General features: G+C 34.3%; 3 protein-coding genes across 8 annotated transcripts; 2 read left to right on the top strand and 1 right to left on the bottom strand.

The window, feature by feature from the left end:
• Positions 1-32,686: 32,686 nt before the first annotated feature.
• On the top strand, positions 32,687-38,917 carry LOC120086265 (peptidyl-prolyl cis-trans isomerase CYP57). 4 transcript variants are annotated; one of them, XR_005484172.1, is made up of 11 exons: positions 32,687-32,992; positions 33,742-33,920; positions 33,997-34,095; positions 34,255-34,361; positions 34,454-34,595; positions 34,926-35,145; positions 35,805-35,844; positions 36,468-36,666; positions 37,362-37,499; positions 37,897-38,232; positions 38,582-38,917. XR_005484172.1 is itself a non-coding variant. In XM_039042815.1 (10 exons), the coding sequence occupies exons 1-10, from the start codon at positions 32,773-32,775 to the stop codon at positions 38,035-38,037; spliced, it is 1,482 nt and encodes a 493-aa protein (XP_038898743.1). In that variant the 5' UTR covers positions 32,687-32,772; the 3' UTR covers positions 38,038-38,917. The 4 variants fall into 4 exon arrangements, 2 of the variants coding, with proteins under 2 accessions (XP_038898743.1, XP_038898742.1); XR_005484171.1 differs by having other exon boundaries at positions 38,425-38,917; XM_039042815.1 differs by having other exon boundaries at positions 36,471-36,666; positions 37,897-38,917.
• Positions 38,918-48,547: 9,630 nt separating this feature from the next.
• On the top strand, positions 48,548-50,584 carry LOC120087340 (protein ANTAGONIST OF LIKE HETEROCHROMATIN PROTEIN 1). Its single transcript, XM_039044328.1, has one exon. It carries the CDS (start codon positions 48,825-48,827, stop codon positions 50,319-50,321), a length of 1,497 nt encoding a protein of 498 aa, XP_038900256.1. The 5' UTR covers positions 48,548-48,824; the 3' UTR covers positions 50,322-50,584.
• A 1,223-nt stretch (positions 50,585-51,807) lies between these two features.
• LOC120085049 (RNA-binding protein 2-like) lies at positions 51,808-54,691 on the bottom strand. 3 transcript variants are annotated; one of them, XM_039040886.1, is made up of 6 exons: positions 54,484-54,691; positions 53,633-53,748; positions 53,225-53,546; positions 52,896-52,957; positions 52,590-52,671; positions 51,808-52,316 (listed from the first exon to the last, which is right to left on the bottom strand). In XM_039040886.1, exons 1-6 carry the CDS (start codon positions 54,527-54,529, stop codon positions 52,213-52,215), a joined length of 732 nt encoding a protein of 243 aa, XP_038896814.1. In that variant the 5' UTR covers positions 54,530-54,691; the 3' UTR covers positions 51,808-52,212. The 3 variants fall into 3 exon arrangements, with proteins under 3 accessions (XP_038896814.1, XP_038896812.1, XP_038896813.1); XM_039040884.1 differs by having other exon boundaries at positions 53,633-53,751; positions 54,484-54,687; XM_039040885.1 differs by having other exon boundaries at positions 51,808-52,313; positions 53,633-53,751; positions 54,484-54,686.
• Between the last annotated feature and the right edge of the window lie 17,398 nt (positions 54,692-72,089).

Below are 72,089 nucleotides of genomic sequence, written 5' to 3'. Positions count from 1 at the left end.
ATATTGGGCTAATGAAGATCCTTTGAAATTATCTCATGTTAGGAATGCTTGTTTATCAAGTGACGATTTTTGGAGTCGATGCCCTAAATCTCATAGGGTTCTATAGTTTGTAATTGTAATGTACAAATATTTTATTTATGTAATAAAATATTTGATGTTTTATTTCAAAATTAGTTGCATTAACCACAAACCAATAAAATGACATCCAAGGTTATCTTGTAGCTTAAATATGTATGTAGAGACATACGGGTGGATCGTGATTTAAGTGATAACCTAAATGGTCTATAGTAGATGGATAAGGTTGAGTACCTTATCCTGGTGACACTACGAGTACGACCCACTTTGTAGGTGTTACAATTGTTGTAAAATGCTACAAATGATTTGATCTTGATCATTCATGTGGGGACCAAACCACGAAATGTTTAGTCTCATTATATAACATCATTCATAATAGACTTACATTTTACCAGGATGACCATAGGTAACATGACCTGAATCCTAAGTGAGTTGTGAACTCCTACTTATGAGGGCAGTCCTTTGATTTGTATGGGTGAAAGTGGTCAGATCGTTAACTCAATGTTGGGGCAAATAGATAAATTACTCTCTTAAAAGCTTATTCTGGGGCTTGAACAATACGGTGTCACATCCTCTCCTGGCCCAAGAAGGATTTGATCATAGTTGGACTATGATTTATTGTTCATTAGAGAGATAAGTGGTACTTAAGGAGTTAGATGTAACTATAAGGGCAAAACGATAAATTCGGTCCAGTTGTACTTACGAGCAATTTGTGAATGGTCATCGTACTACTGATTGGTTATATCTAATGGACACATAAATATATTTGTAGTATGAAGAGTGCAGCTGTCGGTCTTCAGTGGAGTTTCCGACAGTTAACGGATGGTGAATAATTTGATTAAAGAGTTTAATTAATTATTCACGTACCATTGGAGCTTCAAGCTACAAGTCCATGAGGTCCTATCGATAGCTCAACAAGATTTAATGATATTCAGTTTTTGGATTAATTTGAATTGTTCAAATTAATTGAGGAAATTAATTATATATGATATAATTAAGTTAAATTAATTATATATGATATAATAGTTATAATGTATTTGATACATTATAATATAAAGTTTATTTGAGAGGAAATAAATATTTGAATATGATTCAAATATTAATTATGTGAATTGGATTCATATTATTAAATTTAATATAAATGTGATTTATATTAAATGTCATTAGTGAGAAAAAGAAACTATAGGTTATATTGTATATGATATAATATTAAAACTATAGATTATATGATATATTTGATATAATATATAGTTTAATATAGATTATATGATAAGGTAGTTATCATATGAATATATATTAAATTATTTATTTGATTAAATATATTTATTAATATTTAATTATTTTAAATTAATTAAGGGAGGGAATTGTAACTCTCTCCCATTTTTTCTCATAATCGTGGAAGTGGAAAAACTGGTTGGTAACTTCTTCTTCTTCCTATAAAAACACAAAGGGTTAAGTTTTTTTTGTAAGTGATCTTAGGGAAAAGTTACAGGCTCATCTTCATCTCTTCCTCTCTATCCCCTTTTCCCTAAAAAATCCAAAATAGCTAGAGCCCACTCCTCCTAGGTTCTCATCCTAGAGAATACCAAGGTCTCCTTACGGTGGTGCCCAATTGACCAATTTTATTTTGGTTTGTAAATTTCACGGAGGAGGAACTCGTGAAGATTGTCTTCAAAGGTGAGGTTTATTGTAGCTCTGATTTATTTTTAGCATGCTATATGGTTGTTTAAATTTAAATGCATAATATTTTCTTCTTCTCTGTAAAATTTCTCAATTCTGAAAAATTGGGATTCAGGAGATCCGCTTATGATCAAAGGTCCTTTCAATGTGGATCCTTCAACGATTGTTTATTGAGACTTGATAATATGTTATGTGTGCCTTCATTGCCAAAAATTTAGTCAGTATATCTAAACTTATCAAAGAAAATAATGTTTTCATTGAGTTTCATGATAATTGTTGCCTTGTTAAGGACAAGGGTACAAGTCAAGTCATATTGAAGGGAACGCGTAGAGATGGCCTACATCAACTGAAAGATGCAAAGATTCATTTGACTAAAAAGAGTATAGGAAATGGAGATCTGTTGCAATCCATGCATAAAAACAAAAATTTGACTACCTTTACTTTATCTAATATGTCTATTAGTAGATGAATATCCAAGACAATTTGACATAGATGTCTTGGTCACCCATCGTTAAGAACACTAGAGTTGGTTATCAAGAGTTGTAATCTTCCAATCAAGGTTAGTGAAGATATTCAGTTTTGTGATTCATGTGAATATCACAAGGCACATTCTCTAGCATTTTCCAATTCAAGCTCCTGAGCTACTGCGTTATTTGATCTCTTTCTCACCTTGCCTTCTGAACAATACCTCTTTCTTAAAACAATCAACAGAGGCATAATATCTATACAGGAAATCAAGGCTTAGAATAATATCAAACTCAAGTAACTCTAATGGAATCAAATCAACCTACAAACTTTGGTTTCCAATGACTATCTCACAATTCATGTAATACTCATGAACTACTAAAACATACTCCTGTCTGTAGCCACATTTTATGATTATGAGATATGGCAAATGGACGTCGAGATTGCCTTTCTAATGGTAATCTTGAGGAGACCATCTACATGGCTCAACTAGAGGGGTTCATAGTTCCAGATCAAGAGCAAAGAGTATGCAAGCTTAATAGGTCCATTTATGGGCTGAAACAACCGTCTAGATCATGGAACATTAGATTTGACAGTGCGATCAAATCGTTTGGCTTTGATCAGAACGTTGATGAGCCTTGTGTTTACAAGAAGATCATCAACAACTCGGTTCCAAGAACGTTGATGAATCCTACTTATTGGGAATGATGTAGGGTTTTTGACTGACATTAAAAAGTGGCTAGTCGCCTAGTTTCAAATGAAAGATTTGGGTGAGGCGCAGTATAATCTAGGGATCCAGATCATTCGGGATTACAAGAACAAGAGGTTAGCCTTGTCTCAGGCATCATACATTGATTAAATGTTGATCAGGTACAGGATGCAAGATTCCAAAAGGGGTTTGTTACCCTTCAGAAATGGAATCGTTTTGTCTAAGGATCAGTGTCCTAAGACACTTTAAGAGGTTGAGGAGATGAGACGGATTCCTTATGCTTCAGATGTTGGAAGCTTAATGTATGCAATATTGTGTATAAGACCTGACATTTGTTACATAGTAGGGATTTTCAGTCGTTATCAGTCTAATCCAGGACTAGATGACTAGACGGCGGTCAAGATGATCCTCAAGTATCTTCGGAGAACGAGGGATTACATGCTCGTGTATGGAGATAAGGATTTGATCCTTATAGGATACACGTACTCTGACTTTCAGATTGATAGATATTCTCATAAATTGATATCAGGGTCAGTGCTCACTCTGAATAGAGGGATTGTAGTGTGGCGAAGCATCAAGCAAGGATGCATCGCGGACTCCACTATGGAAGCTGAATACGTAGCCGCTTGTGAAGCAGCTAAGAAGTTTGTTTGGATGAGGAAATTCTTTACAGATTTGGAAGTTGTTCCAAATATGAATTTTTCAATCACTCTTTATTGTTGAAGCACAACATTGCCGATCCGTTTACAAAGGCTTTCACGGCTAAAGTATTTGAGGGTCATCTGGAGAGTCTGGTCTACGGGACATGCGGCATCTTGTCTAGGGCAAGTGGGAGATGGACTTAAACATGTATATGAGATATACAAGTGGATCATGCCTTAAGTGATAACCTAAATAGGTCTGTAGTATAAGGATTAAGGAGGGATACCTTATCTTGGTGACACTACGGATACGACCCGCTTTGTAGAGGTTTACAAGTGTTGTGAACTACTATAGATGGTAGATCCTGACCATTCATGTGGAGACATGTGAGCGGGGGTGTCCTATACAAAGAGTTTGTATAAGACCGGACCACGAGATGACTAGTCTCTTTATATAACGCCGTTGATACTTGAGACTTACATCTCACCTAAATAACCATAAGTGACATGACCTCAATCCTGAGTGTGTTTTGTGGATGGTCCTTTGATTAGTATGGGTGAAGGCTAGATTGCCAACTCAACATGCCTACCTTTTGGGGGATTTATCTGATTTGGGAGCTGGAAACTCAGTTACACAAGATGGAATTCACTCATTCCCTGAAGCAGGGGTAAGTAGATAAAATTCTCCCTTAAGGGCTATTTCGAGTCTTGAACATAGTGGCCACAGTTTCTCTTTGAAAGAAAGAACTCAATCATAGTAGAACTATGACTTATGTTCATTAGAGGGATCAGTGGTACTTAAGGAGTTAGATGTAACTACAGGGGCATAACAGTTATTGGCCCAGTTGTACTTATGAGTGATTTGTGAAGAGTTATCGCACTATTGATTGGTAAATATGGGCACAAAATATATCTGTAGTAAGGAGAGTGTAGCTGTTGGTCTTTAGTGGAGTGTCCGATAGTTAATAGATGGTGGATCCCATGATTAAAGAGTTTAGTCACTTATTCAAGTACCGTTGAAGCTTCAAGCTACAGGTTCATAAGGTTCCCTTGGTAGCTCAATGGATTCAAGTTGAGAATCAGTTATTAGTGTTGATTTGAAATGTTCAAATTGACAAGAGGAAATTCGATTATATATGCTATGATCGGTATGATGTATGAGATACATCAAGTAGAGGATTAATATAAAAGAGATTACATTAAGTACCATGAAATAGAAAAAGAACTATGGTTTATATGTTTCATGAGATAAAATATTAAAACTATAGGTTATAAATATAATATGGTAAGTTGGTTATCATATATATTTATAATATTATTAATTATTGGATAATTATCTCATTTTCTCAAATAACTAATTGAGTGGGAGGTTATTGGTGGTTTCATGGTAACCATGAGATAAAAGAAAAAATGTTTTCCTAAATTTAGTAGAATTAAGAGAGTTGCTATTCTTGGAAAGTACTCATGGTTTGCTGTCAAATGAATTGGATTCACTAAACGGTAGCTGAAAGAGAGACTAAATGATCGTAGAATGACACTATACGATAGTTCACTCAGCTGGTTGTAGCTAAACGATCGCAGGCCTTTTGCTATATGATAACTTTCCTTCTTCTAAACGATTGAGCATTCGTTTATATGATAGACTCTTGTCATCTCTCACTTGCTCAATTGTCTACACGATTGTTATTCCTCCAGTCTTTTCCTCTAACCAATTCCACACAGAACCCACACTTATGGATTCTCACACCAAGAATACCAAGGTAACCATTGTGGTGGTGTCCTCACTTAACTCGACCGAGTTCAAGGTTTTGGAGGTTGTTCCTTGGGTTCGTGATCTTGGAGATCGTTGAGTTCGATTTTATCGTTGATCGTGCTGTGTTATGGTCGTAGTGTTCGAGTATTCATGTGTTGTTGTCTTGGAGACTGAACGAGCGTTCGTGATCGAGGGAGTTTGAAGCATGAGTCTTCAAAGGTATGTATACTTTATCCCTTGATCTCATTGTAAAGCATGCTGTAATTTTGTATTGTGCATTACCTGTAAGTTTCTGTTTCGTGACTATAATTGTTAGTGTTCAATTTCGAATGGAATTTGGAACGATCATTCCGTTACTCATGGAAATCCTCATGTCTGATTTCCTTCAGATTCTATTGGAGCTCTCTATTGTTTTTATTTTATCTTCTATAACTTAAAATAACTCATTTTAAAGAGATTCTTGAGCGGAAGTGGATCGTCCAAATTCTATTTTGATTGAAAAACAAATTTACAGCAAACATACAAGATACACAATTTTAAATAAATTACAACATGCTTTTTATTAAGAAATAGAGTTCAAGAGATTATACCTTTGAAGAACGCTTCTTCTTGTATATCCCTCGATCTATCACGAAACTCGAACTCAGCAAACCTTGAAGACTTTCTTCAAGAACTTCACGAACCAAAACAGAAGATAAAACCACTAGAAGCCTTCGGTATACTCAGTGTGAGAGTATAGAAGTTATGGGCTCTGACTATTTTGGTAAGGAGAGAGTTTGAGTTTGGAGGAGGAAGAAGATTGAAAAAGATACAGAACAATTCTGTGATGCTCTCTATCGTTTAGCAAATGCCTCAATCGTGTAATGTTTCAATGTGAGTCTGTGAGGAAGAAAAGGAAAAAAAATTATTTTATTCCATTTGCCATAAAACTACTTAACCACCCACTAAGGTGGTTGGAGAGAAAAGAGGAATAATTATCCAAAATAATAAAATTAATATAAATAAATATGATAACCAACTTATCATATCTTATGTATATTAAACTATATATTATATCAAATATAACACATAATCTATAGTTTTAATGTTGTATTATATACAATATAAACTATAGTTCATTTTCTCTATTTTACGACATTAATATAAATCATATTTATATTAAATTTAACAACTATAAATCACATTCATAGAAAATATATTTGAATCTTATTCAAATATTATGTCCTCCAAATAAACTATAATGCATCAAATACATTATAACAATTATATCATATATAATCAAATCAATTTAATTATATCATAGATAATTAGATAATTAAATTCTCTCTTATTAATTTGAACAATTCAAATTAACCAAAAAACTTATTCTCAACTAAATCTTTTTGAGCTACCAAGGGGACTTTATGGACATGTAGCTTGAAGTTCCAACGGTACGTGAATAATTAATTAACTCTTTAATTAGATTATCCATCATCCATTAACTGTTGGGCACTCCACTAAAGACCGACGGTTGCACTCTTCGCACGAGAGAGATATTTCTGTGTCCATTCGATATAACCAATCAACAGTACGATGACCCTTCATAAATTGCTCGTAAATACAGCTGGATCAAATTACCATTTTGCCCCTATAGTTACGTCTAACTCCGTAAGTACAACGGATCCCTCTAATGAACTAGATCATAGTCCCAATATGACTAAACCTCTCTAGGCCAAAAGAGGGTGTGGCACCACATTGTTCAAGACCCAAAATCAGCCCTTAAGGGAGCAATTTATCTACTTACCCCTACTTCGGGGAAGAAGTGAATTTCATCTTGTGTAGCTGTGTTCCCAGCTCCTCAATCAGACAAATCCTCAAAATGGTAGGCTTGTTGAATCGGCGATCTGGCCACTTTCACCTACAAAAATAAAAAACCCATCCTCATAGACAGAAATTCACAACTCAGGATTAAGGTCATGTTACCTATGGTCATCCTAGTGAAATGAAAGTCTTTATTATGAACGGTATGATATAATCAGACTAAACATTTCGTGGTTCGTCTTATACAAACTCTTTTGTATAGAATATCCTCGCTCGCATGTCTAATACATAAATGATTAGGATTAGATCATTTATAGCACTTTACAATATTTATAACACCTACAAAGCGGACCATTCTCGTAGTGTCACCAGGATAAGGTACCCAGCCTTATCCATATACTACAGACCATTTAGGTTATCATTTAAACATGATCCACCTGTATGTCTTCACATACATGTTTAAACTACAACGACAACCTTGGATGTTAGTTTATTGGTTTGTGGTTAATGCAACTAAAATATCACATATTTTATAGACAAAGTGAATAAAAGTATCATATATTATTAATCACATAAGAGTTTGTTCATACAAAGTTTACATACTATAGGAACCTACGAGATTTAGGACATCAACCCTAGCATAACTGATCCTCATCAGCTAAGCTTCTCTCAACTCTGATGGTTGTCTCAACTAACTGAGTGAAATCCAACCAGTTAGCTGTAGAAGTGATTTAAGTATGAATTTCCTTTCTCAAATCATTATCAGATCTTCTGCATCTATCCTTCTCTTCCGCTATGATTGGATGGGCATACTGTGACAACTCTGTAAACTTCTACTCGTACTCAGCGACAGTCATTGATCCTTGACTAACATAAAAAACTCATCTCTCTTTGCTTCTCTGAATGAGCTGGGGTAATCCTCTTCTCAAAGGCTTTTTTGAACTCTGGCCATAACATGGCCTCTGAATTATTCCTTTTAGCCTCTACCACTTTCCACCACTTCTCAGCTTCTTTCTGTAATAAGAACACTGCTAACCTGTCCTTATGGCTGTATAGACATCTCATCACATTAAAACACTTCTCATTTAAGCCTAACCAGACCTTAGTATTTATTGGATTTGTGGCCCCCTCAAACGCCGTTGCATCTAAGGCTTTAAGCCTTTCAATGTTGTATTTCTTTTCTGGGTCTGCCTGTACGGACTCTACCTCGCCGCCAACTTCTGGGCAATCCTATCAAACACCCCATCCTCTAACTAAGGATCTACTCCCACCTACGGAATACTCAACTCACCCTCTAAAATCGTTTCCCGAGCTACTGGATCTTTACCTTTCCTTTTACTTGGAGTTAGATCCCTTTGAACCTCGGGATATCTAACGATAGGGTCAGGGTCTCCATCTACTGTCTTTTTGCTCTGCCTGCCCTTTCCTCTCGGCATCTTTACCTAATTATGAAGCACATATGTTAGGGACTCACAATATGGACATGGACTAATGCATGAATCTCCTTTCCTCCTAAAACCTTTTACTCTGATAGCAACTTGTTACACCCCCATCCCAGATTACCCTCTTAATCCATAAGAGAATGTGACGACAACTGTTACCAACCTTTTTGTGGTACTTACTGTCTAACATACACCCTTAACCTACTTAGAAATCCCTGAAATACATATAACATTAATAAAACTAATAAAACTTTAGAAAAACCTCAAAACATTGGGGATCAACAACCATATAACTACATCATATTGACAGGTATAGAGTTCATTGAGTCCCAACATACTTCACTCTCCCTAATATGAGCAACACATATGTACAGACATTTACACAATAAACCCCTTAAAACTTCTCTTTAGACTTTGAACTTGGAGTCCTTGAGTGGCAGAGTAGCTAACCTCTAGGGAGATAACCACTACCTGGGAAAAGAAAAACATTTGAAAGAATGAGCTACTTGCCTAGCCAGTGACTAATAAAACATATTCATCATGCTTAAAACTAAAACTGCTAAGCAAACTCATATTTAATATATTTTAAAACATAGTATCTCTGAAAAACATAACTAATATAATCATTTATTGAGAGATAACCCTTTTGCTCAATCTCTCAACGTCAATCTTTAGTTGGTGTGGAGTAATCTCTGGTAATAATTAAGTATCACCATACCTTAGGTACTACTGTCCAGATACCTTCTCAAGTCCTTCAGTGTCGGGTTCAACATAATCAACATAAATACTCATACAGTAAAACATGTATACTTGAAAGCACGAATAACATAAAACATATGCTTAACTTTTCTATCATGTGATCATGAATTTCTAACACATGCTTTTAAAACATAAAATGTATAAATACTGAGATTTATGCCTTCATAAACTTCTTTAAATTGAGTATGCATTAATAAGCTCTTTGAAAAACTAGTTTGCTTGGAAACTACTTAAGCATATCATCAAATGAGGCAAACATGATTCTGAACTTTTAAGTAGACATGCCCTTGCTAAAACATTTGAAAAATACTTAGTTTTATCACCACAATTTTTGACTTGATCCTTCGGATTTATAAGCCTTTCCTAATTGAACTTGGTCTGAAAATCACATTATTAACTTATGGTTATCCAGTCCAAATACTACATAAACAACTCATCATTTTACTATAATTTCCTTAACCCCTAAATAATCCCCAAAATGGCCAAATTTTAGGGTTTAAGCATCCTTAGCCTTTAAATTGTTCAAAAAAAAATTCAACCCCCCCCCCCCTTAAATCTTCCAAATTTATTATAAAATCTCTTTTCCGAGTTAAAGCATCCTTCAATTCAAAGATAGTCTTAAACAAATAGCTCCAAACTATTTAAACGACCATAAATCTTAAAAATAGGATTTTGATGATGGACAAAAGATGACAGACATCATCTTCTTCCTTCAGCCTACCAATTTTCTGCAAGTCGCTATGTTTTTTTACAGCTACTTTCAAGCTTTTAAGCTTCGATTTCACCCAATCCAGCCCAAAACCACTCAAATTTCTTCTACAAAACTCATCAACTACCTTTGAATTAAATTACCTAATAAGTTGGAGTTCATGAATTACCTTGGATAGCTTGAAATTTCAATTGAATCCCGACTATTGAATTACCTTGGATAGCTTGAAATTTCGATTGAATTCCGACTATCCTATTTCTGCGAAATTTTGTGCAACCCACTGTTTTCCTCAAAATCGATGGCCTTCCCAAATTCGTTCTCCTTAAGTTGCCCTCAAGGTTCTTCCTTATTTAATTCTCTTTAAGATTTGTGAAGTAAATATCCCTATTTATCAATTGGTTTGAAAGAAATTCTTCAAATTCTCTACGAGTGTACAATTGTACGTGACGACAACATTTACAACTTTCAACCCGCGATTCATCAATTTCTAAACCAAATTTGCTCAAATTTCTTAAATTAAACTCATAAACAACCTCTTAATTTACTAAGTGGAGGATTTTTAGCTTTAAAGTTCCTCGAATACTTCAAAATCAGCTCCCAAAACCACCCTACTATGCTTCAACTAAATTCCCGTATAGCCTCGGTTTACCTACAAATTCGTCAATTTCCATCCATAATTTACACAAAAATCTATCATGAAAACTGTTAATAAAACTCTTTTCGTGCTAACCCCAAAATTTCAGCTTCTAATTCCTTTTCTACAACTCAGAGTCGTCAAAAAACCACAACTTGCTCGAAACTGCCCAAATTTAGACCAACCTCAAGTCTTTTCCATTTTTCACCATCTTTCCAGTTGAGATTCACTCCGACAACCTAGGTCATATTCTTCACTCAATTTCCTATAGGTTTAAGAAAGAAAATCGAAAATTGCAGGATGAATTTTTGAACACTGTCCTTCACAATCTGCTACTTTATATGCACCTCCAACACCTTTTTCTTCTCCTTAAACATTTTGCTAGCAACTACTTTAAATTGATTACCTCACTCAATTAGGCCAAATTAGTCCCCTTTTGTTAATACTTAAACAACTAAGAGAAATTATTTCAAATGGTAAAACTGTTGAAAATATTTACCAGATATAGCAAAATTTTAGTGTCTATCATTGATAGTTCTAAAATTTTGCTACATTTTTTAAATATTTTAGTTCATTTTTCTTTATTTAAACAACCCAACAATTAATCCCCTTTAATTTATATGCAAACAAATGTTAAATACTTTTCTCCCAATTCCACATTTAATTCTTACTTAATCACTCCACTCTTCTAATTACTTAACCAAGTTTCATCTCCTTTCCTTTATCACCTAGAAAATTTCCATTTAATTGTATATTCACATACTCCTTTTTTTTTTAAAACACCTTAACAAATAAACCTACATTACTCAACGTGGTTTTAAAATAATAAGTAACATTGTAAATTGTCAAGCATAGACATTAAGGAAATCAAAATCTAAAGTTTACATGAATTTCTCCATTGCAATTAAAAAGTGATGCTCTAGCTGCATTTCAACACTTTCTTGTTATTATAAAAACTCAGTTTAATGGTGTAGTTAAATCACGTCAATATGATAATGGAGGAGAATATGTCAAGGTACATCAATTTTGTCATCAATAAGGCATTTCCTTAAGATATTAGTGTCGTTACACTTTTACTCAAAATAGGAGAGTTGAACAGAAACATGGGCATATAGTCACTGGTCTTACTTTGTCAGCACAAGCAACCTTTTTTTATACTGGGTGCATATTGTATGTCCTAGTTTCTTGTTTTCTATGTACTGTTGTACTAGTTTGTACTTTTATCATGTACACCCCACTAGTTTTAGGACAAGCGGGAGATTGTTGGGGTTGATGTCCAAAATCTCGTGGTTTGTAGTTTGAGATTGTATTTGTATAAACATTTTATTTATCTAATAAAATAAGAGGAATTTTATTCAACATTTAATTGCATTAGCCCAAAAGCCAATAAACTAAGATTCAAGATTATCTACTGTAACTTAAACGTGCATGTGGAGACTTGGGGTGACCATTCAAACTGCAAAAACTGAGTCGTTTCTAAAAATTGAATCGAACTGAACCAAAAACTCAGTGAAATCAAAAAATGTGGTTCAGTCCGATTTGAAGAAATTTTAAAATTGAATTAATTTGGTTCGGTTTGGTTTCAATTTCAAAAATCGGATTTGAAATCGAACCGAAGGTCTTAATTCTACAATGGAGCCCTTAATAAAATAAAATTTGTCGTTTTTAACTATATATATATATAAGAGTAAAACCAAATTTAAAATCGAACCATTTTTAATTTAAAGAACAAAATCGAACTGAACTGAACCATTTTTTAATTTAAAAAATATATATATAACATAGATTTTATTAAAATACCAAAACCAAAATTGAAACCGAATGGTTCGGTTTGGTTTGAACCAATAAATCAATTCGATTCAGTTTCACATATTAGAAAATTCGATTCAATTCGGTTTGACCACCGTACCGAACCATTTCCACCCCTAATGGAGACATACAAGTGGATCATATTTAAGTGATAACATAAACGATCTGTAGTAGATGGATAGTCTCTTTTTATAACACTGTTACTAGAAGAGACTTACATTTCACTAGGACGACCATAGGTGACTTGACCTATATCCTGAGTGAGTCGTGAACTCCTGCCTATGAAGGCGGTCATTTGATCTGTATGGGTGAGAGTGGCCAGATTCACCGACTCATAAGCCCACCATTTTGGGAATTCGTCTGATTGAGGAATTGGGAACGCAGCTACACAACAAGGAATTCACTCATTCCCTACTGTTAGGGTAAGTAGAGAAATTGCTTTTTTAAGGGCTGATTTTGAGGCTCAAACAATGTGGTATAACACCCTCTCCTAGTCCGAGAGGATCCGGTTATAGTTGGACTATAATTAATTGTTCATTAGAGAGATCAGTGGTACTTAAGAAGTTAGATGTAACTATAGGGATAAAACAATAATTTTGACCTAGTTGTACTTACGAGCAATTTATGAAGGGTCGATGCACCGTTGATTGGTTGTATCCAATAAACACATAAATATATCCAATGCGAAGAGTGCAGTTTCTGGTCTTTAGTGGGGTGATCGACAGTTAGTGAAGGTTGATTAATTTAATTAAAGAGTTTAATTAATTAATCAAGTATAATTGAGCTTCAATATATAGGTCCATAAGGTCCCCTTGTTAACTCAATTAGGATTAATGAGAAACAAATTAATTTTGGATTAATTTGAATTGTTCAAATTAATTAAAAGAAATTAATTATATAAGATATAATTAATATAATGTATATGATACATTATAATATAAGTATAAAGTTTCAATGAGAGAAATAAGTATTTGAATATATTTCAAATATTAATTATATGAATTTAATTCATATAAAAACTATGTCACATATAAGATATAACCTATAGTTTATATTATATCACATATAGTTTATTAATCTCTCATATAAACCTATAGTGTTAATATGAATCATATTCATATTAGTTATAACTTATAGCTTTTATATAAATCACATTCATAGTATTCATATAATTAATATTGGAATCATATTCAAATACTTATTTCTCTCATTAAAACTTTATATTATAGTGTATCATATACATTATATTAATTATATCTTATATGGTTAATTTTCTTTAATTAATTTGAACAATTCAAATCAATCCAAAATTAATTTGATTCTCATTAATCCTGATTAAGCTAACAATGGGGCCTTATGAACCTATAGATTGAAGATCCAATGATACTTTATCAATTAATTAAATCAATAAACCTTCATTAGATGTCGGTCACTCCACTAAAAATTGACAACTGCACTCTTTGCACTATAGAAATATTTTTGTTGTTGGGTTTTATATCCTAAAACTCGTGGTTTGTAAACAATAAACTTATTCTGATAAATTCAATAAAGTTGTTATTGAAGTTTAATTCAATAAATTATATTGAATATATGAATTGCTTATTTCGTTTTAGAAATAAATCCAATAAACTTAAAGATCTATGACTATTATATGAATACTTGAACTTTATATGGAGACATAAAGTGGATCAGGTTCAAGTAAATAGTCAAAATGATCTATAGTATACGAATAAGGTTGGGTGCCTTATTCTGGTAACACTATCGAATACGACCCACTCGATAGTTGTTACAATTTGTTGTAAGGTACTATAAATGAAGTGATCCTATTCATTTATGTATTGACATGAGGAATGGGGGAATCCTATGCAATGAGTTTGCGTAAGATCGGACTAGTTACTCTTATTTTATAATGTTGTTTACTGTTTAAGGCTGACTATTTCGCTTATATGACTTAGGTAACTCGATCTTAAACCTGAGCTAACTATGAACTCCTATTTATTCAAAATTATCCTTAGATTTGCATATGTGAGGGTTGGCTCAACAGTGTCGGCTCAATAAGCCTCCCATTTCAGGGGTAAGACTAGCTAGATAGCTGGGAACATAGGGTGCAGGATGGAATTCACGCCTACCCGATTTAGAGATAGAAGGAAGGTTGTTCTCTTAAGTTCTGAATCCAGGTTTTGAACAAGGGGTCCCACCCTCTCATTGGTCCGAGAGGGATCCGGTTTAGTGATTGGATCACAAACCAATTATTCATTAGAGAATCAGTGGAACTTAAAAAGCAAGATGTAATTTCAAGGGTAAAGCAGCATTTGACCTAGCCATTATTACGAACAACCTGTGAAGGGTCGACTTACTGATTATGGTTAAATCAAGTGGACATAAATATATCTACAGTGACGAGAGTGAAGAATCTCATATCGATGAGTTCCATGAGTGCGTTCGAATCGCTCCAATCCTACCGTGACCGAAATATAACATTATACATTCAACACAAACAGTTATGCAAACAAACATTAATTATCGGCATGCTAAGAACAAGATAAAATCATAAGGGACAGAGTTCCATACCAATTGAAGAAAATCTTCAAACTTCAAAATTTCAACGCAGCGGAAACACTCCAAGTGATCTACCAATGCCCGATGGGAATGTCGACTGCATCAGCACGATCAACGCGAACTCACGACCGCAACGGGGATGACACCACCACTAAAGAGCCTCGGGTATTCTCGAAGTGAAAACCCAAAGGGTGGGCTTTGGTGAATTTGGTAGAGGATGGAGAAAATACGAACCGTGTAGGCGATAAACAAGTGGGAGAGAAAACAATGCTATTGCATAGCAGAAGTAATTATCGTATAGGAGGAGCTACCGATCGTGTAGGATTTACTGAACGATCATTTAGGAAAAGGTGTACGATCATTTAGTTAAATCGGCACACTATACAATCGTTTAGAAAAGCTATTCGATCGTGTAGGCGAGAATGTGCGATTGTTTAGCGCGAGGTGGACGATCGTTTAGGAGGAGAAGCGACTATTGTATAGGCTCTCAAGCGATCGTTTTCTTTCACCAACGCGCGCTTTACGAAATCTTTTGGGCGATTGACGGACGATCGATTACACGATTCAAAAATGAAAACTATTTTCATTTTAACTCATCGGTTACCATAACCGACGTTGCCCACTAACCCATGTCCAAACGTGATATTAGGATTAATTATCATATAATTAATCAATTAATTAATAAATAAATATAATCATATTATATTTATATCTTATAGTTTGATTATCATATATCTACTATAGTATTTTCTCCTCTACTAGATATAAATCATATTTATATCTAATTTCCTCCAAAATAATGTATCTTGCAGACCCCCAAAATAATGAGAAGTTGCTACACATTTCGACAAAACTGGTAAGATGGGCATGCAGGTCTTCACCTTGCAGACCCCCAAATTGCCCTGAGTTCTAGATCATTTAGAGCATGATCAGTTTTATTTCGAACCTTGCATTCTCCTCTACTGTAGGCCTCGAAATCCCAGACGAAAAATCGTACAGGTTGGACACCGTGTAGTTCCTCATGGGAATGTTGTGGTCAGCAGCAAGGAACACTGGATCTTGTGCTGGCCGTACCGCCCCTTGATTTCCTGCGGGAGCCACGTTGTCCATATTATCTGCCATATCAGCTGCTCTCTTTCACCTTGCTCGACTCAGGCGTGCCCGTTCACGAAAGGTACGCTCGATCTCTGGGTCAGCTACGAATTCTGGTTCGGTACTAGTACTCATAAACTGTCAAACTGCTCTCCGCGTTGAATAGCCAGTACAAAGAGATCTGTCCTGCAAAATACCACAAACATACTCAAACAATAACCGTTAACTAATTCCCCAGCAATGGCGCCATAAACTTGTAATGCATATGACATAATTTTAATCTAATCTTGATGACATGAAATGCGATGATGCCATAAAATTGTTGACATGTATGAATATGAATGAATAAAATTAATCTTCTTATGTCATAAAACGCATGGATGATTGCGATGATATGCGATACTACTTCTAGATATGCGTTATTAATGAATGTTCTTGTAGTATACTGTGCGTTGTCACAAGTTTCCTTGCGTTGAAATCAAGTATAATTTCATCGCAAGTTTCTCGGTGTAATTCGAGGTCGAACACAGGGATTGTTTTAGGTTAATTGCATTATATTTGTGATATATGCGACCGGGGATTTTTCAAATTAATAAAAGTGTTGTTTATACATACGATAAAGTAAATTGTACAGTAAAGTAAAGATAAGCGATAAAATGCGATGATAAAGTAAATTGCGATGAAAGTAAAGTGCGATAAAATAAACCTAAGCTATGATACAAAATACAGGTTACATGATACAAGATACCGAGGTTGAGACTGACTGTGAAGATTATACAAAGATCGTGTTATGTGGTGGCAAGGCTTATGTGCGAAACAGAAAGAGAAAGGATAATTAATATAAACAGCGCAAGTTTCTTAATTGCGTTAAAGATATAAGTACGGTTCCGCTTTCCCTTGGCGTATACCTCTTGGTGATCGGCCACGTTTCCCACATCTCTATGGTGAAATAAGGGGACGAACGTAGTGAACACAAGGTTGCTTCCATCTCTGGAAGTACTTCCTGCTTTAGTTAATGCATTCTTCTAACCTTCTCTCGACAGAGCAGAATGGCATCTTCACTTCTGCTCTTACAGGTGAAGTTGTCATCTAGCATGCTTTAGATAAACATCTTTATTTCTTTAGCACAGATTAAGTTACTTATTTAATTCATATTAATCACCAAGGTATTAAGAAAACATCGTGGAGAAAGTGATTAGTGGAGGAACGGAAATAGACAGAAATGTGGAAATGAAAGTGAACATGACATTTAATTATAAAATCAAGCGTCTGATACATGGTTGTGAATGATTTAGACTAAGAAGATGAAGTACAATTGATGAATAGGAGTTAGAAACAGATATAGAAGAGTGCCAATGTCTTGACACCGTTCTGGATAGAGAGATTGCTTGCCGGCGTAGATGGAGTGAATGGAATGATGAGCTTCCCTCTCAGGCTTGCTCAACGATAGAGTTGATCTAGGTACAGAGCTTTACGGTGGGGATGTGGAACGATTCGCCTTGAGACTCACCCTCGGCCTTGTCTCTTTTCTTCCCGGATCTTCTCCGATCAGCACTCAGATCATTCTCTCTCTCAATAACCTCGTATCAAATATCCCTCGTTTCAAGTATATCCTCAGTGAATTCTTTGAGGGTATTTATAGATGAAAGCTTTGACCCTCTGACTTGTGGTCCCCACTTTATTGTTATGGAAATTCCGAGAATGGTGGAATAAATATTCCTTTTGTTATGGAATCAGTTCGTCGAAAATGCACAATGGTTAGTTGTACACGTGTCAGAATCCTCCGTGATTACGTTGCTCATTAGCATCTTTCGATCGTGTGCTCGCATGCAATGTTGTTTTTTATTACCGCATGCGGTTGAAGTTCAGTTATGGATCGATTGTGGCATGCGCCGTCATTGCGTTGATCGTCTATTCATTCCTGAATGATGGGCGCAATGAAACGTAAATGCGTTAATCTTTCTCTCTTGAGCCATGAGCGCATACGGTGACTGGATATCCTGCAAAACAAACTTGAAATATTCTTTTCTACCATCGCAATGGTGTTAGTGGGTGTATTGATGACAATTTATAATTATTGTATTTCTTAACCAATTTCCATACAATTGATGTAACTTTCCTCTTTTTTAACCGCAATATCTAAATAAAGCAGTATAAATAACTTTATTTCTACAAGTTATCACCCATACAAATCAAAGGACCGCTCTCAATGGCATGAGTTCCCAACTCATTCAGGATTGAGATCATGTTACCTATAGTCATTCTAGTGAAGTGAGGTCTCTGTCATGAACGGTGTTATATAACGAGACGTTAACACTTTGGGTCAGATCTTATACAAACTCTTTGTATAAGGCGCCCCCGCTCGCATGTCCCTAACACGAATGATCAAGATCAGACCATCTGTGATAAGTCACAACACTTGTGACCATTCCACAAAGTGGGTCGCGTCCATAGCGTTACCAGGATAAGGTTTCCCTCATTTATCCATATATTACAGACCATTTTGGTTATCACTCAAGACATGATTCACTTATATGTCACCACATATATACTCGAGTCACATATAGATAACCAGAGATTTTGTGTTTATTGGTTTATGGTAAAGTAAATAAAATAAGAAAATGAGCAAAATACAAGATGTGAAGTAAATATCATATATTAACAACACAAGCGTTCGTACATACTTTTTACAAACTATATGACGCAAGACTTTAGAACATATACCCCAATAGAGAGTGTAACTATCAAGCTATAGTGGTGTGACTCGATAGTTAACGAATATTTATTAATTCGGTCTAAAGAGTTTTAGCCAATTAATCTCAAATAGTTGGAGCTCATGATCTGTAGGTCCATAAGGTCCCTCTACTAGCTCGTAAAACATGAACACCTTGAATTAGTAAATTGAGTGAATTTGGAACGATATCAATTTGTAGTGTTCAAATTGATTTTCAATTTGAAATGTTCAAATTGAATTTAGGATTTGAATTTAGATAGTTCAAATTCAAATTAGGGTTTGTATAATTATATTCGATAGAATTAATTAACGTTTAATTTATCGAAATTAAACGAAATTGGAGAGTTTATAATATTTAAATATTGATTTTTACATAAATAGAATTCATGTTGAAAATTAGGTGTGTGATTAATTTAATATTTGATATTAAATTATTATTTAATTAATAAACTTTGTTTTATTAATTAAAATCAAATTTAATTCAATTTGAGAAATTTAATTCTAAAATTTTAATTGAAATTAATTGAAATTAAATTTAAATTTGTATTTGAAAATTGGAATTTTTCACTTAGTAGAAAAATCCAATGTTTCACCAATTAGTAGGTGGAACTCTACAATTCACACATCTATCCCACTCAATATTCAAGTTAGAGGTGTCTTTGACTAAATTCAATCATGCCTGCATGTAGTTGAAGAATAAAAACACTCCAAATTTGAAGGCCGATTAATTATTGGAAAAATTGTTCCTGTTGAGTTCTCCATCCTCACCACAAAACTCTCTACCTCACAAATTCATTCCATTTCTTAGTTCCCTACTCAAATTCAAGGTTGGGAATAGTAGAGAAGATCTCTTGGTGGTTCACTGAAGATTTGAAGTTGAAATCACGTGAATAGCAACTTGGATTTAGAGGAATTTTTCAAAGGTATGTCTGAAACATTCTTAATACCCTATGAACATGCTTATTTTGATGTCAAAATTAAGGAATTAGAATGCTTGATGATCTTGTTTTTTTCCGTTGCATGTTTATGTATTCCAACATCTGTGTCCATTGGATATAACCATTCAATAGTACATCGACCCTTCACAAATTGCTTGTAAGTACAGTTTTGTCAAAATTACCATTTTACGCTTGTAGTTACGTCTAACTCTTTAAGTACCACTGATTCCTTTAATGAACAATTAACTATAGTCCAACTATAATCAAACCCCTCTTAAGTCAGGAGAGGGTGTGGTGTCATATTGTTAAAGCCCCATAATAAATTTTTAAATAAGCAGTTTCTCTACTTACCCTAACAATAGGGAGTGAGTAAATTCCTTCTTGTGTAGCTCCATTCCCAACTCCCTAATTAGATGAATCATCAAAATGGTAGGCTTATTAAGTCGGCGAATCTGGTCACTCTCACCCATATAGATCAAACCATCTTCATAGGCAGGAGCTCACAACTCACTCAGAATTCAAGTCAAGTCACCTATGGTCATCCTGGTGAAATGTAAGTCACTTCTAGCAACAGTGTTATAACGAGAGACTATCCATATCGTTGTCCAGTCTTATACAAACTCTATATATAGATACTCTCGCTCACATGCCTCCACATTAATGATCAGGATCATATCATTTGTAGCACTTTACAACAATTGTAACAACTACAAAGTGAGTTATATCCATAGTGTCACCAGGATAAGGTACCCCAACCTCATTCATCTATTACAGACCATTCCGATTATCACTTAAACATAATCTACTTGTATGTATCCACATACATGTTTAAGTTACAATAGATAACCTTGGATCTTAGTTTGTTGATTTTTGAGCGTGCAACTAAATGTTGAGTAAAATACCTCTTATTTTATTAGATAAATAAAATGTTCATACAAATACAAATACAATTATAAACTACAAGACCACGAGATTTAGGGCATCAACCCAGAAACCATTATGCCACTGGTGGGATGCCTTTGTATATACAACCTTCCTCATTAACAGCCTACCAATGACATTACTACAAGGTAAGTCCCCTACTGAATTGGTATTAAGAAAGAAACTGAATTTGAAAATCTGATAATCTTTGGTTGTGCATGTTTTCCTTGCTTTTGGTCGTATATCTTTCACCAACTCAGCTACTATACTAAAAAATGTTGGATTTAGTGTCCTAATTCTCGTAGATCTTGTAATTTGTAATTTGTAAATACAAATTATTTATTTAATAAAATGAGCAGTATTTTATTCAACACTTATAACACATTAACTCAATCTGATAAACTAAGATCTATGATTATTTTATGTAGCTTGAACAATATGTAATAGACATACAAGTGGATCATGTTCAGATAATAATCTAAAAGTTCTGCAGTATATGGATACGGTTGGATGCCTTATCCTATGACACTGCAAATATGACCCACTTTGTAAATGTTATAAGAGTTGTAAATGTTACAAACGATTTGATCCAAATCGTTCATGTGGAGACATGTGAGTGGGGGTATCATGTACAAAGAGTTTGTATGAGATCAGACCATGAAATGTTTTGTTTTCTCTTTATAACATCGTTAATTGAAGAGACCAACATTTTATAGGATGACCGTAGGTAACCTAATCTTAATCCTGAGTGGGTTATGGACTCCTGTATATGAAAGTAATCCTTTGATTTGTATGGGAGAGAGTGGTCCGTGTTGCCGAATCAATAAGCCTACCATTTTGGAGATTTTTCTAAGTAGGGAGTTGGGAACATAACTACACATAATGAAATTCACTCTTTCCCGCTTTTAGGGAAAATAGATTAATTGCTCTCTTAAATGTTGACTCCAAGTCTTGAACAAGGGGCCCCTCCCTCTCGTTGGCCCGAAAGGGATTTATTTATGATGGGACCATAAACAGGTTGTTCGTTAGAGGATCGGTGAGACTTAAGAAGAAATATGTAATTACAAGGGTAAAATGGTACTTTTGTCCCAGCTATACTTACGAACAATTCGTGAAGGATCAACTTATTGATAACTGGTTATATCCATGTGTTGGGGTTGATGCCCTAAATCTTGTAGGGTCCTATAGTTTGTAAACACATGTACGAACAAACATTTGTGATATAATCATATGAGATATTTTCTTCACTATTTTCTATGAAATATGAGATATTTTTGCTGCATTAACTACAAACCAATAAACTAAGATCCTTGGTTATCGTCGTAACTTAAGCATGTATGTGGAGACATACAAGTGGATTATGCCTTAAGTGATAACCTAAATGGTCTGTAGTATATGGATAAAGAAGGGAAACCTTATCCTAGTGACACTACGGATACGACCCGCTTTGTAGATATTACAAGTGTTGTAAAGTGCTACAGATGGTCTGATCCTGATCATTCAATGGAGACATGCAAGCTGGGGTAGGATACAAAGAAGTTTGTATAAGACTGGACCATGAAATGTTTAGTCTCGTTATATAACGCCGTTCATGACAAAGATTTTCATTTCACTATGATGACCATAGGTAACATAGCCTTAATCCTGAGCGAGTTGGGAACTCCTGCCTATGAGGGCGATCATTTGATTTGCATGGGTGCGAGTGGCCAAATCGTCGACTCAAACCTACCACTTTGGGGATTTGTCTGATTGGGGAGTTGGAAACTCAGCTACACAAAACAGAATTCACTCCTTCCCCGAAGCAGGGGTAAGTAGATAGATTGNGGGGATTTGTCTGATTGGGGAGTTGGAAACTCAGCTACACAAAACAGAATTCACTCCTTCCCCGAAGCAGGGGTAAGTAGATAGATTGCTCTCTTGAGGGCTGATTCCGGAGCTTGAACAATGTGGCACCATACATACTTTCTCATGGCCCGAGAGGTGTTCACTCATAGTAGGACTATGATGTATTGTTCATTAGAGGAACCAGTGGTACTTAAGAAGTTAGATGTAACTATAAGGGCAAAACGGTAAATTGGCCCAGCTGTACTTACGAGCGATATGTGAAGGGTTATCGTACTGTTGATTGGTTATATCTAATAGACACATAAATATATATGTAGTGAGAAAAGTGCAGCTGTCGATCTTTAGTGGACTGCCCGATAGTTAACGGATGGTGGATATTGTGGTTAAAGAGTTTAGTCAGTTATTCACATACCGTTGGAGCTTCAAGCTACAGGTTCATAAGGTCCCCTTGGTAGCTCAATGAATTCAAGTTGAGAATAAGTTTTTTGGTTGGTTTGAAATGTTCAAATTAACAAAAGGGAATTTGATTATATATGATATAATTAAATTGATTCAAGTATATGTGATATAATTGATTTGATGTATTAAAACATTGATTGGAGGAATTAATATAAATATGATCTATATTAAATAAAGGAGAAAAGAACTATGGTTTATATATATTATATATGATGTGATATTAAAACTGTAGGTTATAAATATAATATGATAAATTAGTTATTATATTTATTTATAATAAAAACAATTATGAGATAATTGTGATTGGTTTCTATTGTTGGATTTTATGTCCTAAAACCCGTGGTTTGTAAACAATAAAACTTATTCTGAAAATTCAATAAGATGTTATTGAATAGATGTTTTGCTTATTAGAAATCCAATAAACCTAAAAGTCCCTTGACAATTACATGAGTACTTGGACATTATATGGAGACATAAAAGTGGATCAAGTTCGATAAATAGTCAAAATGATCTATAGTCTATGAATAAGGTTGGATGCTTTATTCTGGTAACACTATTGGATGCGGCCTACTTTGTAGTTGTTACAAAGAGTTGTAAAGTGCTACAAACGAAGTGATCCTAATTCGTGCATGTTATGATATGAGGAGTAGGCACGTCTTGTGTAAATGGGTTTTGTACAAGATCGGACCACGAAATTAGTCACTCTTTCTTTATAACATAGTTTACTGTTTAAGACTAACTATTTCAAAGTGATGACCTAGGTAACTTTACCTTAATCCTGAGCTAACTATGAACTCTTGTTTATTCAGGATTATCCTTAGATTTGTATAAGTGAGGATTGGCTCAATAGTGCCGACTCAATAAACTTCCATTTCAAGGGTAAGATCAGATAGATAGCTGGGACATAGGGTGGAAGAAGAAATTCACCCTTACCTACTGTTAGGGATAGTAGAGAGGTTGTTCTCTTAAGTGTTGATTCTGGGTCTTGAACAAGGGACCCCACCCTCTCGTTTGCTCGAGAGGGACTCAGTTTGTTAATTGGATTACAAAACCAGTTATTCATTAGAGGATCAGTGGGACTTAAGGAACAAGAGGTAATTTTGGGGGTAAAATAGAGATTTGACCCAGTCATTATTACGAACAACTTGTGAAGGGTTAATTTACTAATCATGGTTATATCGAATGGACATAATATATCTACAGTGAGGGGAGTTCAACTATGATCTTTAGTGGAGTGACCTATTAATTAACGAATGGGGGTTAATTCAATCTAATGAGTTTAGCCAATTAATCTTGGATCGTTGGAGCCCATGATCTGTAGGTCCGTGAGGTCCTCCTACTAGCTTATAAATGGATTAGCTTTAGAGTAGCATGATAAGTTAATTTGAAACGTTCAAATTAGAATTAAAGGAATTAGTAATTATATGAGATATAATTAGAGGTAATCTCGGATCGTTGGAGCCCATGATCTATAGGTCCGTGAGGTCCTCCTACTAGCTCATAAATGGATTAGCTTTAGAGTAGCATGATAAGTTAATTTAAAACGTTCAAATTAGAATTAAAGGAATTAGTAATTATATGAGATATAATTACACGTTTAATTTTAAGAATTAAACAAAATTGGAGAATTAATATTTAAATATGATTTAAATATATGAAGGTGATCTTGTGTAAAATTAATTTAATATTTGATATTAAATTAATTAGAATTATTTAAATTATTTAAATTATTATTTATTAATCTTATTAGAAAAATTAATTTGTGAAATTAATTTTGTAAAATTAATAATGTTTTCAATTTTAGAAAATAGATTGATTTTTTAAATCAATTAGGAAAGATCGAAAAAGTTAAAAGAACACATAAATGGAATTTTTTTTTTTTTTTCCCATTACACCTTCAAGTTGCTCACACAAAACCTGTAACACCCCAGGCCCAAGATTCAAACCAGGATTCGGAATCCAGATTCGGCATCTAATGGCCCCCGCATTCCCTTGCAACCTGGCTACGTCATCCTCACTTGCCTTGAATGCTTCTAGAAGTGACTTTGGAGTTCTTATGATTGAGCCACCGAAAAGGAAGGTGCACCTTGCTGGTATAGGTAGTAACTTTCGATTCTTAACCATACTTTCATGTCCTTAGGATCCCTCTCATTCGGATGAGATATCGGTTCATTCATGTACCCCTCCTAAACTAGGGTCGTTACAAAACCCATAAATTAAGGCTTCAATTACTTCAAGCATGAGCTGCATCTCATGTAGCCATCTTCATTGCATGATAATCTGCAATATATTGAGAAGATTGGAGTGAAATTGAGGTAATGCAATCTGTAAAATTTTTGCTGAAAAATTTGTGGTGAAGAAGGTATTCTTCAAGTGGGTTGCTGTTGTGAGCTCTTCTCCAAATTCCCTTCATTCAAGCTTATTTTGAGTTCCACAACTCAATTTAGAACACCAAGAGAATAGTGGAGAAGATCTTGAGGTGGTCTACAACGAGATTTGGAGAAATCTGCAGCTGGAAATCGAGCTTTGAAGAAGTTCTACAAATGTATGACTTGAAACCCACTTGTTTCTGCTTGAGCATGCTTTAGTTTCTGCCAAATTAACGAATTAGAGTGCTTAAATGATCCTTGTTGCTTCCGCTACTTGCTGATATAATCAAACATCTCCTTTAACCGTGCAAGTGGGAGGTTATTTTCAATTTTAATAACCGAAGAATAAAATAAAAAGAGTTTTCATTTTTTGAAGGATCATCGCATTATTGCATAACAATCGATTGAGTGAAAAAAAGCTATATGATAGCTCTTTCGAGAGAGTAAACAACCAAATGAGTTTGCTAGACGATTGCTTCTCATACTAGACAATCGAGTACCTAGTGTCTATACGATAGACTAATACTTTCTCCCACTTACTCGATCGCATACTTCCTACTTCTCTCTACCAAATTCACACAGAGCCCATACTTCCTGGATTCTCACTTCGAGAATACCAAGGTAACCGAGTGGTAGTATCGAGTGTTGATGTTTAGGGGTCGAGGATCGAGTCTTACCCAATTGGGTTCGAGGATCTAACAGTTCGTGATTTACACTGGTTTTTCGTTGCGTTCGTGCTCGTGATTGATTTTGCTAGGACGCCTGACTGGTGTAGATTGAGGGAATACGAAGAAGAGTTCTTCAAAGGTATGTCACTCGATTCTAGTTGTTTTTAAGAAGTAAGCATGTTGTAATTTCCTCTATAATGCATAACTGTTCTTATATGTTTGTGAATGCGTTTATTCTTTCATAATGGGTTTGGAACGATCTTGCTTTCATTCAGTGGTTCTCTTGAATTAGAGATCCTTCACCATGGGCACATAAATATATCTATCTCGTAAGGATCAACTTATTGATGATTGGTTATATCTATGGACACAAAAATATATCTACAGTGCGAAGAGTACAACTGTGGGTCTTTAATGGAGTGATACACAGTTAATGAATGTTAATTAAATTAATTAAAGAGTTTAATTAATTTAATTTCAAATCATTGAAACTTCTAATTTGTAGGTCCATTAGATTCCCTTACTAGCTCACTAAGGGTAAAAACAATGATGAATTAACTTTGGAATAATTTGAATTGTTCAAATTATTTAGGGAAATTTTATATTAATAAGGATTAATATAAAGTATGATGTATGATGGTATATTATACTATATACTCAATTATATATATGATTTATAATTAAAACTATATAATATGAGATAATAAATATGAATTTGATTCATGTTAAAACTATATAGTCAAATTTAATGTGAAATGGATTCATATTAAAACTATATAGTCAGATCTAATGTGAAATTGATTCATATTAAAACTATAAAATAAGAGGGAGATATGCATTTATGATTTAACTGCATAATTAAATAAAATATGTGATTTTTATATTGATTAATTGATAGTTAATTAATTTATTAACAAATGAGGGAGAGTGAAAAGCTTGGAGAGGAGGACCATTAGAAACCTTTTAGGGTAAGATTTTTTTTTTCTTGTAAATATTAAATATGGTTATATATATATATATATAATATATATATATTATATATATATATATTAAAATAAATCAAATAACTCTCACATTAGTTTCTATGATATACACAAATGTAGAAACACAAAGTTGTTGTGGTGTATTGTTCTGCTCTCTCTAAAAATCTCTCAAAGCAAAATCATTTTTAAAGAAAAAAAATCTTCAATTCCCTGCCATTTGGATCCCACCATTATTGACCCTCTCTGAATAGCCGGGTAACCTCGTGGTGGTGTCTTGCCATTTATGACCTTGGAAGATTGTGCAAAGGAATTTCACGTAGGTTTTCGAAGAAATTCGTCTTCAAAGGTATTGATTCGATTATATAGAAAAATTGTATGCTTAACCTTTTAATTTTGTAAAATCAATTATATAATTTCCCAATTCCAATTCAAAGACATAGTGTTAAAATGCTTTCACATTAGGATTCAATTTCTTCAAAAAAAAAATGTTTATTTGGGACCTGGCATGAATCATAAAGGATATAAGTGGTTGAATCAAGCTGGTAGAGTGTTTGTTTCTCGATATGTTGTATTTAATGGAGATGATTTTCCGTTTAAGACATCTTTTGTAGAAAACAGGATACAAGGCTCAACTATGTGTTCACAACCAATAACTTCAATCTCATGGCTTCCCACATGTCCTAGTGTGACAACCTCTACCTCCCCTCAAAATTTACCTGCTATATGCCATCATTCACCACCAGGTTATGTACATCGCATCCCATAACCCTTAACTACACCAATCTCACCAACCTCCCCAGACATATTGCCTTTCTAAGCCCACCTACACCAATCTCACCCACATATAAGCCCTCCTTGTTAGCAGTCACTGCCCTCACCAACACCCTCACACATACCCTTTCTTCCCTATATTTTTCTCATAAGAAAATCCACTTTTCTCACTGACCATGCTCAACCCAATCCACAACCAATGATTCCTTTATCCACTCACCTGATGATCATAAGAGGAAAAACAAGAATCTTCAGACCTAAGGTCTTGATGTCTCAGTAATCTAAAGACTGGTCTATCATTGAACCTACAAGTGTAAGTGATGCTCTTAAAACTATTAAGTGGAAATAAATAATGGATACTGAATTTACAACCCTCATAAAGAATAACATATGGAGTATGTGTAATGACCCGACCTTTTGAGTACTCCGATAAGGGTCGTTACTCATAATTACACATTTACATTCAAAATATTTTGACCATTGAGGAAAATAAATTTCATTAAAATAATAAACATAATTTTCTAAAATAAATAACAAATAAGTAAAACCTTTGTTTGGGGCCCCTAAAATAATGAAGAAAAAAAAACTTAAACCAATAAAATTTTGACCAACATTGAGTTTCAAATCAAAACTTTCAAATAGCTTTAAAACGTAAACTGAGCGGAAGCGATTTACATGTCCCATATGGCACAATCACAGAACCCTCTCGTCACCCGCTGGTCTGTTCCTATCATTACCTGAAAAACATAAATTAAGAAAGGTTGAGTATAAAATGCTCAGTAAGTGATCCTATTATCAGGATCAGGCTATGCATCCATGAGTAAAGAAAAATAGCCCGTGGCTCATACAACTACATCAGTTTTTTATGATGAAAAGAAATCCAAATGACGTACTATCTTGCCTTGAAACGCATGTCTAACGACCCGTAGGCACACCGTCAAACATGAAAATAACATGAACATGAACCCGTCGACTCACACATGTCTAGCGGCCTGTAGGCACAGTCAAACATGGAAATAACATGAACGTAAACCTGTCAGCTCACGCATGTCTAGCAGCCCGTAGGCTCATCGTCAAACATGAAAATAATATGAACGCAAACCAGTCGGCTCACACATGTCTAGCAGCCCGTAAGCACATCGTTAAACATGAAACATGAAAATAAAAGTAACATGAACGTAAACCTGTCGGCTCATGCATGTCTAGCGGCCCGTAAGCACACCGTCAAACATGGAAAAATAACATGAACGTGAACCTTTCGACTCACGCATGTCTAGCGGCCCGTAGGCATACCGTCAAACATGAAACTGGACCCGTAGGTCCTCTGAAATAAAACATGCGTCAAGGCGAGACATTAAACCGCTCTATTGGTCTATTCATGCACCACATACTTACTGATTTGAAATTCGAACATGCTCATAATACTTATAACTGTCATGCAACAAGTAATACATAATGACAAAATCATACTTCAAGAGTCCATTAGTTAACTTTATAATTCTAGACTAGGTTGCCTGGTACAAAGATACCGATAATAGTACCACTTACCTCAACTTGGTAAAAACGCAAAACAAAATCTCCTTAGAACTTCTTTAGCACACTTGAATCAACCTAAAGTTGTGGCTTCGTCCAAGACAAATTCCAAAACTTGATTCAATTAGCCAAGCTAATCAAGTATTAAATCCAAAATCAATAACTTAATTTTCCATTATTACTCTCAATCAAAAAGAATAACCATCCAACAACTTACAAAAATTATCGATCTTCACCAATTTTCTGCAAAACAAAATGGTCTCTAGCTTGATGATCAATGCCTCAAAACTTCCAAATCTTGAATCTAAGTTTTAACCAAAGAGAGGTTACTAATTTAACCCAAAATCAAATGGGTGCATTTCACCTCCCAAATTATAAGGAAAATAATTCTTATCCAAGGTTTTTCTCAAGATTCCCGCAAAGATCGAACAGTGGCGGTAGATGGTGCGTCGACTCGTGGATACTATAGATAGGTAGCGGATGTTGCTATTGGACGACATAAATTGTTTAGGCTAGCGGCTNCTAGCGGCTGGTAGCGAGGGTCTTGCATGAGGAGGGTTTGCGAGAGTGGGAGAGAAGGGGAATTTCCAGTTTTACAGATTTTATTCAGCAGTAATTACAAACGAACCATAACTTCAAAAAACGATCCAACCCTTCAAAAATGAAACTCCATATGTCTCGAACAGACTGAACAAATTTGAGCACGATCCAACGGTTCAAACTTCGAAAATCGAAAATTTTGTGAAAGCTGCTGAAAAATCGAATTGCTTTTTTTTTTTTTTTTTGCCTCTTTTCACTCTCATTTAATTTCGAAAAATCTCAACTCTTTTATTTTTTTTATTTTACCACAATATCTCCAAAATCTCCAAAAATTCTATTAAACTTATAAATCAATTAACTTTTCAAATTATCTTGATTTAGGCTTTGAAGACCAAAATTAAAGGGCATAAAATCCATATACAAATTAAATCTTTCCAAATATTTAAATCAATTAAACCACATGAAATTAATTATCTCTTTAATTTTTTTTTAAGTTGGCCCTAAAATCCAAAATCAAAGGGAAACAAAATTCAATATTTTCAAGATAATCAGTTCGAATATCTAATCAATTAAATTCAATTTAATCAATAATTTTTTTTCAATTATTTCAATTTAACCCCAATTTTCCAAATGAAAGGGAAATTTAAACTCAATAATTTTAGATAATTAACTTAAAATTTTATGAATTTCGGGATGTTACCGTATGGGTCCTCTCTCTCCTGCTCTGAACATTGTTGGCAACAAGTGGGTATTTAGAATCAAAAGGAATCCAAATGGTTTCGTTCAACGCTGTAAAGCCTGACTCGTGGTCAAAGGGTTTCATCAAAGTCCCTGTGTGGGCTCCTTTGAGACTTTCAATTCAGTAGTAAAAGTATCCACCATTCGTGTTGCCATCAATCTTGCGACTTCAAAGGAATGGATGGGAGTTAAGGCAGCTGAACTTTAACAATATCTTTTTGAATGGCACACTTGAAGAAGAAGTTTACATGAGTCAACCACAAAGGTTTATAGATCCGAAGTTTCCAAATTATGTTTGCAAACTTAACAAAGTATTTCATGGCCTCAAACAAGCTCTTAGAACATGGAACAATACCTCGAAAGAAGCTTTAATTATGTGAGGATTTCAAAAATGCAAATTCAGACACCCTCTTTTTATTTATTGAAATGGGACTACTTTGGTGTTATTATTTTGTGTATGTTGATGATTGATTCTCATGGGCAATGATAAATCATTGATCAATAAATTCATCAAAGTGCTGAACTCTCATTTTGCACTTAAAGATTTGGGCACTCTAAGCTACATCTTAGGCGTGCAAATTCGTTATCTAGAGAATGGGGCAATTATTAATAAGGAGAAATACGTGGATGATTTACTCAGTAAGCTTGAGTTTCATGATATAAAATCAACTCCTTCTCCAAGTATAATGACTAGACAGTTGGGACAACTATTGCAGACCCACTCATATATCGAAGTACAATTGGTACATTACAATATTTAACAGACACACAACCTAATATTACGTGTGGTTAACCATTTAAGTCAGTTTTTGAAGCAACTTACAGATACACATTGGTAATCCGTCAAACAGATAATTCGGTATATAAGTGGTACAAAACGCTTTGGTGTTTATATTTAACTTGGAACATATCTCTCCATGATTGCATTATCAGATGTTGATTGGGTAGCTAATATCGATGATCGAAAGTCAGTCACGTTGTATTGTGTGTTTGTTGGGGGAAATCTTGTCTCGTCGTCCTCTAAGAAGCAATGGTTGTAGCAAGATGGAGCACAGAATCTGAATATAGAGCATTAGTTCATGCCTCTGCTAAAATCATCTGGATCCAACAACTCTTGGGTTAAATTGGGATATCAAATAAATTTGTTTTAATCTAATGGTGCGATAACTTGAGTGCTGAAGAATTGGCTGTAAACCTCGTCTTTCACACTCGTATGAAGCATATTGAAATCGATGTTCATTTTGTAAGAGATCAAGTCTTGAAAGGGCAACTAGATGTGAGGTATATTCCATATTCAAACCAAGTAGCTGAATGTCTTACAAATACATTAACCGCACCCAGTTCTTCAATTTACGGTCCAAACTCGGGGTTGTTGCACTCCCTTATTGATATTAAGGAAGAACACGTAGACCGACAAGTCACAAAGAAAAATATAGTCAGCATAACTAAGTCGTCCACCTTCCAAAATGCTCATTAACGGGCTTGGATGGAAAAGAATCTTGATGGTTAGACTAAATCAATTATGCTATGCCAATTGTAATTATAAATACAATTCCATACAATTATTTATTCTGTTTGCTCATCCCTAAATTGGGGATATCTCCCAATAAACGGGGTTTGATTATTTATAAAAAAAAATCACCCGAGAATTCAATGAGCAAATTTTCTCCCCACTCGTTTAATTGTAAGTAGCAGTTGCCCAACAAAATTTTATTATGTGACATTAAAAAAAAAATGAATTTCAAGTCCTTCAAGTCATTTAACCAGTAATTAGAGGACGTTTGGGATGGAAAATTGGTTATTATAGTTGTGATACAATAGTTTATTTTTGGGTATAGATAATTTTAGTTTGGATTATAATAATTTTTGAATTGTTAATTATTTTAACTTAGACTGTAACTAATTGAAGAATACAAAATAATATTTATTCAAATGAGTAGTAGTTATTATAGTGAAAGAAATATTGACCATTGGTAAATGGAAATTGGAAAATGCGTTGACCAATTGCAAATTCACAACGACGTCGTTTAGTCAACGAAAGCTCAAGAAGAATTTCACTCCCTCTACCTTCTTTCCCGAGGGAATATTTTGACGAAGCGGGAGGTGGCGCTCGTAGCGGCGAAAGAGTTCTGAAAATCGAGTGAAAATGTCGACAGTTTACGTATTAGAGCCACCGACGAGGGGGAAGGTCGTGTTGAATACCACTTGTGGACCGCTCGATATCGAGCTCTGGCCTAAGGAGGCTCCCAAAGCCGTCAGAAATTTCGTTCAGCTCTGTCTTGAAGGCTACTACGACAACACCATCTTTCACCGGATTATCAAGGACTTCATTGTTCAGGGCGGCGATCCTACCGGTAGCGGCACAGGTTCGTCCATTTCTGTATTGCTTCCATCCGATTGCATTTATTTGTTAGGGTTTTGTAGAGCTTTGTATTCTACTCGAAGTGGATTTTTGTTAAAGTAAGCTGATTATAGGGTTCTTGCACGGAGAAATTAGCACGGATTATAGTGAATTGGTAGCTAATAAAGTTTACTCTCTATCATTCTCTGCCTAATGATGTTTCGTAGTTCGGAGAAATTGATATCTGGATGGCGTTCGTAAGCTATGGAGAATGTTATATTAGTTTGTGGCACGTAGTCACTGGCTATGCTGCCCTAAGCCGCTGTAGGAAGGTATCTCCCTCGTGTTTGTTTACACCACGATGGAACAATAGTAGGAGAACTGGAGAAGCTAATCAAGCAGATCAGGCTACCTTGCCACCATGTAGGCGGGAAAGTATTAGGCATGTAATTATTCCGTTGTCTGAAGGAGGGGGCTAGGAAAATAGGTAACTACAGGGAAGAAGGAACACGAGCCAAATTGCAGGGCATCAATGTCCGGTATTACGTATTGACACAAATCTGATCTTGAATGTTGAATGTTTATAATTTATTAATGCCCTGCAGTGTCATACTGCTTACTAACTGAGTGACCCATATTTTCCTTGATACTTTGTTTGCATATTGTGCGGGTACTACTAACTGAAACGTGTAAATAGAGTTCTACCATGTTGGAGAAATCGTGCTTATGCATCATTATTATTCTTATTTCTTAGCATTCTGCATTTTCACGCAGGTGGTGAAAGTATATATGGGGGTGTTTTCCCGGATGAGTTTCACTCACGGCTTAGATTCAAGCACAGGGGCTTAGTAGCATGTGCAAATGCTGGGTCGCCTCATTCTAATGGAAGTCAGTTTTTTATAACCTTGAGTCGATGTGATGACCTTGACAAGAAGCACACAATTTTTGGAAAGGTGACAATGATTCTTATTGTACAACCATTTTGATCTTGATCGCTATTGTCATGCTGGAGTACATTGGTTTTTTTAGGTCACTGGAGATTCTATATATAACCTAACAAGTTTGGGTGAGTTCGAAACTGACAAGGATGACCGTCCTGTGGATCCACCCAAGATAAAATCAATTGAGGTAGGATTAAATGATACAAGTTTTGAACTTGGTTATAGTTTCATAATAGTTTTTACTTTGGATGCTACTTTTATATTTCCCTAATGTTATAAGCTTCTATTATGTCAAACAAATCTTTAAGGGCCTGACTTTCTTTTATTTTTTATTTTTCATTTTAAGGTATTATGGAATCCATTTGACGATATTGTTCCAAGAGCACCTGCTAAGCCTGTGGCCACATCCACCGTGGATTCTGAAAACAAGGACAGTAAGAAGAAAGCAGTGAAGTAAGAGTTTATACATTTTGAAATTCTCTTTGGAGATACATGCTATGATTACCCCTGATTTCTCTGTTGCTTGGTATGTTTGCATTATGTAGAAAACTAAATTTACTATCGTTTGGAGAAGAAGCTGAAGAAGATGAGAAAGAACTGGCAGCTGTGAAGAAGAAAATTAAGAGCAGTCATGATGTGTTGGATGATCCACGTCTGCTAAAGGCAGAGATTCCAAGCAGTGAATTGGTAAATAAATGAACAAAATAAAATAACAACTTTCAATTACATTGCTTATCAATGGTCCAAAAATTAAGAGCAGTCGTGATGTATTGGATCATCTTCTGGATGCTTCATTTGAAAGCTCAAGTCCCTCCCCACCCCCACCACCAAAAAAAAAAACAAAAACAAAACCATTGATTTTCATAAGATGTCTGCTCATCTGAGATAATGTCGATAGTATTTTCTTCTAACATTACTTTTGAAGCTGCGGTAGTTGCAAAAACTTAGTGTGATCATTTATGGCACACAGAATATTTGTTGGTTTCTAACTTAACACAATGAATTTTTTATGTGCAGGACAGTAAAAGAACGAGGGAGATGCAGCTATCTGTTAGAGAAACTTTAGCATCAAAGAAACAAGAGTCTCGTAGAGATTCAGATGCTGATAATTCTAATCTCCCTCAATACAGTGATAGTGATGATGATGAAGCTAATTTCGATGCCCGAATGCGTCAACAGATATTGAGAAAAAGAACAGAGTTGGGAGATGCACCATCCCACCACAAGTCTAAAAATGGTGACATCAACATTCTTTCTATACTTCTATACAATTTTTTTAGAGGGATACTTCTATGCAATTTATTGTTTTCAATATGGAACTACGATCCTTTAGTCTCACACAGTTTCCATATGATGTGCGTGTTGCTATTTTTAAACAATTAAATTTTATGTTGGTTCAAATTTTAATTTGACAGATGGCGAGAATTGCACTAAGTCGCTACCACACATCATATTTGAACTGTGTGCCAATCTACGATTTAACTTGAAATCGAAGTTCTAACTTGGGCGTCAATCTAAGTATAACTCTAATTTTAGTCAAATATTAGAACGGGATAGGGAGTCTCTGTATTAATAAAACAGGAAGAACAGGAAAATAGAAAAAACAAAGTCAGAAAATTTGAACCAGCAGGCAATTCATTAAGCTTTGGATGAAAGATTGATAGTTGGTGAACGTCTTCCACTTCACATAATGAAAATGTTTTATGGAAAAGTAGGTTTGCAGGATGATACTCTTGCATAAATGGTCTAAAGTTATTACCATTGGCACGTTATCATTTATCTTTTCCTTGGCCAATGTTTTCCTTAGAATCTAACTTTAGGGCTTTGAGACCTGACTGTTCAAAATAAAAATTTCTCAAGGTGCAAGTTAGTTGAAGTTCTGAATTTCACGTGCAGGGACTTCCGACTCAAAGAGCAATGAAGGATCTACTCGAGGGTAAAATATAATTTGAATGCATTTTTGCTCCAATTTTTTTGTTCTTTAATTATTTACTTTTATTGGAGTTGGTAAAGGGGAATTGTCGTATTTTCTTGCCTCCACAATTTTTATTCCATGCATGAGTACTTGTTTACTGTTTAGGCTGCAAAGAAGGCATGGGTTTGTGTTAAAAGCTAATGTAGTCCATATCATCCAGATTTTTAAGGCTTTCCAAGTTCACTTTTTCGGTTCTTAGAATGACCAAGATTCTATTAAGCCTTAGTGTGATTGATCTAGAGAAGATTGGTTTCTGCAATTGCCTTTTTAAATCCAAGATCCAATATCCCTAAACTATAGTTTACAAGTAGTTTATGCAATTATATATTTTATTCTTCCACATAGGAGCTGCAACTGAAATCTATACTTGTTTACCATTTAAATATTAGACCTTGATAATTGACATTAATCTTGATTTACAGGGTCATCGTAGCTTAATTACAATCTTCATTTTTTGAAATTTATAACGGAGGTTGAAGATTCTACATGTCATTATTTACATTATAATCATTTGATATCGAAGTTGTTGTTTGGTTTTTTTTTTTTTTTTTNATTAAATCATCTGCATTTACATCAATTTTTAGCAGGCCCAGTGCTGAGAATACTAAACGTGAGCAACCAAAGATTGAGAAGTTATCCTTAAAGAAAAAAGGAATTGGATCTGAAGCGAGAGCGGAGCGAATGGCTAATGCTGACTCAGACTTGCAGTTATTGGGTGATGCTGAAAGAGGAAGACAGCTGCAAAAATTGAAGAAGAGAAGACTTCAAGGACGTGAAGATGAGGTATGTTCTAATCTTCATGTTTGTTTTAATTCCTATCCTTTTTTTTTTTTTTTTTTTTGGTTTGAAAAGGAAATTTCATTTTGTTTGAAATAATGTTGAAATGAGATCTAGAATTTTCCACTTGAGCTTTTGTAATGACTATTGTGAATCCTGATAATGGTGCCTTTATTATTATTTTTTATCTGAATAGCAAAACCCCTTTCAGTTCTTATCCGGAATGTTTACTTCTTCTTATGGATAATTTACTAGAACTTTTTAATATTAGCTTTTGCTTTTGTTCGCCCCTTCTTCTTTTGTGGGCTTACTTCAAATCAAATAGTTATAACGATAATTGACCGAAACTTGAATTTTCTTGTATAACAAGTCCAGATAACACTTCTTATTTCATTGTTTAGCTTGGCTTATGGTACCAGAAAAAGGAGAGGACATTTGAAGATTCAAAATATGAATCTTAACTCTGTTGAGCTAAACTTCTTAACTTTGTTAAGCTGTTAAACTTAGTTCTTAAAAGTTTCCCATTTTCCCTTTCTCATTGTTGGTTTGTGGTTATTGTTTCATATTTGGGAATGACTTTAAGGTCTTCTGCATAATGAGGAACTTCTTTTTGGATCTTTTCATGACCTTTCCGTTCTCGAAAAAAAAAAAAAAAAAGAAAAGAAGTATTAACCTTTTCTTTTTCTTTTTGTTATTTATAGGTTTTGGCAAAACTTGAGAATTTTAAGAAAGGCTTTTCTGGAAAACCAGAACCTTCAAATGCTGAATATGGGGGTGGCAATGATGATTTGTCAGATTGGAAATCTGTTAGGTTAAAGTTCACACCAGAGCCTGGCAAGGTAAGTGATTGTAAATTTATTAACATGCTTAAAAGTTTTAAATGTCAACTTCGTACAGCACATTAACACTTTAATGGACTGAAAAACATTTGCACAATATTCCTACAAAAAAAAAAGTTCGCTTAATATTCCTATAAAAAATTACAAAATATTTCAATCGTTTCAACCTGCCCAATTTTACCCATTGCCCGAAAGGAGATTATGAAGTATATGCTCTGTTTATGTTTACTATACAAATTCATTATCTCCATCCAGTTATGAATTTGGTCTGTGGTTCTTTTTATCTGGTTTATAAATAGTTTTGATTTTTGGAACTTGTATTTTATCGGGATGGAGAATGTTTGAACTGTAAGCTTTATCAATATCCATTACTTAGTTTTCAACATGTATCATGCAGGACCGCATGTCACGTAGTGATGATCCAAATGACTACGTTGTACACGACCCTCTTCTCGAGAAGGGGAAAGAGAAATTTAACAAAATGCAAGCCAAACAAAAACGACGTGAACGGGAATGGGCTGGCAAATCCCTTACTTGACTCATCAGTCAAGACTCGGGGTCTGAGTGTTGGTTAAATCCCAGATTGACTTGGCTCCATTTTTGACTGTCAAACCAGATCAAAACCACATTTCTCTATTCCCACGGAACATAGAAGATTTATTGGGGTTCATTATTGACAGCCATGCCCAAATTGTTTCAGACACCCAATTTTCTGAATTTGGAAAAAGAAACAGTATACGACTCTTTCTCTCTCTCTCTCTCTCTACACATCTCACCGTAATTTCCTTTTCATTTAGTTATAAAACTTGGTCTATGACTCTAGATAGAGAAGGGGGGGAAAGAAAAAAAAAGCTACCCCCCATATCCGTCAAATGTAATTATTTCCCATGGATTAAGTTCTAGATTTGTTTAATACAAATTGCAGGGATACCAATGTGCTCGAAGCTTCTTCGCACAGCCTTATGATTTATGATTTGGCCAAACCTCATCTTAAAAAAAAAAGCTTGAAGAAAGAAGTTAAGACAGAATTTGGAACTGTATATTATTTGGGCAGGAATAAATGAGTTTCCTTTTGTTGGCAGTTTTATTCAGGGAGAGAGAGCTCTTCAAAGCATCATATTCTGTCTGCTGTACCGCACATTCAGACTTGAAAAGTCTTCAACAAATCACGTTCTGTACAGAGTCGTTTGTGCCTTCAGACGCGCAAAGATAGTCGTCGGCCAGCCATACTACCAGGAAATTTATTTACTCGTTTAAATGGGACTTACCCCAACCGTCTATTAATTTGGTGGGAAAATTATGAACTAATTGTTCCTTCCCATGTTTGTTTGTTCAAATTTGCTTCATTTTATTTGGTTGAAAAGGAAAGGAAATGGATTTAACCTAACCCACCTTATATTATTAGATTCCTTGACTAAGTGATTGGCTGGGATCTCTTCTTATTAATGCTTTACATTTATCAATTTATTTCACACTATTTTGGTATTGAAAATTTAGGTGTTTGGTAGGGTAGGGGGTTTTGGGCCTCTTTTGCGTAACGGGGTTTAGAGATACTTTTATATAAAACACTGTTTAAAATGGATTTCATATTTTTCATGTGTGACTCTGTACTTAGTCTTATTATTATTTCTGTTCATGATTCCTCCTGTTCTGAAATATACTGAAAAGTTCCCCCAGAATTATTCAACTCTTCATGAAGTGTGGAAAAAGAAATGAATGGATGTTTATATTATACTTTTAGCATAAAGGGTAGAAAGGAAGCCCAGAACAAATTAGAAATCCACACACTTTAATATTTTTCAGTTTCTTTTGATTATTTTAATTAGCATTTTACATACAATTTACAAGCACTAATCTCAACCTAATTCCATAACTACCGTTGGCTTTACGCTGGTTTTGTGTATTTATAATAATTTGAGAAATAAAAAGGAGAAGAAAGAAATATGCAATGAATTTGCTGATTGTTTTGTTTCTATTTCCACTTTGTCTTTAGAAACTTTAATGGGAGGGGGCGTGCCACACGGCCTCTTAATAGTCAAAAGGTAGCGTAGAAGTTTGAATTTTTTTAAGCTCAATCTTCTAGGCATGGCCCATCTAGCCGTCATGTAGTCTTCCCTTTGCAGAGTTAAAGGAAAACAATTAAATAATAAAAAGCCAATTATTTAAAATGCAACTAAAATCGTTTTATAAGAAAATAATTATGAATATATAAATTTGGACAAATATCTCTATAATTGTTATCCTTAGTCGGAAAGGACGGTCTATATATTTCTATAATGGTGTGATATTATACACTTTGGAGTATGAATCTATATCGTTTTGCTTCTAGTTTCATTCAAAAGATCTCCTACCAATAAAAATATTATTCATCACTTATATATCCATAATTCTTAATGGTCGCACTCCCAACAACCATTTATAAGAGGAAAAAAAACAATTCTTACCTATGAAATGGTCATGGTATATCAAACTTTTTAATTTCACCAAATTGGATGTACAATTAATATAATCGTTTCGATGTAAACTTGTTAATTTGAATAATATCAAGTTATACACAAATTTAAGTTTTGAGTAACGTACAAATATATAACTTTGCCAAAACTCATCTATTTTAACAAAAATTTAGTTTTATTGTCATTTTTCTGTGGACTTTATCAACTTGGTATCATACTTATGTTTTACAATGGGTTGAGTGATAATATATTTTTACCGTATTTTCAAAGCAAACCTTGTTAAAGTGTAAGGTATAATTTTGAAAATTTAAAATAAAATTGATACAGGAGTAAAAATTAGTAATTGTTCCCAAATTTATATTATTGATGAGATGCAAAATCCAGAAAATTTCGTTATGAACTCATGAAATTATTTCATGTATTGAAATTCTTTGACATAATAGCCTTATTAGATTGCCAACACGGTACGATACTTAAACGACAGATTTGACTTTATTTTTCCCTGATGAGATGCCACGTCAGAGAAAATTAAAATTAAAATTAAAATCAAATCACTCTTTATAGTATACATAATAATGTCTCATGTTGTCATTTTGTGGAAAAGGATGCGAAAGAATATAATGTTGTCGTAAGCATTTTTCTTTAGAGTAATACTATGCACATGATTATAATAATAATAATAATAATTATTATTATTATTATTATTTTAAATAAAAGTTTACCACGTGAGTGAGTTAGATGCAGCAAGATGGATGTAGTCCATAATACACCTAAGTATTTATCTTTTCATTATTTAAAAATAAACTTTTGAAAACAAATTCATATGAGTGTGAAAGTTGCCAATAATGACACATTCTAATATTTTCATGATTAGTTTAATTTCTCGATATTGAATTTGTTCAAGTTTAATTGGCTATTTGACTTGATTAAGGTATTAGTGATAATATTAGTGGTAATTTTTTTAAAAAAGTTATTAGTAAAAATGCTAAGATGAGTATAGTTTGATTGACATAAGGTTCATATTTGTATTTTCGAGGAGAGAAATTCTATCCTTCCTTCGATATATTGATATATTTTTGAAATAAGAAGATTGAATTTTCATTTAATAGTGAATGAGATCATGAGAGTGTTCCTTGAATAATGATTTTGGTCCATTAAGATAATTTTTATTAGAAAATTTAGGTGAAAAATGAAGCCAAACCATAATAAAAAAATTATGGGCAATTTTAGTGTAAAAGAATAGAATGATCCAAAGTTTTGATATGTCATGTTAAAATTTTAGTTACATGTGTCAAATTTGAGCATTACTCACTGGTTGTTGTTGTTGTTGGGTTTTTTTTTTGTCCAAATGAACTCGCATATGTGAACTGTTTAATGCATTAACTATATATTAATTCAAATTCTAAAGAATGACTTTCCAAATAGTTAAAATTATGTATTTAGTGCAAGAAAAGTGTGGTTAAGAAATTAGGTATCATTTGATGACAATTTCGTTTTAAATTTTATATTTTAAAATTTATGTTTGTTTTCTTTCAATTTCTTGAGGTTTCACCCACTCTTATCGAAATGCTTGAAACTTTTAGTTGAATTCTAATTTTTCTTTCCAAAATTTGACTCAAATTTTGAAAATATAAATAGAAAATGTATAACAAAATATAAAAACTTATAGATGGATATTGGTATCTATAAGTTTAATTTTCAAAAATCTAAAACTAATTAGTCTTTTATTCTTTCAATTCGAACACTTTGGTTAGAAATTTCCTTGGAATCGCTATATCCACCTCGTTTCATAGCTTGTTCCACCATGCATCCAACTAAATATATTTGCTTAATAACTTTTACTTCTTTGTTCAAAGATATCTCTACTCTTTTAAAAAGTTGTAATATTATCTTTAACTTTTAACAAAGCCTTAGAATGATGTTGTAATGCCCTGCGACCTGACTACGTCATCCTCGCTTGCCTTGAATGTTTTTTAGAAGTTTTTAGCAAGCTTTGTCCCCACTCACATGCATCGTAAGAAAATTCTCAGGAGGTCACTCAATATAGAATTGCTCCAAGCTAAGCACGCTTAACTTTGGAGTTCCTATGATTGAGCCACCAAAAAAGGAAGGTGCACTTTATTGGTATAGGTAGTAACTTTCAATTCTTTTAAGTTTTTCTCAAATATACTTTCATGTCTTCAAGATCCCTCTCATTCAGATGTGATACCGGTTTATTCATGTATCCCTCCTGAAATCGAATCGTTACAGATGTGTATAGATGACTTGAGACAGAAATGGAGATATGAACACTTTTACACCATTATAGTTCACAGCTACACTCATTTCAAGTCCTAATTTACGTCTATTATTATAATAGATTCCTTTTAAGATATTTATAAAAGGTTAAGGTGTAATATTGTAACACTAAAGAATATGAATACTTTTTAAATAAATGAAAAGTTTAGGTCTCGTTTGGTAATCATGTTGTTTTTTGTTTTTGTTTTTAAAAAATTAATTCTATGGACACTATTTCCACCTCCAAATTTCTTCATTTCTTATCTATTTTTCACCGATGGTTTTAACAAACCAAGCCAAATTTTGAGAACTAAAAAAGGTTGTTTTTGTTTTAGGAATTCGATTAAAATTTCAACTATTGTACTTAATAAAGATGCAAATTATTATAAGAAATATGAATGAAATATGCTTAATTTTTAAAAATAAAAAACAAAAAATCAAAATGATTATCAAACGAAATTTTAAATTTTTATTTTTAATTTTACATTTAACCAACATATTTTTATCTACCATCAAATAGTAGACAATAATACAGAAGTCACGAGTCTCCCATCATCTCTCAAAAGATTTAATTGTAACTACTTTTTATTGACATTAAACAATATGAGACTAAAGAGAGTGAGATATACGAAATATAAAAACATGTTCAAACGAGTCCCACAATAAACAATAAAGTTTGATAAAAGTTTTTAAGTTCATGACAGAAGACTTTGACTCATATGATATTGTATTTAAATATAGATATAAATTAATAGAAAATACACATTTCTTGAAATTTAATTGTCTAGAAACTATAAGAAGAAAACTATTTGATTATACATTAAGTTCATAATTTTTTTAGATTATAGATATGTAAAGTCTTTAAATTTTAGAAGGATCTCTAAATTTCTAAGCTTCTAGTTTTTTTATAGGAAAAATTAATTTAAATAACAAAACCATTACAAATATTTATAAATAATAACAAAATATCATAATCTATCTGTAATAGATCATTTTAGATTGTGATAGACATTTGTTTTATCTATGTCATGTTAGACACATATAGTAAGATCTATCATAGTCTACCACGAATAGATTATAATATTTTATTATTACTTGTTAATATTTTAATTTATTTTTTTATATTTGAAAATAACATTTTTTTTATACGAGTTCTTAAAATAAAAAATAAAAAAGTGTAAGGTCCCACTAAATACAAATTTTAATTTCGTTTTTTAAAAAAATATTAAAAATATTAAAGATGTATTAAACAAAAAATTAGAATTAAAGACTTATTTAACATTTAAAAATATTCAAACAACACAAGAGAAGTTAAAATAAATAAAAATATCAATTTATACATCTAAACTTTGGGGTTATATCCATTTAAGCTCTTAACTAATAATTGTATCAATTTAAATAGTTAATTTTTGTAAGTGTATTAATTTACACCTTCCATTATGTTTCATTCAGAAAAACCTCGTATGAAAACTTTATAATCGTATCAATTGAATATCTAAACTAAGGGTGTAAGTGAGTTGAGTTAGGTTGGGTTGAGAGTGTTTTTTGGAAAAATAAAAAAATTCGGGTTGGGTTGAGTTGGATTGTCAGATTATATATTTTTTTCTTTTTTATTAAAAATATGTAAATTTATCAAAAACACATGATTAATAACTAAAATCTCATAAAATTTAAATGTTAAATATAAAATATTTATGATATTTATTACAAATTTTAAACAAAAATAAATATCATAACAATTTTAAAAGAAAAATATTAAAAATTCACAAACTAGTCATATATATATATATACGGGTTGGGGTTGGGTTATTTGAATTGTAACATCCCAAATTTCAGGAAAATTTAAGTTAATTATATAAAATTATTGAGTTTATATTTTTCTTTTATTTGGAAAATTGGGATTAAATTGAAATAATTGAAAAAATTTTATTGGTTAAATTGAATTTAATTGATTAGATATTCGAATTGATTATCTTGAAAATATTGAATTTTGCTTCCTTTTGATTTTGGATTTTAGGGTCAACTTAAAAAAAAATTAAAGAGATAATTAATTTCATGTAGTTTTGAATTGATTTAAATATTTGGATGGATTTAATTTATATCAAATTGATGGATCTTATGCCATCTAATTTTGGTTTTTGATGCCTAAATTAAGATAATTTGAAAAGTTGATTTATTAATTTAATAGAATCTTAGGAGATTTTGGAGATATTGTGATAAAATATTTTATTTATCTTTTCAAAATTTGAAAAAAAATAAAAGAATTGAGATTTTTTTTTTCAAAATTAAATGAGAGTAAAAAGAGGTCAAAAATTGGGAGAAAGCACTTCGATTGTCAATTGTTAGAGTTTGAACCATTGGATCGTGCTCAAATTTGGTCAGTAGACATATAGAGTTTCATTTTGAACAGTTGGATCACTTTTTGAAGCTCTGGTTTGTTTGAAATCGCTGCTGAATAAAATCTGTAAAACTAGAAATTCCCTTCTCTCTCATTCTCGCAAACCCTCCTCATGCAAGACCCTCACTACCCGCCGCTAGCCTAAACAATTTATGTCGTTCGATAGCAACACATGGTAACCACAAGCCAACGCGCCATCAGCCGCCACTGTTCGATCTTTGCTGGAATCTTGAGAAAAAAACTTTGGGTAAGACTTATTTTCCTTATAATTTGGGAGGTGAAATTCACCCATTTGATTTTGGGTTAAATTAGTAACCTCTCCTTGCTGTGAAACTTAAATTCAAGATTTGGAAGTTTTGAGGCATTGACCATCAAGTTAGAGACCATTTTTCGTTTTGCAGAAAATTAGTAAAGATCGGAGTTTTGGGTAAGCTGTTGGTTGGTTATTTTCTTTGGATTGAGAGTAATAGTGGGAAAATTAAGTTATTGATTTTGGATTTAATTATTGATCAAATTGCTAATTGAATCAAGTTCTGAAATTTGTCTTGGACCAAGCTACAACTTTGGGTTGATCCAAGTTTTTCAAAGGTTTTAAGGAATTATTTGCGTGGACTTTTGTGACCAAGTTGAGGTAAGTGGTACTATTACCAGTGCTTTGTGCCAGACAATCTAGATTAAATTTATAAAGTTAATTAGTGGACTCTAGAAGCATGATTTTGTCGTTTTGATATACTTGTTGCATGACAGTTATGAGTATTATGAGCATGTTCGAATTTCTAATCAGTACGGAAATTATGTATGTGATGCATGAATAGACCAATAGGGCAGTTTACCGTATCGCCTTGACGTATGTTTTATTTCAGAGGACCAACGGGTCTAGTTTCATGTTTGACGGTGTGCCTACAGGCTACTAGACGTGCGTTAGTCGACATGTTTACGTTCATGTTATTGGTGTGCCTACGGGCCGCTAGACATGCGTGAGTCGACAGGTTCACGTTCATGTTATTTTCCATGTTTGACGGTGTGCCTACGGGCCGCTAGACATGCGTGAGTCGACAGGTTCACGTTCATGTTATTTTTCATGTTTGACGGTATGCCTATGGGCCGCTAGACATGCGTGAGTCAACAGGTTCACGTTCACGTTATTTTCCATGTTTGACGGTGTGCCTACGGGCCGCTAGACATGCGTGAGTCGACAGGTTCAAGTTCATGTTATTTTTCCATGTCCGACGGTGTGCTACGGGCCGCTAGACATGCGTGAGTTGACAGGTTCAAATTTATGTTATTTTTCCATGTTTGACGGTGTGCCTACGGGCCGCTAGACATGCGTGAATCGATAGGTTCACGTTCATGTTATTTTTCATATTTGACGATGTGCCTACGGGCCACTAGACATGCGTATCAAGGCAAGACAATACGTCATTTGGTTTCTTTTCATATCTAAGACAGATGTAGTTGTTTGAGCCATGAGCCCATCATTCTCTACTCGTGGATGCATGGCCTGATCCCGGTAATGGGATCACTTACTGAGTATTTTATACTCAACCTTTCTTAATTTATATTTTTCAAGTAAGAATAGAACAGACCGGTGGGTGATGAGAGGGACCTATGATCGTGCCATATGGGACATGTAAATTGCTTCGGCTCAGTTTATGTTTTCAAGCTATTTAAAAGTTTTGATTTGAAACTCGATGTTGGTCAAAATTTTATTTGTTTAAGCGATTTTTTATTCATTATTTTAGGGTCCCGAGCAAAGATTTTACTTATTTTTTATTTCTTTTGTAAAACTGTCTTTATTATTTTAATGAAATTTATTTTTCTAAATGGTCAAAATGTTTTGAATGTAAATGTGTAATTATGAGTAACGACCGTTATCAGAGTACTCAAAAGGTCGGGTCGTTACATGAACACCCTTATTCTAAACTTTCATGAATTCAAGTTAAATTCTTATCATTTTATAAAACCAATAGTCGAAGAAATTCACACACGTTTGAGAATTAATAGATGAACAAGTTCCAAAAGTAATTGTAACAAAAAGTCTAAATCAATCAACTTATAAAAATTTAAAAAATTCAATAGACTGAAATCATAGATTTCACACTAAATTAGTTGAACGAAATTTAATGAAAGGTGTAAATTGATAAAGTGATACAATTATTAGTTCCATGTTTTTAATGGATATAAACTAAAATTTAGAAATATAAACGGATATTTGCGGAAATATAAATGTATTAAATAGGTAAAAAAAAAAAAAGAAAAGAAATAGAAAAAGCGCGTGTTCCAAATCCCAAGTCACCGCCTCTCAGCAACGACCGCCCTAAGTGGAAGCAGTAAACAAAGCACATTCTCCCATTCCGCGTTCACACTTGTCAATCTCCTAACCCAACCCCTCTCTTTTTTCTTTTTCTTTTTTCATTTTTTTATTTCTCCTTTATTTGGCATGTTTTCATTATATTAATATTTTTATTCTGTTGGGACCCACGTCTCTCGTTTCATTTCAAATTCAACTTCTTTTAAACCAAAAAAAAAAAAAAAAAAAAAAAATGATTGATAAAAAATAAAATAATATAAAATAAACATAACATAACATAACATAAAATAAAATGGAGGGCAGGGAATTCAATCGACTTTCCGAGTCTGCAAAAATATTTGGATCACGGCACTTATGTTTGTACATCCCATTCAATTGTCTAATCATAATTTATCACGTGATAAATTTTATTTTTTTAAAATATTTTAATATTTTTTATGTAAGTATTTAAAAGAGATGCACAAAGATACGTGTATCTTGAGATTCATCCAAGTATTATCTTAATTATAGTGAACGTTATTATTTTTTTAAATAAAAATGTATAAATAAATATAACTTTTTGGTAATTTTTCAAACTAGCTCCAATTAATTCTGTTTAAATTAATCGTTTTTGCCTCTAAACTATAATGAATCTTCAATTCAATTGATGTCTGTATAATTTTGCTCGGTTAATAGAGTTTAAACCCTTTGATCTCACCTTTAGAAGTACGAGTGTTTAATCGATGAGTTATATTTAGATGGGTTAATATTAATATGATTATTGGTTAAGATATTTCTATTTGTGGTAGGTTTAACTCTCATTTTTATATTTATAATGTAATATTATTTAACAAAAAGAAAAAAAGAAACTCGCACATTTTTTTGTTTTTTTTTTGTTTTTGATAATTCTCACTATACTAAACTTTTGAAAGATTTTGAATATCCTCTTTAACTTTTTGGTTATTTCAACACTATTAAAGATACTTTGATGACAATATAAAGTGATATCTACTCCAAATTTAATCTTTAGACTATGTAGTCTCGTTTTGGTATTAAAACTATACATATTTTATTTAATAAAATTAACGCGAAGCTACATGTGTATTAAAAAAATACACATATTCATAACCTTAGACATCTTAATCAAGGATACATACTTCGTGCCACTCATTTTGATAAAATAAAAATAGTTATACATCATCTTAAAGATCATAATTTATCCCTATTATAAGATAAATTTTCATCTAAAAATTTGATTTATGAACAAACATTTGATCGTAAATTTAAAACGTTGATGTCTATGAAAATGTTGATTCACACGCATATTACCGATTTGCGTAAAAATAAAAACTTTATATTTCACATCATGAGAAAAAATTCAAAAGTGGTAATTAACTCCAACATTACGTTACAATAACAACAAAAAATAATTTATATAATTATATTATATATTATATAGATTTTTTAACTCATAATGTTGATTTTGGATTTTAGATTGGAATAACCAAAGTTGTGTCCTCACCGACCACCACACATCAATTATGTGGTTTCCGCCATACGATAACGATTCACCCCTTTTTTCCCAATTTTATTTATTTATTATATATATGAATAAATAAAAATTGTATTATTTCAATATTCAAAAGCGTTCTGGTTTGTTTTGGGTTCTGTAATCTGTGTGTTCACATTGGAGAGTCAAACCTATAATCATAAACTTATGAAGGAAGAAGAAGGAGAAGGAGGAGAAGGATAGTAACAAAAGAACCCTCACCACAATTCAATCTCTCTTCAAAATCCCATTTCAAGTTTCAAATTCCCCTTTCTCTCACCGAACCCATATTTGATTTCATCTCTTTCAAATTTCTGAACCCTTTACTTTTTTCCCCCTTCTGACACTGTTCTTCCCAATGAATGATTCCACCAACGGTAGCGTGAGGAAGAGGACCAGAGCGGATGAAGCGGATGAAGACGACGATTTAATGGGAAAAAATGGCGGAGGAAAGGATTTGAAGGGATTGGTTACTTCTCTGTTGTTGTTGGATGAACAAGACAAGTGTGAACAGGAAGAACATGACAGAGCTTCCATTGAGGCGAAGATTTCGATGGAGGTGAATCACAGGAAGAAGACGAAAGCCATGGTTGATTTCTACTCCGAAGTTCAAGATTACTATTCTGAAGTCGAAGAATCCGGCCGAATGAAGAGGAAAAAATCGCGATTAGCAGCCAACTCTGTTGCGGTTGCGGCTGCTTCCGATGGATTACAGAAGATCGAAATCGAAAAATCAAACAAACGCGGCGGCGATGGCGGTGGTGGAAGCGGTGGTGGTGGTGGTACTGGCCACCACCGGAGACTTTGGGTAAAAGATAGGTCAAAAGCCTGGTGGGATGAATGTAACAGTCCCGATTATCCCGATGAAGAATTCAAGAAGCAATTCAGAATGGGTAGGGCAACTTTCGATATGATTTGTGAAGAACTTAATTCCGCCATAGCTAAAGAAGACACAACTCTTCGAACCGCCATTCCCGTCCGGCAAAGAGTCGCCGTTTGCTTATGGAGATTAGCCACCGGCGATCCTCTTCGAGTCGTATCGAAGAAATTCGGATTAGGTATTTCAACTTGCCATAAACTAGTTCTCGAGGTTTGCACCGCCATTAGAACAGTACTAATGCCGAAGCATCTCCAATGGCCAGAAGAAGAAACTCTCAGAAGAATCAAAGAAGAATACGAATCGATTTCCGGAATCCCTAACGTCGTCGGTTCAATGTACACCACACACATTCCGATCATCGCTCCTAAAATCAGCGTCGCAGCATATTTCAACAAACGCCACACAGAAAGAAATCAAAAAACATCATACTCAATTACAGTTCAAGGAGTGGTGGATCCAAGAGGAGTTTTCACCGACGTTTGCATCGGTTGGCCGGGATCAATGCCGGACGATCAAGTTCTAGAAAAATCTGCTCTGTTTCAAAGAGCAAATGGGGGATTATTAAAAGGGGTTTGGATTGTTGGTGGATCAAGTTATCCATTATTGGACTGGGTTTTAGTACCTTACACACAGCAACATTTAACTTGGACACAACATGCTTTCAATGAGAAGATTGGGGAGATTCAGAAGGTGGCTAAAGATGCATTTGCACGGCTGAAGGGACGGTGGCGCTGCCTACAGAAGCGGACGGAGGTGAAGCTTCAAGATTTGCCGGTGGTGCTTGGAGCTTGCTGTGTTCTTCACAATATTTGTGAATTGGGGAACGAAGAAATGGATACAGAGCTTTTAACAGAGCTTCAAGATGATGAAATGGCGCCTGAAATTGCTTTGAGGTCAGTGCCTTCCATGAAAGCCAGAGATGCCATTGCTCATAATCTGCTGCACCATGGCCTTGCTGGGACTTCTTTTCTTTAACTAAGGAACCAAGATTCTTTCCTTTTTGGGTAATTGTTCCGTTCGTTCACTTTCACCCACAGCCTGAAATTGTTGCTCATTCTACTAATGGGTTCTTTTTTTCCCTTTTGTCTAAATTATTTTTTCATATGTTTTTGTTATGAAATTGAAATTACAAAGAAATATTTGTAGTTTAGGATCATATACACAGGTTAGATTACCAAACATGACAGAATGGATTTTAAATGGAATGCTCAATTCTTTTCCGAGTTTTCTTATTATTATTTTGCCTTTTGTTATGTGGGTGTACCTGCACCAGCTCCATTTTTTGGTTAATTCTTTAGTTAGAACACATTTGTTAATTCATAAAGAAAATAGACTTGGTATTAATTGGTATCCCCAGGCCCAAGGCAGGTCTAGAAGCATTTATGTAATTTAATCGTTTGAGGATAAGAAAAAATGTCCAGAGAATTATTGATTTCAAACTACATATCAATAAATTTATGATCTTAGAATCAAATGTGAACACGATTGTGAAACTAAACCATGAGCTTTAAATCATTCCCATTTCCCACAAGCTGCCTTGTATACCCATTTGGCATGAAGGGACTTCCAGTTTTATGTTTCTAAAATTTTATTTTATTATTATTTTTTTTAATTTAAAATCACCCTCTTATATTTCAATAAATTGCTCATTCATAATAACTATTTGATAAAATTGCAAAATTAATAAAAAAATAAAAAATTTGCAATTTAGTCTCAAGTTGGAGTTTAATTTCATGATTTGATAAAACCTCATAAACAGTTTATGTAGTTTAATAAAAACTCATTAACCATAAGGACTAAATTCTAGTTTAGACCATAGGAACTAAATTCTAACTTCCAAATCACATAGATCAAATTTGTAATTTAACCTAATTATTATTTAAATATAAATTGGCTTTTAAATTATTACATATTTAAAACTAAACCTATATGTAAACAATAAAATCAACTACCGAATCCCAGTAAGATGAAAAATGAGCATAAATTATCATTCCAAAAGTGACTTGAATAATTGAAAAATGAGTGACGCACCCCCGCCCTCGTTAAATCGTTATAATAGAAAAGGTCAATAACGGGATATTATGGTCTATTCGCTGTAGCCATTGCAATAGGCAATTTTATGCTTTCATACCCCACAAGCTTGAAAAAAGTGATCTTTGACTTCTCCCCTTTCCCATCTCTCCGTGTAACTATATTCTTGAGACATATTCATTCACATGGGTAATAAACTTATAGCTAAACTCCACAGAAATACCGCATTTTTTCAATCTCTATAGTGAATGTCTAATCTCCTCTCCTTCGTTCCTTATATTTGCTCTGTTTTCTTTTATTAAGTGGGGGTGGGTTGGTTTTATGCGAAATATAATCATCATTCACATGAAGTTTTATTACCTTCGTCAGGAATCTTTGTACCTATATGTCATTTTCATGATCCAAAGCAGAAGATATTTGAAACCTGACAGGCAGAAAAAGAGTAAGCCACCTGACTACAACTTGTTAGCCAAAAAAGAGATACTCGAAAGCACACTGATCAATATTTAATACCACACAGGAATTTGATTTTTGGATAAAGCCCATTTGATTCTTCTTTGGGCTTATCCCGGCCCACATGAAGAACTGAAAACTGTTGTAGGGTCAGACATGGTCACAGCAACCAATTTGCAATTAGCTTCCTTTCAACCATTTAATTCTCGATTCTGTTCAGAATGAACTACTATTCCACAGGATCCACGAGGCACCTAACAACAGGAAACCAGGTACGAATCCGCAAGGTTGCTTTACTCATAAGTTGTATCAGGAAAGTGCCAATCAAAAACCTGCCAGTTCCTTCAGACCACGTAGTTCCAGATGGTGTTGGGTATGGCATTCATCGCCTGTCATCGTGGTTAGATGGTAAACGGAAAGGAAAATGTGCAAATTGAATCTTCAAAGAAGGGGAATCAGGTTTTTTGTCATCAAACTTGTAACCTGCTGAAAATCATACATCAGATTATCCATCAGATTATCCGAAGTAATATGAAGCATTTTAGTAGTTGTCAGTTCATTTAGAGAAATTCATCGATTGAGTGTTTGGTTCATATATAATGTCAATGGCACCAATACTAGATCACAAATTTTATGTACCGAACAATGCGCGATTAGAAGTTCTAAGTACTACTGCACGTTTTCAGTTTCTTCAAGCATTTATCTTTATGTCTTGACTAAGATTATCACCCATACAAAGAGGAACAAATTACACAATACCTTGAAGAGCTTCCATTGCAGTCCGGGCATATCTTGCTTCAATGAACTCAACAAAGCATAATACCATAGCCTTATCTCCACTCTGCAGTTCAATTACTCGTTTTAACAGAGGGAATATACATTGCCGTCTAAGGACATAGGACACAAGAAAATAACATCATAAAATCTGAACACAAGGACACAATAACTATAAACAGGCCCTCCATCAAAGACCGCGTACAGTAGATAATTGCCAATGAAGGTCTAATCATAGTAAAACATGCCTCCGTAGTTTAAACTTTAAAGTAAAGAGAACCTGATACTTACTCGTCTAGGCTCCTTGTGAACAACTCTGATATCTTTATAACCGATGAAGGGGCGGAAAAGATCTTCAACTCGAAGTTAAGATATGACAAAACATGGCTACGTGACAACAGTTCAACTCGAAGTTCTGTCTATTGCAATTTACATCCTATTTTCTTTGACTAAAGTGACATCAAGAAAACAACAATGCTTGTTTTAAGTTTTAACTGAAGCTTAAATTGTTTGGGATGCTGCCTACACACTAAGAACGTTAAAGCACTGGATGTAAATAAAGTTGGAAACAGGAGAAATAGTAACAAAAGAAAGCAGAAGCACATAAGGTGCAAGGATACGACCTACTTCTCTCCTAGTACAATCTGTAGGAAGTCCATCAACGAAAAGAATGTTTGATTCCCGAGATGAATTTGGATCACCCTCAGCAGTTCTGAGACTGAGAGAATTGGCCCTTTCATGAGCTGTGTCAGCCATACCCATGACTCCTGGACTACTGCCCACTGCAATATCTTGTCTTTGACTCGCTAATGAATCTTCGAAAGGGGAAGTGTAGCCTTTTGCACTTGCTCCAGATGCCACACTGCCAATAACTGGTTCCGGATAATTACTAATGCCTCCTACATCAGTATATCCATAAGCTCCAGGTCCTATTGAATTTGTCTGCAGTTTCAAGTCAAGTAAAGCACTCCTTAAACAAATATATTTTACACTAACAAATATATTTTACACTAAAGATAAATTCTTACATCTTTTTGCAAATAATCAGGAGTGATGTGCCACTGATCAATAGAGGTCGAATTAGGGTAAGATGTCAAAGGAGGTGCTTCAGAGTAGGTTGAGAGACCGGACCTTGCTACACTTCCTGCTGCAAGAGCCAACGATAGAACATCAGTTTCAAGTGTGCTGTTTGCATAATAGGTTCTCTACAAACCATGTACTGGCGAAATATTCACATAAGGAGAAGAGAGACTCTTCCATTTCCCATCCTTTTCTTTAAGGGAACACAGTTAGCCCCAGAATCTTCCAAGCCAGGCTCAAAAAATGAGGTATGCAAATAGAATTAAACATTGATATGTTAGACGACGAGGCAGGGAATGCTATAGAATAATTAGGTTGAAACAGAGGATTCGTATCCTAAAAACCAGCATCTGAAATTAAGTGGGAGAGCCAAACACAAAGCAGAGCAGAAGCTAGGGTTGCAATTGCTTCATATAAATGATTCAATAGGCCGATTCTACAATATCCAGAAAAACTTTCCAAGCAAAATAATACACTACAGTCATCAAGCAGTAAAAGAAGCAATTCACTTCGCATGATTTACCGCATGGTACATCATCCAGACATCCTCTGACGCATCGATTCCCAGGAAGTTAATGGTTCAGTAATCAGTACAAATACAACTGACCAAAAGCTTCTTCTACTATAATTTTTCGTTCCGGTTGATTTAGTTGACCTAAGTTAATTTTCGTTTCACGATCCCAAAGTTCTTCCGGGCAAATGTAGCAGCGATACTAAGCAGTGGAATGTTGTTGCAATATGGAGTAAACAGAAGAAATACAAGAAGTCGAAGAACTAGGGTTCCAGATGAGAGAAGTACCTCTATCTGCGGAGGCGGCGTATCTGGTATAAGCATCGTCTCCCATGGCTTGGCCGTCTGCTCTGCTATGCTGCAACCGCAACCCTCCCTTGGCCTCGTCTCTTCTCCAGTTTCTTCTCCCACGCCTAGCTTACACCTACTATCCAACCCCCAACAAAGACGTAGTTTGGTCCGAACAGTTTTTTTTTGTCCTTTTTTTTTCCCTCTCGGAAGGTAAATGGCAGAAACCATCAAACTACACAATAATTACAATTATTATCTTTAAACTTTTCATTTTAAAATTCAACCCTCCAATTTATACAAATATTAAAATTAGATCATTAAACTTATATAATTATATAATTTGTAATAATTGTAAAAGTTTGAAAGTTCAATATTTATCATTTGTGGATCTAATTTCTACAATTATTGTAAGCTTAAGGATTCAATTAACACTTTTAGAAGTTTGAAAGCCCAATTTTTACAATTGAAAGCTTGAGGGTGCAATTACAATTACCACTTATTAAAGTTAACATGCAAATAACGAAAGTAATTAGGATCTTACATACTCTAATTCCATTAATTTTAGTTATTAAATAAGCATGTTTAAGAATAAGAAATAAGGTTTCTAAACAAACTAACCTTTGAAGACATCAAAATTTTCAAATTTCAGCTTGAATCTCCTTAGCAATTTCTTGTAGACCACCACTTGATCTTTTCTACTATCCTCTAAGATCTTAGATTGGAAGATGGATTCCAAAATGACTAGGAATTTAAGGAAATCTTTAAGAGAAATGGACAGTCTTTTTGATGTTTTGTTCCAGAACTCTTTTTCTCGAACCAACAAAAATCCAAATGCATCTCTCATCTTAGCAAAATTCTTTCTTTTTCATCAAAAATAGCATGCAGCTCAATCTTTTTAACAATTGACACCACCACCTTTAACTTCTTAATGTGATTGCAATTAGAATTGTGAAGTAGAATTGTGAAGTGGAGGAAGTGGGAATTAATACTTAAGGGAACCACCTTTCTACTATCCTTAAAAGCGGGTAGGAGTGAATTCCGTCTTGCGCCCTATGTCCCCAACTATTTACTCGATCTTACCCTGAAATGGGAGGCTTATTGAGCCGACGTTGTTGGGCCAACCCTCACCTATGCAAATCTAAGGATAATTCTGAATAGACAGGAGTTTATAATTAGCTCAGGATTAAAGTTAAGTTATCTAGATCGTCATTTTGAAATAGTCAATCTTAGACAGTAAATAAAGTAAGAGTGACTTATTTCTTGGTCTGGTCTTATATAAAGTCTTTGCATAGGATGTCCCCACTCACATGTCTTCACATGAACGATTAAGGATCACATCGTTTATACTAAATACAAAATGGGTCACATCCGACAATGTTTCTAGAATAAGATATCCAATTTTATTCGTATATTATAGACTGTTTTGGCTATTTACTCGAACTTGATCCATTCTTATGTCTCCATATAAAGTCCAAGTACTTATGTAATAGCCATAAATCTTAGTTTATTGGATTTAGTTTTTACAAATGTAATTTACATATTCAATAATAGTTTTATTGAATAAACCTCAATAACATCTTTATTGCAAATCGAATATGTTTAATTTTACAAGAGTTTTAAGACATATAACCCAACACCATCGTACTTCACGGGTGGTTTTTGCAATTTGCCCTTGTTTTTATCTCTTTTTTACTTATCCGTAATCAATTAGAATGATTTATTTTTTACTATTCATAATTTACAAAATATTGTTGACTACTTTTTTGGAAACTTATTTAAATGGATTCCATTTTTCATATTATGATTGATTGATTACTGTTATTGGAAATATATGTGGCCTTATTGCGATTTCCTTTGAAAATCATCTATGTATTAATTTTCAAATGTGTGTTGACTTCTTCAGATTTCGATTTTACAAAATGGACAATTGGAGTAAATATTTGGACGATTCTCAAAAGAAATATTTACTAGAGACCAAATTGGCTCATTTTTTAAAGTTTATGAGTTTAATGGATATAATTATAAGGTTCACATGAGGTTTTTTCCAAACAGAATGTTATGGAAGATGTAAATTAATACACTTACAAAAATTCAAGGTTTAAATTCATACGACTATTAATTCAATATTTAAGTTTAATATTTGAATTCATACAACCCCAAAAGATGAGAGGTATAAATTTATATTTTCTCTATATTTTAAATATAATCGAAGTAAGGGATTTCAACCATACTGAGGTGCCAGGTGAGAAAGTCATAACCACAATCTGGTATGAAGCGACCGATTTTTTTGTATGAGTTAATTCAGTAGTTCTTAGTCACTAATGTTTTCACATAGATTACTAAACTTTAAAGGTTAAATTACATTTATATTCTCAAACATTGAAATTTTTCATTGAAACGTTGGAAATTTTTAATTTTTCAAGAGAATCCTTTAATAGTTTTTCCATGTAATTTATGAACAAAAGAAGTGTACGTGTTGCTTAAAAGTTGGTTAAACGAACAAATAAACGCATACAAGAAGCAAATTAGATGGTTAGAAATGACCAAAAATAAAAAAACATAAGCGAAACAAGATTAGAGATGTCCACGGGACGGGGTAGGGATTCCGTGCGAGGAATTCGTGGGGATCCGCAGGGAATTTTTCCCGTTACCATTTTTTTTTTTTTGTAAAAAACCAATTAATTTAAATCACTAATATTAGCAAATTTTATTAAATAATTAACTTTATCACTAAATTGTTTATTATGGTTAGTTTTATAGGACAATTTGAATATAAAGATAAATTAGTCATTTTGGCCTAAAAAAGCTAATTAATTTTTTTTAATAGAAAGAAATAAAAATAAATCAAATTATTCACATATGTAATCAAAATTTAAACATTCAATTTAAACATATTCATTATCTTTCCCAATAAATAATCAAATTTGAAATTTAAAGGTAATATTTATATAATAATAATAATAATAACATAACATTAGATAACTATACTAAATAAATACGTAAAAGTTAATCGGAGCGGGGAATTTTTTTCCCCACTTCCTCCCCATTCTCCACCTAATCGGACATCTCTAAATAAGATAAAATTAGAGGTGTGAACTGAAAGAAGAATATGCGAACAAGTATGGTGCTTTTAATTATTTTTTTATGTATGTATTTAGTTTTGTTCATGTACAATTTTTTAATCTATGAATTTAACAGCAAAACCTTACCATAATTGTGTTTGGAACAAACTTGAGTTAAAATAATGCCATGTGACAAATTTTTTTCTTTTTTCTTTTTTTGAATATATTAATATTTTTTTATGTGAGTGGTGAGAAGGGATGCATAAAGATGAGTGCATCTCATAAGTATTACCCTAAAATAAATCATCCGAAGTATAAAACCTCTCTCACATTCTTGGTGGGTAATTGTTACTTTGGGCCAAAGCTGGAATAGCATGAGCAAATTTGTTTTCCTCTCGAAGAACATGACAAAAAGAAAGCGACACTAACGTCCTTTCCAACAAAAAAAGATGTCTTCAATAAAAACCTTAATTTCAAATAGTGAAGATTTCAACCCACTGAGAAGTTTGATGACCTCCAATGCATGAGACTCAACAAATAAAGGTGGATGGATCACTCATGCTTAATAGCGATCAATATTAGAACCAAATGTCAATCATTGTTAAGATCCACTACCTTGAAAGCAAAATTTAGCGCGACCTCAATGTTAAATGGCATATGTCGGTTGCTCCCCAAGATTAACACAACCTTTCAACTCAAACTTCCACTCCCAGGAGAAATGAATGGAATCAATAGAAACTTTTGCTCAGAAACATTATAAAGAGAAAAAGTAAAGGTTGGAAATCTTGAAAACAAATAATATGTATTTGATCTTCCTCATCTTCTTTATAAAGAATGAAGTTTTGCAAGATAAAAAATGGTTAGTTTTCAATGGCTATAAGGAGTTATTGATTAAAACTGACACTGTAAACAAAAGGTTATTTAGACAGGTCAAAAACATCTTACTCAAAGAGTTGAGAGTACCTTGATGTAGTGGGAGGAATGTATGACTTCCTAGCCATTATTGAGAAACAATCGTTGTGAAAATAAGATGCATTCCCTATATAGTTTAATAAAAAGTCCATTGTATACTAAACTTATTTATAGCGATTCTCTCGGCTAAAGTGTTTGAGAATCTCTTAATAAGACTAGGACTACAAGGTATATAACCTAGGGCAATTGGAAGAAAAAAAACCATGGGTATATGATACCTAAAGGCTAATTATGAGTATGTGATGCCCTAGTTTATTCTATTTCCCTGTAAAACAGTCCGAAAACTCGGTAATATATATTATATATATTTATATATATATATATTATATATATATATGTTACCACTGGAGTTTTAGTCCGAGTGGAAGTTTGTTGGGTTTTATGTCCTAAAACTCGTGGTTTGTAAACGATCAATTTTGTTCTGAAAATTCAATAAGTTGTTATTGAATATATGAATTACTTATTTCGTCTTAGAAATAAATCCAATAAACTAAAAGATCTATGACTATTACATAATAACTTGAACTTTATGTGGAGACATAAAAGTGGACCAGGTTTAGGTAAATGGTCAAAATGATCTATAGTATATGAATAATGTTGGGGTGCCTTATTCTGTTAACACTATTGGATGCGACTCATTCTGGAGTTGTTACAAAGAGTTGTAAAGTGCTACAAACGAAGTGATCCTAATGTTGGATCAAAACCAGTACGCAATGGAAGGGAAGAGGATCTATAAGCACTCCAATTCATTAATTTTGATTGAAAAGAAAAATGTTTAAAACAGAGTATAATGGGTTTCAAGAACATACCTTGGCGAACCATCGAAATCTCCATTTTCCAGCTGCAAAATCCTCCAAATCCTTGTGTAGGCCACCACAAAGATCTTCCCTACTATCCTTTTGTGCTCTAGATTGAGTTGTGGGACTCAAAATAAGCTGGAATCAAAGGGAATATGGAAAAAGCTCACTGAATCAACTCATTGAAGAACACCTTCTTCATCCGAATTTTTCAGCAAAAAATTCAATCGGATCATCATCCATTCTTCACTTCAGTCTTTTTCATATATAGTAGACTATCATACAAAGAGATGTGCTACATGAGATGCAGCTCATGCTTGGAGTAAACCAAAGAAAGAGGTGGTAGGTTCCTTGTAAGCTAGTTGAAGATGACATGAAAAACCCATTTTCAATTTTGTGTAAAATTTTCAATTTCCAAAATTATTTTGATTTTAAAATCATATTTTTATTTTAAATCAAAATTATTTAATTTTAAAATTATTTTCATAAATTAATTTTCTAATACAATTAATAAATAATTATTTAACAATTTAAATAATTCTAATTAATTTAATATCCAATATTAAATTAATTTTTACACAAATTCATCTTCATATGTTTAAATCATATTTAAATATATTTTTTCCAATTTCATTTGATTCTAATTTGAACGTTTCAAATTAACTTATCACACTACTCTAGAGCTAATCCACTTCCGAGCTAGTAGGGGGACCTCATGAACCTACAGATCATGGGCTCTAATGATCCGAGATTAATCGGCTAAACTCATTAGATCGATCTAACCCCCATTCGTTAACTAATGGGCCACTCCACTAAAGCCCATAGTTGAACTCCCCTCACTGTAGATATATTATATCCACTCGATATAACCATGATTAGTAAGTTAACCATTCACAGTTGTTCGCAATAATGGCTGGGTCAAATCTCTATTTTACCCCCGAAATTACCTCTTGTTCCTTAAGTCCCCACTAATCCCCTAATGAACAATTTTTTTGTGATCCAATCACAAAATTGAGTCCTCTCATGCCAAATGAGAGGATGGGATCCCTTGTTCAAGCCCTAGAATCAACACTTAAAGGAACAACCTCTCTACTATCCCTAAAGCGGGTAGGAGTGAATTCCCTCTTGCACTCTATGTCCTCAGCTATCTATCCGATCTTACCCCTGAAATGGTAGTCATATTAAGCCGGCGCTGTTGAGCCAACCCTCACCTATGCAAATCTAAGGGCAATCCCAAATAAACAGGAGTTCATAGTTAGCTTAGGATTAAGGTCATGTTACCTAGGCCATCGCTTTAAAATATTCAGTCTTAAACAGTAAACAACGTTATAAAGTAAGAGTGACTCATTTCGTGGTCCGATCTTGTACAAGCTCTTTTGTATAAGGACGCCCTCACTCCTCATGTCCAACATGAACGAATTAGGATCACTTCGTTTGTAGCACTTTATAACTCCTTGTAACAACTACAAAGCAGACCGTATCCAATCGTGTTACCAGAATAAGGTACCCAACCTTATCCATGTACTATAGATCATTTTGACTATTTACTCGAACCTGATCCACCTTTATGTTTCCATATAAAGTTCAAATACTCATCCAATAGTCAAGGGACTTTTAGGTTTATTGGATTTCTATTCAAGCAATAGATTTATTCAATAACACCTTTATTAAATTTTCAAAATAAGCTCCATTGTTTACATACTACGAGTTTTAAGATATAAAACCCAACAAACTTCCACTTGGACTAAAACTTCAGTGGTAAGTTATACATATGATATATAAGGCTAAATTTCTGAGTTTTATAGAGAAATACAATAAACTAGGGCATCCCATACCTATCTTTTACCATTCGATATCTCTATGCCTGATATTTCTCCCACTTACCCTAGGTTATCTGGTATTCTTAGTCCTACTTGGTAATTCTCAAACACTTTAGCCTAGAGAATTATTACATTTTAATATACAATAGGCTTTAGATAAAACTATAAGGGGATTGCATCTTAATCTCAATAATGGCTAGGAAGCATACTTTCCTCCCATTACTTTAAGGTACTCTTAACTCTTTGAGCAAAATGCATCTGACCTATCTCAACAACTCTTTGTTAACAGTCAGATCTAGAAATCTTTAAACTTTCTATACTTTGATCTAGCCATTTAAATATTTGAATATTTGCAAATGACTTTTAATAATTTGATGTTTAACAAGGGTTTCTTGAGCAAACATAATTTTTGAAAATGAACATTTCATTTATCCCAAAAATATATACAATTTGTTCTATACAAGATTTAACAATTAAAAACAAGTAACAACTTCTCCCACTGGATGAGCTGAGCAAATGGTCCCAGGGTCAAGTTAGCCTGTTACCTTTTCTCTGCTCTCTTCTCAATAAGATATTGAGGGCAGTGTCTCCTCCAGTGCCCTTCATCGTTGCAATGGAAACATTTCCCTTTGCAGCGCTATCCTTGCCTTTCAATCCAGTAGGCTTTTTCTTCCCTTTCCCTTTGCCCTTCTTCACAAGAATACTCTTACTCTTCGGAGAAGAGGCAACTTCAGGCTTGGAGGACATTCCTCACTTCTCGATAGTAGTAACATTTCCTTCTGACACCAGACCCTTTGTTTCTAACATTGTCTGGTAAGCCTGTAGCTCATTTAGCAGAGTAGTCAAATTTTATTCATTAATGTATTCAAAATTGCAGAAAACTCTTCATAAGAGATTCTAGAATAAAACCAACTTGACTTCTCTCGTTCATGACAACACCGTTTACTTCTGCCATATTAAAGTGGACCATCATGTCCAGGACATATTCACAAACATTGGTCCCCACTTTGATGCGATTGTTGTAAACGTGCTTAATGACATCCCTCGCAAAGATTCCATAATCTCTTTGGCAGTACTCGTATCTTCATACTTTTTTTGTCAACACATCAGATAAGCTAGCGAGGATATAAGCACAGGTTATATCATTAGCCTTGACCCATCTGTCATATACATCCCGAACATTTTGGTTTGTATTAGAGCTAGGAATATGAGGACAATCCTCTGTTAAGACAAACCGCAAATCGTTTATCACAAGTATCGTGTTCAAATTTGATTTCTAATTCACATAATTATCCCTAATAAATTTATTTGATGCCAACACTTGTATTATTAAACTTATCATTCTGAAATTTAATATCCAATCAAATTTTAGAAATTTTAATAATTTACCCAAGATTATTCTTTTGCAACGATACTACATCAAGATATTCTTGACTAAATACTACCTCCAGAATAACTCATATTCCGATACGTAATTAGGTACTACTTTTGGTCAGACATTATTACACTTAATAATTCTGTGAAGTGTAGCCCCGCCATTCCGGACTCTTATAGAACGGTATGAGTATCGCTCCGAAATGGAAAACAATACCCAAGACGGAACTATAAAACCCTATTCATTTTACTGAAGCTAGGTTGTTCTGAATCCTATGTACAACCCTTCTAGGATAGCCGTCGTTAAACAACTAGCAAGGGTCGCTTAAAGCTGACCAGCAGGCGCAACATAGGAATCTCACGGTTAGACTAATGGAGGAGACCGCAGGATATGTTGACACATTTCCTTCAACCCACTTACTATGAACTACTTGCTCCGTTCACCTTGGTATTGACACATACATCTGTCTCCATAGGGAAGGTCACTTCTAAGGGTACACAGAAGCTCATAAGAATCTCATGGTGTGAACTATGTGGAGACGTGGCAGTTGAAATTGTACACTAAATTTCTATTCGAACAACTTCCCCTTATTCACCGAGTCTAAATTTAAGCTAAAAAATACTCTCCGTAGGGAGGTCACTTTCAGGGTGACATGAAGTACTGCTTAAATCCAGACTGTGAACTCTTAGGGACGTGAGAGTTAAGAATAACATATCGCATATGTTATTAATCTCCCACTGAACTTTTCTAATAACTCTATCATATAGAAGTTATTCACTACCACTGAAGTGTTCTAATGTTTGGATAACCTTGTACTTAGATTTTTTTCCTGCTAAATAAAAATAACCCTAAGTCTATGTGGTTTATCCAAGTATAACTCTTATAATTGGACTTTAAACCTACGATGTCTAGGTGATAAACACTTTTATTACCTCACATCACTCATGAATACTCATAAAACTGGTTACCAACGCTCAATTATTCGACCATAATCCCCAGGTAGGAGGTGTTCCGTAGACTGTCAACTTGAATACCCTCAACTTTCGACAGGATTATATACCGGTTGAGTTTGTAACCTTAGTTTTACAAGTTTAACGACCTATTTTAACTAATTAAAACAAGTGGTTAACCTACTTGAGCATGCAGCTATTCTTTGTTATAAAATTTAAATGTCTAACCAATTTTATAACAGCTTATAAAACTTTAGACATGCTAAACATCCACAACATACAAGCATTGAATATCTAATATAACACTTATACTGAAGTGTTCTATTTTGGGTAGATTTATACTTAGGTTCTTTTTGGCTAACAAAACAACCCTAAGTCTATGTGGTTTATCAAGTATAACTCTTATAATTGGATTTTAACCTACGATGTCTAGGTGATAAACCATTTTATTATCTCACATCACTCACGTATGTTCATAAAATCGGTTATCAACGCTCAATAATTAGGTCAGAATCCCTAGGTAGAAGGTGTTCTGTAACCCGTCAACTTAAGTACCCCCAGCCTTAGACAGGATTATATACCGGTTGAGTTTGTAATTAAAACAGGTGGTCAACCTACGTGAGCATGCAGCTGTTGTTTATGGATTTTAAATGTCTAACCAAATTTTATAACATCTTATAAAACTTTAGACATGTTATTCATCCATAACATACACGAGGCATCATTTAATATAACATTTATATTAAATACAAGAGACCTTAACATGCATACTATATATTATAACAATTATGACATACTTTCAATGCATGTAACATTCTTTCTATGGTGGGATTTTAAATCTAAATGGCATACTATAGGCACATACAAGATTTATTTAATTATAACATACATTAAATGCATAAATAATTAAACACAGACTGATATAGTTTTTAGTTTTGGAAAAAACAAGCAAACAAAACCTAATTATTACAAAACAACTTTCGAACCGCTCGAACCACTCCAAAACGAACTCAAGTAGCTTGAACCAGACCAGCCAAGCCTGGATCAGACCAACCAAGAACCATTCGAAGCTGAATCGGACCAGACCACAAGAGAAGCGGTCGAACCGACAGCCCTTGCACATGTTCAACATCTCACTAGGTCTCATCGTTTAGCAATGACGACCATCGTCTTGCATTTTTCCAGATCGTTTAGCAAAGCTACACGATCATGTAGTATTTTCCTTCTATTGCATAGTGTCATCGTCTACTGCCGAAGAAAGCTACACGATCACTTAGTGTCTCATACTATTGTGCAGGTCCATCGCTTAGCACAGATAATTTACTACACGATCGCTTAGCTCCATCGTCTAACGCATGAAGTTGATCGTTTAGCGCGTGCAAAAACCAAATAATCGTTTAATGCCATCGCATAGCATTCAACGCATCGCCCAGCTGCCGCATAAAGGTATGCGATTGCGTAGTGCTACCGCATAGCAACTCGACGCATCGCTTAACTATCCGCCATACCTAAACGATCGCTTAACTCCACTGTATAGAACATCATCGTGTTGTTCAGCATCGTAGGTAAGCGATTGTTTAGTTCCATTGCATAGAAACTTCAATGCATTGCTTAGCACTTCGTTTACACGATCGCTTTGCTCCACTTCTAAACGATCGCTCAGCGTTATCATGTAGCACTTCATCACATTGCTTAGCACGCATTGTTGCAATCGCATAGTACCATCGTATAGTAAATTCAACGTATCGTTTAGTTCCCACACCAAAGCTAAACGATCGCTTAATGCTATCGTATAGCAAATTGAATGCATCGTTTCGCTCTTGCAGGTACACGATCGTCTAACGTTCAACATCACAACGACCAACGCCCATTGCTATACGATCGTCTAGCTTTCTTCACATCGTTTAACGTATGAAGCTAAACGATCGTTTATATACTGAAGCTCAGCGACGATAAGAACAAAGGCTGATTTTCTGGAATTGCAACTCTGTCTCTTCTCTTGTTTCTTTGATTTATAGCTTAATTTCAACCCTAATGACTCCAAATAAATTACAGACTCTTGAGAACACATTAAAGCTCATCAAGTAAGAGCTAATTACAAATTTAAATGAGAAATTAAAGAGAATTAAACAGCCAAAACTCAGAAAACCATATAAGTGCATCAATTTCATATTTCTCAAATAAAACACCCACCAAACCAAAATTAAACCAAATTGAATGCTTATTTGATGCTCTGATACCAATTGTAGGATTGTATGAACAACAGCGAAAGCACAAGGATCATCTAAGCACTCAAATTCACTAATTTTTTTAATATATAAAGCATGCTTTTGTAGAAAAAAGTGAGTTTCAAGACATACCTCTTGTAGAACTTCTTCAAAGCTTCTTCACCAGCTGCTATCTTCTTCAAATCTTGTTGTAGACCACCTCAAGACGTTCTCCACTATTCTCTTGGTGCTCTAGATTGATTTGTGGGACTCAAAACAAGCTTGAATCAAGGGATGAAGGAGAAAAGCTCACTGCAGCAACCTTGTTGAAGAACCTTTCTTCAAATCGAATTTTCTCTAAAATTCTCTAAGCCCCAATTTTCACTCCAATATCTTCATTATATTGTAGATAAACATGTAAAGAGAAGAGTTGCATGAGTTGCAACTCATGTTTGTAGAAGACAAGGCAATGATAATGCTTCATGTGTGAGCTACTTAGATGATGGATAATGGAAAAACTTTTTTTTTCCATTTTGTGTGTTTTTAGTTTTCCAATTTTCCAATTTTATCTAAAAATAAAAATTTGATTTTATAAAATCTATTTTGATTTTAAAAAAGAAAATTTAATTAATTTCATAAACTAATTATTAAATAAAACTTAATTAATTTAATATCAAATATTAAATTAATTTTAACACATATCCATCTTTATATATTTAAATATATAAATTCTCCTATTCTGTTTAATTCTAAAATTAAACATATAATTATATCTCATATAATTACTGAATCCCTTAATTATAATTTGACCGTTTCAAATTAACTTATCACGCTATTCTAGAGCTAGTCCGTTACGAGCTAGTAGGGGGACCTCGCGGACCTATAGATCATGGACTCCAACGATCCAAGATTAATTAACTATATTCATTAGACCAAATTAATCCCCATTTGTTAACTAATGGGTCATTCCACTAAAGCCCATAGTTGCACTCCCCTCACTGTAGATATATTATGACCACATGATTTAACCATAATCAGCAAGTCGACTCTTCACAGGTTGTTCGTAATAACGGTTGGGTCAAATATTTGTTTTACCCCCAAGATTACATATTATTTCTCAAGTCCCTACTGATCCTCTAATGAACAACTGGTTTGTGATCCAATCACTAAACCATACTCTCTCACCTTAGTGAGAAGGTGGGGCCCCTTGTTCAAGACATGAATTCAATACTTGAGAGAACAACCTTTCTCCTATCCCTAAATCGGGTAGGCGTGAACTTCATCTTGCAAGGCTACGTCCTCAGCTATTCATCCGGTCTTATCCTCAAAATGGTAAGCTTATTGAGCAGTGCTGTTTGACTACTCTCACCATTTACAGATCAAAGGATAATCCTAAACAAACAGAAGTTCATAGCTAGCTCAGAATTAAAATCAAGTTAACCTAGGTTAGATAGGTGAAATAGTCAGTTTAAACAGTAAACAGAGTTATAAAGTAAGAGTGACTTATTTCTTGGTCCTGATCTTATGTAAACTCATTACATAGGATGTCCCCACTCCTCATGTCATAACATGTACGAATTAAGATCACATCGTATGTAGCACTTTACAACTCTTTGTAACAACTACAGGGTAGGCCACATCCAATGGTGTTACTAGAATAAGGTACCCAACCTCATTCATGTACCATAGATCATTTTGACTATTTACTCGAACCTGATCCACTTTTATGTCTCCACATAAAGTTTAAGTACTCATACATAGTCATGGGTCTTAGTTTATTGGATTTACAATTTATGAGATCAATAAAAAGTATATTGATAATAGAAAATGTTTATTATTTTACAAACTACGAGTGTTTAAGACATAAAATCCAACATCCACATACATGCTTAAGTTACAACGATAACCAGGGATCTTAGTTTATTAGTTTGTGGTTAATGCAACTAAAATATCTCATATTTCATAGACAACAGTGAAGAAAATATTTCATATTATTACATCACAAGCGTTTGTACATATAGGTGTTTACAAACCACAAGACCCTACGAGATTTAGGGCATCAACCCCAACACTTTCCTGGGGTCAGAAGAGGAAAGCAAATCAGAAGGCTTTCGAGCCTCAACCTCATCAGAAGAGTCAAAGCTCAGTTAGACCGCTTTGACACTTCATGCAATAGGCCGCCGAGGCAGGTATGGTAGAAATAATTCGGCCAATGTGTAGCTCGAGACGTCATTGGGGACGATATTTGGTGGGCACCAGGGTCTGTTTTCATTGCAAACAGGAGGGGCACTCGATTGATAGATGCCCTAATATAAACACATCAGGTTACAGGAACCAGTCTGAACAGAGGAATTCGAATAGACCTCAGCAATAACAAAGTCGTGTTTACTTAACCACCCGGCAGAAGGCCGAGAAGGCAGGCACTGTTGTGATAGGTACGCTCCCAGTTTTGGGACACTTTGCGTTGGTATTGTTTGATTCTAGTTTATCCCATTCGTTTATATCATCAATATTTGTTAAGCATGCCATGTTAGAATTAGAGTCTTTGCGCTATGTGTTTGGTATCCACTCCGTCTGGAGAAATTATATTAGCAAAGGAAAAGGTAAAAGCATGTCAGATTGAAGTAGAGGAGTCGTTCACTAGATGTGATTTTAATAGTCTTGGACATGCGTGGTTTTGATATGATTTTGGGCATGGATTGGCTAGCTACTAATCATGCCATTATAGACTGCTCTCGCAAGAAGGTGATTTTTAACTGATGAAAAATAGAGTGGGGAAAATAAAATAGCAGACCAAGAATTTACGTGGAAAACCCTAATTAGGGAGAAAAACCACGGGATAAGGGATTCTTATTAGAAAACTGATACAAAGGAATACAACAAACCAACAGCTTAAATAGAGAACAGGGAAACCCTAGGGTACAATCACAAAGACAAATTGCCCCTAGAGTGCAAAACCCTAATTTCAACACTTCCCCTCAAATTGGGGCGTAGATGTCAATAAGTCCCAACTTACTCACACATGCGTCAAACAACTGTCTGGGAAGACCCCTTGGTTAAGACATCTGCAATTTGTTGATTGGAGGGAATATAAGGAACACGAATGTTGCCACTATCGAGTCTTTCCTTGATAAAATGCCGGTCAATCTCCACATGCTTTGTTCTGTCATGTTGAACAGGGTTATTTGCTATGCTTATAGCTGCTTTATTACCATAGTGGAGTTTCATTGGACCAGTATGCTCTTGATCAAGGTCTTTCAAAACTTTTTCAAGCCAGATCTCTTCACAGATTCCCAGACTCATGGCCCTGTATGCTGCCTTGGCACTGCTTCTGGCAACGATACCTTACTTTTTGCTTCTCCATATAACAAGGTTGCCCCACACAAAGGTACAATACCCTAATGTTGATTTTCTGTCTACTACAGATCCTGCCCAATTAGCATCGGTGTAAGCTTCGATACATCGTTTTTCAGTTTTCCTGAACATCAAGCCTTTCCCTGGAGAGGTTTTCAGATATCTCAAAATGCGCTCTACTGCCCTCATGTGTTCTTCGTATGGTGACTGCATGAACTAACTTACCATACTTACTGCATAAGAGATGTCAGGTCTAGTATGAGATAGATATATTATTTTCAAACAAGTCGCTGATATCTTTCTTTGCTCACTGGAACACTTTTACTCATATTACTTAACTTTGCATTTGCTTCTATAGGGGTATCAACTGGTTTGCACCCCGTCATACCTTTTTCTTTAAGCAAGTCCAGAGTATACTTCCGTTGGGAAACTGAAATTCCTTCTCTTGATCGAGCTACTTCCATTCCAAGGAAGTATCTTAGTTTTCCAAGGTCATTGATCTCGAATTCCTCAGCCATCTTTGCCTTCAATCGGCCAATCTCTGAGGTATCATCGCCTAAAATAACAATGTCATCAACATAAACAATCAAAACTGCAATTTTCCTGGATACAGACCTTTTAGTAAACAGAGTATAATCAGAATGACCCTTTTATATCCTTGCGACTTTAAAAACATAGTAAATCTGCCAAACCAAGCCCTTGGTGACTGTTTTAGCCCATATAAGGACTTTCTCAATCTGTAAACTTGGTGATTAAACTGTTTCTCAAATCCTAGGGGAAGGACTCATATGGACTTCTTCCTCCAGTTCTCCATTGAGAAAGACATTCTTCACATCAAGCTGGTGAAGGGACCAATCCTTATTAACTGCAATAGAAAGGAGGACCCGAATTGTGTTTAGCTTTGCAACTGCCAAAAAGGTCTCTGAATAATCAACCCAAAAGTCTAAGTAAAACCCCTGGCCACTAATCTGGCTTTGTATCTGTCAACAGTTCCATTGGGCTTATAACTTATTGTGAATACCCATTTACATCCGATTGATTTATGACCATTTGGAAGATTGACTTGATCCCACGTATGATTTTTCTCGAGAGCTCTCATTCTTCCATAATTGCGGCTTTCCATTCAGGTCTTTCCAACGCTGTGTGTATATTGTTTGGTATCACTACTATGTCTAGGTTTGTAGTGAGGGCCTTGAACTCAGGAGATAAATTACTATAGGAAAAGTAACACTACAACGGTTATTTAGTACATGATCTCGTACTTTTCCTTAGGGCAATCGGAAGATCAAGGGATTCATCTCTATCTTTATTTTCTTCTGACATACTGCATTCTCCCTCCAGTTCTGTTATTTTCCCACTCTCAACATTTTTCCAGTGGGAATAAGAGATGTTTCTTTTCCAGATTCAACCATGTCCTCAAGAGTTACACAATCATCTGTCTCTACACCATCATCGACCTCAATCACATCCTTGCTGACATTATCTTCCCTGCTTTTGCTCTCAACATTTTCAACACAAGCATCAGTTTTATCACATTTATTATCATGATCAGAGATAGGACTACTAGTACCTAGAATTGATCTCTGTTCAGACTCATGAACTGGAGCCGGAGAGATAACAGGCGGCGCTATTTCCTTCCTGAGATTCTTTCTATAGTATGTGATCCAAGGGACTTGTTTGGTTGGGAGGATAGGTGCGTTTGTACTGATACTGACATCAAGGATGGGTTCAGGTTCAAGTAAGGCAGAAAAGCTGGGACCCCAATTGGTTTCTTCACTGGAATGCTCCCCCTGAAGAGAATCATTGGGAAAGAATGGATGATCTTCAAAGAATGTCACATCCATAGAGACAAAGTATTTTCTAGAAGGATGGTGATAACACTTGTACCCACGCTGATGTAGAGGGCACCCTACAAAAACGTATTTTTGTGCCCGAGGGGTAAACTTGGTACGGTTAGGTTCGTGTGTATGGACGAACGCCACACAGTCAAAGACACGAAAGGGTACATCAGAAAGAAGTTTGGAATTTGGGTAAGACTCTTTGAAGAAATCTAAGGGGGTTTTGAATTTTAGGACCCGGGATGGCATGCGGTTTATTAGATGGGCTGCTGTCAAGATAGCATCCCACAAATAAGAGGGAAGAGAGGTTGACAACATAAAAGAGCGAGCAACTTCAACAAGGACGGTTTTTCCATTCAGTCACTCCATTTTGTTGAGAAGTGTACGCATAGGAACTCTGATGGGCAACACCTTTGGATACAAGGAATTCGCGTAAGGCGTTACTAAGGTATTCTCGACCATTATCACTCCTGAGAATAGCGATTTTAGCGTTGAATTGGGTTTCTATAGAATTGTAAAATTGTTGGAAAATTGAAGTGACTTCTGATTTATATATCAGAAGGAAAACCCAGGTTAGTCGAGTATGATCGTCAATAAAGGTTAAAAAGAAACGCTTCCCAGTTATGGTAGTGACTGGTGAAGGACCCCAGACATCGCTATAGAATAGAGTAAATAGTTTAGAGGACTTATAGGGCTGAGAAGAGAAAGAAACACGAGGCTGTTCAGCCTGGACACACACATCATATTTCAAACAAGAAATATTAATGTTGCGAAAAAGATGAGGAAACAAATAATTCATATACTGGAAATTAGGATGGCCAAGGCGATAATGCCATAATATATAATCAGTTTCAGAAATTGAAAAATGAGAAGAAAATACTAGTCCTATCACATATCCTAAAGGAAGCTTCTTCAGTGAGGAAATAGAGTCCCCTATCATGCCGGGCAGTGCCAATCGTCATCCCCGAGGTCAGATCCTGAAAAACAACATCATCAGGTGAGACGATAACACAACACTTTAAATCTCTTGTAAGTTTACTAATAGATAACAGATTGTAAGACACTTTTGACACATGCAACACATCTTGGAGTATTAAGCCAGCAAAGGGTGACACCCGTCCTTTTCCTGCAACGGGGGCAAAGGATTCATCTACAATTCTGATTCTTTCATTTCCATCACCAGGTTAATAAGATAAAAATTGATCAGAAGAACCAGTTAAGTGATCTG

Source organism: Benincasa hispida, chromosome 9, assembly GCF_009727055.1.
Source record: "Benincasa hispida cultivar B227 chromosome 9, ASM972705v1, whole genome shotgun sequence".
Classification (NCBI taxonomy): domain Eukaryota; kingdom Viridiplantae; phylum Streptophyta; class Magnoliopsida; order Cucurbitales; family Cucurbitaceae; genus Benincasa; species Benincasa hispida.
This window is presented reverse-complemented; position numbering and strand designations above follow the sequence as displayed.

Coding starts and splice junctions, on each gene's coding strand:
- LOC120085049 (XM_039040884.1), bottom strand. CDS start 54,529: ATGGGAGACGATGCTTATACCAGATACGCCGCCTCCGCAGATAGAG. Junction 53,752..54,483: donor CGCCGCCTCCGCAGATAGAG/GTACTTCTCTCA, acceptor TGGCTCTTGCAG/CAGGAAGTGTAGCAAGGTCC. Junction 52,958..53,224: donor TACTAGGAGAGAAGTAGGTC/GTATCCTTGCAC, acceptor TTCGAGTTGAAG/ATCTTTTCCGCCCCTTCATC.
- LOC120087340 (XM_039044328.1), top strand. CDS start 48,825: ATGAATGATTCCACCAACGGTAGCGTGAGGAAGAGGACCAGAGCGGAT.
- LOC120086265 (XM_039042814.1), top strand. CDS start 32,773: ATGTCGACAGTTTACGTATTAGAGCCACCGACGAGGGGGAAGGTCGTG. Junction 32,993..33,741: donor TCCTACCGGTAGCGGCACAG/GTTCGTCCATTT, acceptor ATTTTCACGCAG/GTGGTGAAAGTATATATGGG. Junction 34,596..34,925: donor AGATTCCAAGCAGTGAATTG/GTAAATAAATGA, acceptor TTTTATGTGCAG/GACAGTAAAAGAACGAGGGA.